This window comes from Heterodontus francisci, unplaced genomic scaffold (genome assembly GCF_036365525.1).
Source record: "Heterodontus francisci isolate sHetFra1 unplaced genomic scaffold, sHetFra1.hap1 HAP1_SCAFFOLD_57, whole genome shotgun sequence".
NCBI classification, from domain to species: domain Eukaryota; kingdom Metazoa; phylum Chordata; class Chondrichthyes; order Heterodontiformes; family Heterodontidae; genus Heterodontus; species Heterodontus francisci.
In genome coordinates, this window is record NW_027142024.1 from 2,857,429 (window position 1) to 2,929,517 (window position 72,089).

Below are 72,089 nucleotides of genomic sequence, written 5' to 3' on the forward strand. Positions count from 1 at the left end.
ACCTTTCCCCTTCGGGAGAATACACCTTGACTGTGTGCGAACTATCCCTTCTTTGAAGGAAGCCCATTGCTCAGCTATTGTTATTCCTGTTAAAGTTTGACTCCTATCTATCCCATCCACCTCCCCGCCCCCCACCCGCCCTTCCCGCCCCCTCCCCACCACCACCAGCACTATTTTTACGCGGTTGAAGTTGGTTTTATCCCAGTTTATTGCTCTTTCTCTGGATTGATATTTGTCCTCTCCCAAAGCCAACCTAAACCTTATGATACAATGGTCACTGTCCCCAAAATGCTCTCCTACTGATATTTGATTGACTTGGCCCAGCTCATTTTCGAGAACCAGGTCTAACAGTGCCTCTTTTCTCGTTCGACAAGAACATACTGCTGTGGAAAATGTTCCTGCCCTCACGCCCCCGCCCTTTACATTACTATTACTCCAGTTCAAATTTGGATAATGAATATCCCTCATTGTAACTACTGTATAATTCTTGCATCGTTCAGTAATGTCCTTGCAAATTTGTTCCTCCACGGCCTTCTCATGAGCTGCTGCTCAATAGACGACCGATAAATATAACAGCACATTTTTTGTTCCTCAACTCCAGCCAAATAGATTCTGTCCTTGGAATACCTATCACCGTCGCGCTCCCCCCACCCCCCCCCCCCCCACCCTCCCCATCTCCGGAACGTTCTCTCTCTCCAGAACTATAATGTGCTCTTCAATCAATACCGCCACCCCTACCCATTTTCTTCCTTTCCTAACGTTCCTGAACACCTTGTATCCAGGAATATTTAACGTCCAGTCCTGTATTCCTTTGAGCTAGGTCTCAGTTACAGTAGCAGCATCATAATTCCTTCTGGCAATCTGCACCTTTAGCTCATCAGTCTTATTAACGACACTCCGTGCATTCACATACAGGCACATTTACCCTGACTTAAACTTTATTACAATCTCCCTTAACCCGACCACACATAATACATTTCTAAACCTTACTATTGTGCTATCCATCTCTCTCAGTATGCTGTTCCATTTAAGATTCCTCTCTGCTGTTTACTCCTGGTTCCAACACCCCTACCAATTTAGTTTAAACCGTCTCCACCAGCACCGATAAATCACCCCGCAAAGTTGATCAGGTGCAATCCGTCCGGTCTGTACAGATCCCACGTTTTCCAGAACTGGTCCCAGTGTTCAGGAATCTAAACCTCCTCATTTTAGCAGCATCTTTTTCAGCCACACATACATCCGCACTATCCTCATATGTATATACTCACTCGCAAGGGGTACTGTAAGCAATCTGGAAATTGCTACTTTTGAGGTCCTTCACGAGCTTGTTTCCCAGCTCCCTGAAATATGTCTGCAGGACCACTTCCCTCTTTCTGCCTATCTCATTCATATCGTTGTAGACCACGACGGCTCACCCTCCACCTTCAGGATGCTCTGCCGATGCTCAGTGATATCCTTGACCATAACACCAGGGAGGTAACACACCATACAGGAGGCATGTCTGCGCCCTCGGAAATGCCTGTCTGTTCCAGTGAGTATCAAATCTCCAATCACTAACAACATCCCAGTCTTCCTTGTACCGTCAGTACAGCTGAGACAGCCCTGGTAGCATGGCCTTGTCTCTGGCTGCAGTCCCCAGTTGAACCATCAATTTTCTTTGCATTGAATACTATTTGGAGAATGATATGCACTCAGGGGTCTCCTCTGATACTTACCTGATTCTTCCTGACTGACTGTTGATCAGCCATTCCCTCTCGCCTGCATACTCTTAAGCTGCTGGGTAACCTCGTCTATACACATGCTATCCACCAATCACTCAACCTCACGCATACACAACGGTGACATCAATGGTCCCACCATCGGCAGCTTGTACATCCTCCTAGAGAGCAGGATGAGGGGGATGTGGGCGTTAAGAAGGGACATAAGGCAGGAAAATAGCACCATACTGAATGTTCTCGGTGATGCCGGATGCGGCGGGCTCTGTCACAGCCGATCCCATGATGTGGAGAACCTTCTACTTCCTCAGGCTCAAGGGATGAAGGTATGCCTGGCATCCGCCAGCTCACTGCTGCTCCCTGCGATTATGGACCACCTTGTCCTATAAGAGATAATGCAGAATGTCAGTGATTGTGTTGCACTGTGTTTAGGTGATGTGTCTGCCATAGCTGAATAGTTGGAATTATGTGGAGGCAGTGAAGAGTGGGTGTGAGGCTGACATCAGTGGAAGGTGTGTGAGGATGAGGTGGCGTATGTGAATGTTAGGTGTGAGCCCTGAGTGTTGATTAGATTAGAGATACAGCACTGAAACAGGCCCTTCGGCCCACCGGGTCTGTGCCGAACATCAACTGCTGATGGGTGAGTGACGGGGGTGTGGTAGATTGAGCATTGTGAGAGGTTGACGGTGAAGGGGGTAGGAGATACTATGTGGAGATGAATTCACTGACATGGACCACGCATGTGAGCTCATTAAACTTCTTCTGGCACTGCTGCCAGGTCCTCGGGGCCAGACTTCTTGCATTGACCTCCCTGGCCACCTGCTCTCATTCACTTCGGAGGGCGTTCCTTGAGGGTCTCCACCCCACTCCACGGAAACATGGTCTCTCTCCTCCTGTCACGCTCCATGACTAAGGCCTCCAGAGCCACAGAGCCCTCTTTCTGTCCTAGTGTTCCATTTACCTTGTCTCCAATTGTGGCAGTCACAGTCCGCAGCAGCAGCCTCCTGTGATTCAGTGCAGCTTGCCTTTAACAGGGACAGACTGCCTTTAAGAGCTGAATCCTAGCTGAAACACATGCCAGTTTCAAACGCAATTAGGCCCCTGTTAAGCCTGCAGACAGACATCAGTGCGGGTCACCCTGGGAGGAACGTCGAATTCATGGAAATGAGGAGGCGGCAGGAGATTTGTGTGTCACCTACCTCAACAGGAACGGCCACTGCATGACCCCTCTGACCAATAAGCGATGCGAACCTGATTTTCCCGCTCTTTCTATTCCGATTTCCGTCTTTCACGCCCTCTTTCTCTCAATCTCTCTCTTCATTCTCTGTCTCTTGATCGCAGAATCAGAGATTGATGCAGTAGAGAAGGTGGCTATTCGGCCCATTTTGTCAGTGCTGTCTCTTTGAAAGAACTACCTAATTAGTTCCTCTCCCCTCCTCTTTCTGCAGACTCCTATTTATTTATTTGTTTCCTTTACAAGTGTTTATTAAGTCCCCTTTTGAAAGATATTAGTGAATCTGCTTTCACCATGTTTTCTGACATTAAATTCCAGATCCCAACAGCTCGCTGTGTAGGAAAATTCTCCTCAATTGGTCTCTGCCTCTGTATCTTCTTAATACTAACCATTCTGACACTGGAATCAGTTTCACATCAATGACGCTTTCAAAACCCTTCATGATTTTGATTTCTATATTACATCCCTCATTACTGTTTACTGCTCTATAGAAAACAATCCTAGCTTTTCCAATCCTCCATGTAACTGAATTCCCAGATCACTGGTACGATATGATGAAAATTCTGCTGTTCCATGTGCCATGTACTGGGATGTGCTGTAGTGTTGTATGCACATTTAGCATAACTTCCTAGCTTTTGTTTTCTATGCCTCTATTTATAAAGCCCAGGATCTCATAAGCGTTGTTAACTGCTTTGTTAACCTGTCTTGTGACCTTCAACGATTTGCACCTGAACTCCCCAGGTCTCTCTGTGCTTGCACTCGCTTTACTGTTGCAACAGGTAGCTTGTGTTGTCGCTCCACATACATCCTTCTAAAATGTGTTATCTCACGCATCTGCTGTGACAATTGAAATTTCAGAAGATTAAAGGCATTGTATTCAGTTGCACTCCAAACTCCATTTCCTAGCTAACGACGTCATACTCTCCATGGCAACTGAGTGAGGCTAAACAAGACTGTTCACACCTTGGTGCCATATTTGACACCGAGACGAGCTTCTGACCACAGAGACGAACCTTCATTAAAACAGCCTATCTCCACCCAGAAAATCATAGAAAAATCATAGAAAATCATAGAACGATTACAATACAGAAAGAGGCCACTGTGTCTCTGCCAGCCAAAACAAACGAGACCCTCCCAGCTGAATCCAACCTTCCAGCATTTGGTCCGTAGCCTGCAGATTACAGAACCTGAGGTCCATCGTGACACCTTTAAAATGCGATGAGCGGTTCAGCCCAAACTATCCTTTCAGGCATTGAGTTCCAGACCCCTATCACACTCTAGGTGAAACTGTTTTCCTCATGTCACCTCTAATCTTTCTACTCATCACTTTAAATCCATGGCCCCTCATCACTGACCTCTCTCGTAAGGTGAATAGACCCTTCACCTCCAATCTATCCAGCCCCTCTATTTTTTTCTTTATATTTCAATCAGATCTCCCCTCAGCCATCCCTGTTCCAAGGAAAACAACACCAACCTGTCTAATCTTTCCTCGCAGCTGCATGTTTTCCAGTCCTGGTGACATCTGCATAAATCTCCTCTGTACCCACTCTTGTGCAATTACATCCTTTCTGTAATAATGTGACCAGAAATATGCACAATACTCAAGTTTTGGTCTAACTAATGGTTTATACCATTCCAGCTTAACCTCCCTGCTCTTATATTCTCCACCTCATGTAATGAAGGAAAGGGTTTCATGTGCCTTCTTAACCATCTTATCGACCTGTCATGCTAGCTTCAGGGACCTGTGGACATTCACTCCAATCTCCCTCATTTCCTCTACACTTCTCAGTATTTTCCCATTATTCGTGCATTCCTTTGCCTTGTTTGAACTCCCCAGCTGCATCACCTCACACTTCTCCAAGTTGAATTCCATTTGCCACTTTCCTGCCCATCTGAGCAGACCATCAATATCTTCCTGCAGCCTATCGCTGTCCTCCTCACTATCTATCACACGGTCAATCTGTGTGTTGTATGCAAACTTCTTGATCATGCCCTTTCATTTATGTCCAAATCGTTAATCTACACCACAAACAGCAGGGGACCCAGTACTGAGCCCTGAAGAAAGCCACTGGAAAGAACCCTCAAGTCGCAAAAACACGCATCAACAATTAAACTTTGTTTCCTGCCATTGAGCCAATTTTGTATCCACCTTGTTACTTTTCCCTGCATCCAATAGGATTTTATTTTTTTAACCAGTTTGCCATGTGGACCCTTGCCAACGGCCTTGCTAAAATCCATGTAGACCACATGAACTGCATGCCCCATTTATCTTCCGTGTTACCTCTTCAAAAAAACCCATGCAAATTACTCAGACAGGATCTTCCTTTAACAAATCCATGCTGACTATCCTTGATAATCTGTGCCTTTCTGAGTGGCAGTTTATCTTGTCTCTCAGAATGGATTCCAATAATTTTTCCACTACTGAGGTTAGACTGACAAGCCTGTAATTATTCGGTCAATCCCTCGGTCCCTTTTTAAACATAGGTACAACCTAAGCAGTTCTCCAATCCTCTGGCACCACTCCTGCATCTAGTGTGGACTGGAAAATAGTGGTCGGGTTCTCTGCTATTTCCTCTGCTGCTTCTTTTAGCAACCTTGGGTACATTTCATCCGTCCCTGGTGATTTATCAACTTTCAAGGATGCTAATCCCATTAATACTTCCTCTCTCCCTATGTTTATGGCATCCAATACTTCACACTCTTTCACCTGAACTGTAATATCTGCATGGTCTCCCTCTTTTGTGAAGACAGTCGCAAAGGATTCATGAAGAACCATACCAATATCATCCTCCACTACACAAAGGTTACTTTTTGCACTATAATGGGTCCGATTCTCCCCTTAAATATGTTCTCACTCTTAACGTACTGAAAACAAAATTGCATTCACCTTGATTTTTCTTCCCAATATTCTTACATGATCTCTGTTTGCTTTCCTAACTTCCTTTTAAATTTCACCCCATCACTTCCTATACTCTTGGTTTTCTGTTGCATTGAGTTCTCAGTATCGGACATAAGCTTTCCTCTTCTGCCTTACCTTACCCTGCAGGCTCCTTGACATCCACGGGCTGCAGATTTGGCCGTTTCACCCTGTTTTCTTTGTGGAAACATGTTTAGTCAGAACCGCTTGAATCTCCCCTTTGAATGCCTCGCACTGCCCTGAGACTGATTTACCTTCAAGTAGCTGTTTCCAGTCCACTTTCGCCAAACTGCTCCTCAGTTTAGCAAAATTGGACTTGCCCCAATTGTAAAGTCTAATGCCTGTTCTATTACTGTCCTTTTGCATTATTGTGTTAAATCTGACTGAATTATGATCAGTCCCACCAAAATGCTCTCCCACTGCCACTCCTTGCACCGAGGCATCTTCATTGCCGAAAGCCAGGTCCAAAACTGCACCCTCTTGTTGAACTTTCTGCATTCTGGCCAAAACAGTTCTGAATAAAGGCCAAAGAAGTTCTCCATAACATCGCCTGACTTCACCCCTGTCTCTCGCTGCTCCTCTGCTCAAAACGCTCATTCATTGTTTCATTACTTCCAGACTTGACCATTACAATGCCCTCCTGTTGATCTCACACACTCTACTGTCTGTAAATTTCAGGTCATCCAAAATTCTGCTACTGATCTGTTAACTCATAGTAACCCCCGTTCACCTTCCACTCCTCTGTTCGCTGTACTACATTGCCTGTCGTTTAAGAAGTGTCTTGATTTTAAAATTCTCATACTTGTTTTCCAATTCCTCCATTTCAGCACACCCTGGGCAAGAAGGTTATGGGCCCTCGTTAGTTGAGGTCGGACGGGGAGCCTACAGAATCGCGATGGGTGCTGGGGGCAGAGGGACAAAGAACAAAGAACAAAGAAAATTACAGCACAGGAACAGGCCCTTCGGCCCTCCAAGCCTGCGCCGATCCAGTTCCTCGATCTAAACATGTCGCCTATTTTCGAAGTGTCTGTATCTCTTTGCTTCCTGCCCATTCATGTATCTGTCTAGATACATCTTAAAAGACGCTATCGTGCCCACGTCTACCACCTCCGCTGGCAACGCATTCCAGGCACCCACCACCCTCTGTGTAAAGAACTTTCCACGCATATCCCCCGAAAACTTTTCCCCTCTCACTTTGAACTCGTGACCCCTAGTAATTGAATCCCCCACTCTGGGAAAAAGCTTCTTGCTATCCACCCTGTCCATACCGCTCATGATTTTGTACACCTCAATCAGGTCCCCCCTCAACCTCCGTCTTTCTAATGAAAATAATCCGAATCGACTCAACCTCTCTTCATAGCTAGCGCCCTCCATACCAGGCAACATCCTGGTGAACCTCCTCTGCACCCTCTCCAAAGCATCCACATCCTTTTGGTAATGTGGCGACCAGAACTGCACGCAGTATTCCAAATGTGGCCGAACCAAAGTCTTATACAACTGTAACATGACCTGCCAACCCTTGTACTCAATACTAAAATAAAAGCAAAATACTGTGGATGCTGGAAATCTGAAACAAAAACAGGAAATGCTGGATTCATTCAGCAGGTCTGGCAGCGTCTGTGGAAAGAGAAGCAGAGTTAACGTTTCGGGTCAGTGACCCTTCTTCGGAACTCCCAAAGAAGGGTCACTGACCCGAAACGTTAACTCTGCTTCTCTTTCCACAGATGCTGCCAGATCTGCTGAGTGAATCCAGCATTTCTTGTTTTTGCTTGTACTCAATACCCCGTCCGATGAAGGAAAGCATGCCGGATGCCTTCTTGACCACTCTATTGACCTGCGTTGCCACCTTCAGGGAACAATGGACCTGAACACCCTAATCTCTCTGGACATCAATTTTCCCAGGACTTTTCCATTTACTGTATAGTTCACTCTTGAATTGGATCTTCCAAAATGCATCACCTCGCATTTGCCCTGATTGAACTCCATCTGCCATTTCTCTGCCCAACTCTCCAGTCTATCTATATTATGCTGTATTCTCTGACAGTCCCCTTCACTAGCTGCTACTCCACCAATCTTAGTGTCGTCTGCAAACTTGCTAATCAGACCACCTATACTTTCCTCAAATCATTTATGTACAGCACAAACAACAGAGGTCCCAGCACGGATCCCTGTGGAATACCACTGGTCACACGTCTCCATTTTGAGAAACTCCCTTACACTGCTACTCTCTGTCTCCTGTTGCCCAGCCAGTTCTTTATCCATCTAGCTAGGACACCTTGGACCCCATGCGCCATCACTTTCTCCATCAGCCTACCATGGGGAACCTTATCAAACGCCTGACTGAAGTCCATGCATATGACATCTACATCCCTTCCCTCATCAATCAACTTTCTCACTTCCTCAAAGAATTCTATTAAGTTGGTAAGACATGACCTTCCCTGCACAAAGCCATGTTGCCGATCACTGATAAGCCCATTTTCTTCCAAATGGGAATAGATCCTATCCCTCAGTAACTTCTCCAGCAGCTTCCCTACCAGTGGCGTCAGGCTCACCGGTCTATAAATACTTGGAATATCCCTGCTACCCTTCTCAAACAAGGGTTTAGCAACTATCCAGACCTCCGGGACCTCACCTGTGTTTAAAGATGCTGCAAAGATGTTCAGGCCCCAGCTATTTCCTCTCTCGATTCCCACAGTAACCTGGGATAGATCCCATCCGGACCTGGGGACTTGTCCGCCTTAATGCCTTTTAAAATACCCAACACTTCCACCCTCCTTATGCCGACTTGACCTAGAGTAATCAAACATCTGTTCCCAACCTCTACATCCTCATGTCCCTCTCCTCGGTGAATACCGATGCAAAGTACTCGTTTAGAATCTCACCCATTTTCTCTGACTCCACGCATAACTTTCCTCCTTTGTTCTTGAGTGGGCCAATCCTTTCTCTCGTTACCCTCTTGCTCCTTATATATGAATAAAAGGCTTTGGGATTTTCCTTAACCCTGTTTGCTAAAGATATTTTGACCCCCTTTAATTCCTTGTTTCAGATTGGTCCTACATTCCCGATATTCTTTCAAAACTTGATTTATTTATTTTTATTTAGTGATACAGCACTAAAACAGGCCCTTCGGCTCACCAAGTCTGTGCTGACCAACAACCACCCATTTATACTAACCCGACAGTAATCCCATATTCCCTATACTAGGGGCAATTTACAACAGCCAATTTACCTATCACTTACAAGTCTTTAGATGTGGTAAGGAAACCGGAGCACCCGGCGAAAACCCAAGCAGACACAGGGAGAACTTGCAAACTCCACACAGGCAGTACCCAGAGTCGACCCTGGGTTCCTGGAGCTGTGAGGCTGCGGTGCTAACCACTGCACGACTGTGCCGCTTCGTCTTACTTCAGCTACCAAGACCTTATGTATGCTTCCTTTTTCCTCTTAGATAGTCTCTCAATTTCACCTGTCATCCATGGTTCCCTAATCTTGCCATTTCTATCCCTCATTTTCACAGGAACATGTCTCTCCTGCACGCTAATCAACCTCTCTTTAAAAGCCTCCCACATATCACATGTGGATTTACTTTCAAACAGCTGCTCCCAATCTAAATTCCCCAGCTCTTGCCGAATGTTGGTACTGTTGGCATTTCTCTAATTTAGCACTTTTCCTTTAGGACCACTCTTGTCAATGTCCATGAGTATTTTAAAGCTTACGGAATTGTGATCATTATTCCCAAAGTCGTCCCCTACTGAAACTTCAACCACCTGGCCGGGCTCATTCCCCAACACCAGGTCCAGTATGGCCCCTTCCCGAGTTGGACTATTTACATACCGCTCTAGAAAACCCTGCTGGATGCTCCTGACAAATTCTGCTCCATCTGGACCTCTAACACTAAGTGAATCCCTGTCAATGTTGGGAAAATTAAAATCTCCTATCACCACCACCCTGTTGCTCCTACATCTTTCCATAATCTGGTTACATATTTGTACCTCTATCTCATGCTCGCTGTTGGGAGGCCTGTAGTACAGCCCCAACATTGTTACCGCACGCATGCTATTTCTGAGTTCTGCCCATATTGCCTCACAGCTCGAGTCCTCCATCGTGCCCTCCTGCAGCACAGCTGTGATATCCTCTTTGACCAGTAATGCAACTCCTCCACCCCTTTTACCTCCCTCTCTATCCCGCCTGAAGCATCGATATCCTGGGATATTGAGTTGCCAATCATGCCCTTCCCTCAACCAAGTCTCAGTAAAATCAATGACAGCGTACTCCGAGGTCCTAATCCATGCCCCAAGTTCATCTGCCTTACCTACTACACTTCTAGCATTAAAACAAATGCACCTCAGACCACCACTCCCTTTGCGTTCATCATCTGCTCCCTGCCTCCTCTTCCCCTTAGTCACGCTGACTTCATTTTCTAGTTCCTTACAGGCTTTCGTTACTACCTCCTTACTGTCCACTGACCTCCTCATTTGGTTCCCATCCCCCTGCCACATTAGTTTAAACCCTCCCCAACAGCGTTAGCAAAAGCGCTTCCAAGGACATTGGTTCCAGTCCGGCCCAGGTGCAGACCGTCCAATTTGTCATAGTCCCACTCCCCCAGAACCGGTCCCAATGTCCCAAAAATCTGAACCCCTCCTTCCTGCACCATCTCTCAAACCACGAATTCATCCTGACTATTCTTTCATTTCTACTCTGACTATCACGTGGCACTGGTAGCAATCCTGAGATTAATTAATCTCAGGAAGTACTTAAATAATGTCCAGTACAATATCTAATTTGTGTTCTGCAGAATAATCAGAGAAAATATTCATTTTCTTCATGCTGTCCGATTATTATAATATATTACAATTTAATTTTCATCTAACAATCACAGTAGGTTTCCAGTTATTATTCAGCCCTATAGTAGCAGGAAATCTAACTAGTGTCTTGTCCAAAAATCACAATAAAATTCCAATTATTGTCCACTCCAATAAAAACTAAATATGTAACTATTGAATACTCAGCAAAAGTAGCATAAATAGTAAATATGAAGGCATTGCTTTGTGTCAGAAATATATGTATCGATTAATTGTCCTTCCAAATTCCACAATAAAAGTGCTATTTTTTCTGTATAATGATCACCTTTGCAGTCTAAACGAAAATAGAAAATAATGAAAATACACAACAGATCTGGCAGCAACTGTGGAAAGAGAAATACGCTTAATGTTTCAGGGCAACGACCCATCATCAAACTAGGAAAAGTTACAAATGCAATAGTTTTTAAGGGTTAAAATGCAGGAGATTGGGAAAAAGAACTGAATTGATGGTCTGTGATGGAGTGAAAGGTGGCAGACATTAAATGACAAAAGAGTTGGCAGGGCAGAGTCAAAGAGACTAATAACGGGATAAGCAAAGGGATAAAAGATGTGTCCACAGACGGCATGAATGGCAGAATAACAGTCAGCTGCCACGCGAAGTAAATATATGAAAACACAAGATTAAGATTGAAACATGCAAGGACAATTAAATAAAGTTGGGGTGGGGGGTGTTGCTCAGATGTTGGGGCCTGAAATTTCTGCTTTCAATGTTGAGTCCAGAAGGCTGTAAAATGCCTAATTAAAAGATGATGTGTTGTTCCTCGAGCCTGTGTTGAACTTCATTGGAATACTGCAGTCGGCCAAGGACAGACATAACTGAGTGAGACAAGGTGGAGTGTTAAAATGGAAGGCACTTTCAGATCGGGGACACACTTGCAGTCTGAATGACGTGGCAATATTAGCAGCAGCTGACGTGTGATACTGTGCTTAATGGTATCAGGTTAGTAATCTGCAGTTTTTGAAAGCCTCCATGGCCACACCCCTCCAATTACTGCCATTCCCCTGTCCTTCCCATACTCCTGTAAATCCTCTCGCCTCAGTTCTATTCCAAGTCCCTGGTTAAAATAGGTTTGTTTCCCTCTCTATCTTTAGATGGGTCTGTTTTTGTCGAGTACTTTAGATGGGTCTGTTTTTGTCCAGTGTGTGCAGGAGGGTTTTCTGACACAGTATGTGGACAGGCCAACCAGGGGCGATGCCACATTGGATTTGGTACTGGGTAATGAACCCGGCCAGGTGTTCGATTTAGATGTAGGTGAGCACTTTGGCGATAGTGATCACAATTCGGTTAGGTTTACCTTAGCGATGGGCAGGGACAGGTATATACCGCAGGGCAAGAATTATAGCTGGAGGAAAGGAAATTATGACGCGATTCGGCAAGATTTAGCAAGTGTAGGATGGGGAAGGAAACTGCAGGGGATGGGCACAAACGAAATGTGGAGCTTATTCAAGGAGCAGCTAATGCGTGTCCTTGATAAGTATGTACCTGTCAGGCAGGGAGGAAGTTGTCGAGCGAGGGAGCCGTGGTTTACTCAAGAAGTTGAAGCGCTTGTCAAGAGGAAGAGGGCGGCTTATGTTCGGATGAGACGTGAAGGCTCAGTTAGGGCGCTTGAGAGTTACAAGCTAGCCAGGAAGGATCTAAAGGGAGGGCTAAGAAGAGCAAGGAGATGACACGAGAAGTCATTGGCGGATAGGATCAAAGAAAACCCGAAGGCTTTCTATAGGTATATCAGGAATAAAAGAATGATAAGAGTTAGAACAGGGCCAATCAAGGATAGTAGTGGGAAGTTGTGTGTGGAATCAGAGGAGATAGGGGAAGCGTTAAATGAATATTTTCCGTCAGTATTTACAGTAGAGAAAGAAAATGTTGCCAAGGAGATTACTGAGATACAGCCTACTAGGCTAGATGGGATTGAGATTCACAAGGAGGAGGTGTTAGCAATTTTGGAAAGAGTGAAAATAGATAAGACCCCTGGGCCAGATGGGATTTATCCTCGGATTCTCTGGGAAGCCAGGGAGGAGATTGCAGAGCCGTTGTTGTTGATCTTTATGTCGTCTTTGTCGACAGGAGTAGTGCCGGAGGACTGGAGGATAGCAAATGTTGTCCCCTTGTTCAAGAAGGGGAGTAGAGACAGTCCTGGTAATTATAGAACTGTGAGCCTTACCTCGGTTGTGGGTAAAATTTTGGAAAGGGTTATAAGAGATTTATAAGGATTTATAATCATCTTGAAAAGAATAAGTTCATTTGCGATAGTCAGCACGGTTTTGTGAAAGGTAGGTCGTGCCTCACAAACCTTATTGAGTTTTTCGAGAAGGTGACCAAACAGGTGGATGAGGGTAAAGCCGTGGATGTGGTGTATATGGATTTCAGTAAGGCGTTTGATAAGGTTCCCCACAGTAGGCTATTGCAGAAAATACGGAAGTGTGGGGTTGAAGGTGATTTAGAGCTTTGGATCAGAAATTGGCTAGCTGAAAGAAGACAGAGGGTGGTGGTTGATAGCAAATGTTCATCCTGGAGTTTAGTTACTAGTGGTGTCCCGCAAGGTTCTGTTTTGGGGCCACTGCTGTTTGTCATTTTTATAAATGACCTGGATGAAGGTGTAGAAGGGTGGGTTAGTAAATTTGCGGATGACACGAAGGTCTGTGGAGTTGTGGATAGTGTCGAAGGGTGTTGTAGGGTACAGAGGGACATAGATCGGCTGCAGAGCTGGGCTGAGAGATGGCAAATGGAGTTTAATGCGGAGAAGTGTGAGGTGATTCACTTTGGAAGGAGTAACAGCAATGCAGAGGACTGGGCTAATGGGAAGATTCTTGGTAGTGTAGATGAGCAGAGAGATCTTGGTGTCCAGGTACATAAATCCCTGAAAGTTGCTACCCAGGTTAATAGGGCTGTTAAGAAGGCATATGGTGTGTTAGCTTTTATTAGTAGGGGGATCGAGTTTCGGAGCCACGAGGTCATGATGCAGCTGTACAAAACTCTGGTGAGGCCGCACCTTGAGTATTGCGTGCAGTTCTGGTCACCGCATTATAGGAAGGATGTGGAAGCTTTGGAAAGGGTGCAGAGGAGATTTTCTAGGATGTTGCCTGGTGTGGAGGGAAGGTCTTACGAGGAAAGGCTGAGGGACTTGGGGTTGTTTTCGTTAGAGAGAAGGAGGAGGAGAGGTGACTTAATAGAGACATACAAGATAATCAGAGGGTTAGATAGGGTGGATAGTGAGATTCTTTTTCCTCGGATGATGATGGCAAACACGAGGGGACATAGCTTTAAGTTGAGGGGTGAAAGATATAGGACAGATGTCAGAGGTAGTTTCTTTATGCAGAGAGTAGTAGGGGCGTGGAACGCCCTGCCTGCAACAGTAGTAGACTCGCCAACTTAAAGGGCATTTAAGTGGTCATTGGATAGACATATGGATGAAAATGGAACAGTGTAGGTCAGATGATCGGCGCAACATCGAGGGCCGAAGGGCCTGTACTGCGCTGTAATGTTCTAATTCTAATTCTAATCTCACCCTGGCCCCAATTATCAGCTCGGCAGCGCCACTACTGCCGACACTGTGGAAGCGTGGAACCATAAATTTGGGGGAGGTGGGCTTCTTGCCATTACTGGCGTGGCCTGCAAAGTTCCCCATGCTGGGCACGGCTGTAGCCCAGGTGACATTGCGTGCCTCTGCAGTGTGAGGAGGGGTCATAATGTGACGTCAATCAGCTGTTCTGACAACCTTCACGCCCGTCTTTGAAACTTGGGTTGTGCACGTCCACTGACAGCCTGTGTTAGTCACCCTCAACTGAACAGACATTCAGCAGCACGAGGAACAGCCTCTTGCGTTATTTGAAAGGACGATGCATCCAACTTGCAGCTGGCGCTTCTTTGACTTACGTCTGCTATTGTAAGGTTAGTGGAGGGGCTGTGGATGGTTTTCTGGAGGTTGTGTTGTGCGCTGCTGCAGACATTCAGGGAGGACAGAGAATTTGGTGACCCAACTCTGGACAGGGAATGGGGACTGTAAATATTGTGCCTCTTGGCCTGCCACATGACAAACAAATGGAACAGAGGCTGCAGAGAGGTGAAGCTCTGTAAAGAGCACCTTTTCTACTTACCCCTATCCCAGGAACAGTGTGTGAGGTGACTCTGATTCAATAAGGAGGTTTTCACAGAGCTGCGTCACCTCCTGCAACACGACCTGGAGCCTCACACCAGGGTGAGGACAGAGCTGCCAGTGGCCATTAACGTCACAGTTGCATTGAACATTAGAGCATCCAGATCTTTCCAGGCATGAGTCAGCGACACATCCACGTAGGGTCAAAGATTGATCGGGACATAGAGTCAATGACGGCAAAGAAAGTGGCCCCTCGGACGAGCGCAACTCTGTGGGCTCTCTGCAGAACAATCCATTCAGTCCTACTGCCCCGCTCAATCCCCATAGCCCTATAAGTTCATTTCCGTCAAGTGCCCATCCAGTTCCCTTTTGAAATTATTGATTGTCTCGGCTATCACAACTCTCATGACTAGTGAGCTGCAGGTCATTACCATTCGCTGTGTTTAAAAAGTTCTTCCTCACATTCCTATGCATTTCCTGCCCTAAACCTTCAACCTGTGTCACCTAGTCCATGTACCATCAGTTACTAGGAAGACTGTTGATTTGTTTAACCTGTCAAGCCTGTCATAATCCTGTACACCACTATCAAAACACTCCTCAAACTTTTTTATTCCAGAGAGAACAATCCCAGTTTTTTCCAACCTAACCTTGTAAATAAAATCCTCCATCCCCAGAACCATTCTGGTAAATTCTCTCTGCATCCTCCCAAGGTCCTTCCCATCTTTCCTGAAGTTTGATAACCAGACTTGCACACAATACTGTAGCTGGTGCATAACCAGAGCTTCATATCGGTTCAGCATAACGTTCCTGATTTTGTCCTCGATACCTCTGTTTATGAAGCCCAACGTCCCATATGCTTTGCTAAGCTCTCTCTCAATATGTCCTGCCGCCTTGAAACATTGAGACACATGTACTCCCCCAGGACCCTCTGTTACTGCACACCCTTTAGAACTGCTCCATTAAATATATATTGCCTCACCCTATCCCTTCTGCCAAAACGCTCATCATCTCGCACTAGTCTAATTCCATTCTATCTGTCACTTGTCTGCTCATTATGCTCGCCTATCTAAGTCCTTTTGCAGCTCGTTCGCATTCTCCTCACAGTTTGTCACTCCTCCAAATTTGATATCGTCGTTTTTTTTGCAATTCTGCAATAACGCTATGAGTCGAAGCAGAAAGAGGGAGAAAAAAGTTAGAAGGAAAGACAGAGAGAGGAAGTATATAGCAGAGAGAGCGAGCGAAAGGGAGAAGGTGTGAGCATCGGAGAGAGAGAGACGAAGAAAGGCAAAGAGAAAAGGAAAGAAAAAGAGACAAAGATACGGAGTGAGACAGGGATGCAGAGAGATTGGAAGTTAGTGAAAGACAGATACGGGCAGATAGAGGCAGAGAGGGGGATACAGACGGAAAAATTAAGAGGAAAACCATAGAAGGGGAGAGGGATAGTGAGAATGTGCAGCAGGACAGAAACGTGTCAATAGAAGAAGGCACAGAGAATGGAAGGAGGGGTGTTAGATACAATGAGAGAGAGAAAGAGGCAGAGTGAGAGTGAGGGATAGGGATGCAGAGATAGAGAGACAGAGAGAGAATCAGAGAGTGAGAGAGCGACAACTCAGCTCATCTGCTGCTGAATCCCTCATCCATGTCTTTCTTACCTCGAGACTTGACTACTCTAACGCACTCTTGGCTGATGTCCCACATTCTACTCACTGTATCCTTGTGTTCAACCAGAAGTCTGCTGCCAAACTCCATGCTGCACCAAATTCTGTTTACCCAACACCCCTGTGCTCACTGACCTTCATTGCCTTTTGTTCCAGTTACACCTCAATTTCAATATTCTCACTCGTGTGATCAAATCTCTCTGTGGACTCGCTCCTCTGATTATCGCTATCCCCTATTGATTTCCAATGTTGCTGAAACTTGTTCACCTTTTAGTATTTTTCCAATTCCCTTTTAAAATGATTTTCTTTCCCTCTATCCTAGAGAGTTGTGGAGGCAAGATCACTGAATGTCTTTAAAGAGCAGGTGGATAGAATTGTGAAATATCGGGGCGGGGTGAGGAGATGACACGAAAGAGGGGTTGAGGCCTGGGGCAGATCAGCCATGAGCTTATTGAATGGCGGGGAAGGCTTGAAGTGCCGAATTGCCTACTCCTGCTCCTATTTCTTATATTCTTATATTCTCTGTGGTTCTCCCAGGCCACACATTTCATCTCTTCAGCTCCACTGGTGCTGTGGAAGTTTGACTCCGTAAAATGGTGTGAATTGCACTGCTGGCCACATCCAACGCATTGTGCAGGACATTCAGGCTGGCCGGGGCGCTAGCGTGGGTGTAACGTGTGCGTGCCTGTCTCGTGAGGAGGAGTCTAAATATGGTATCAATCTGCCATTCTGGCAGCTTTGTTGCACGTATTTGAAATTTGGTCTTTACATGTCCACTGACCGGTTGTGATCGTCAATCGCAGCTGAACATACATTCAGCAGAACGAGGAACCCTCTAGTGTTATTTGAAAGGACCAGGCATCCAACTTGCAGGCGAGGGGCTTTTGTCTTACTTCTGAGATTGTAACGTGACTGGCGATGCTGTGGATGGCTTTCTGGAGGTTGTGTTTTGAGCTGCTGCAGACGTTCAGGGAGGACAAAGGATTTGGTGTCCCAACTCCAGACAAGATATGGGGACTGTAGTTACAATGGCTCTGGGTTTGTAACATGACCAACAAATGTAGCAGAGCCTGCAGAGACGGGATGTTCTGCAAAGAGGGAGGTGGAAGGGGCTCTGCTTTACCCATCCCGGTTTTGCAGGAGCAAAAATAGAATTGGTCCTAGTACTGAACCCTGTGGAATACCAATGCATACTCCCATCGAGTTTGAACAATACCATTTCACCACTTCTCTCTGTTTTCTGCTCCTTAGCTGGTGTTTTATCCACACTGTTATTGTCCCTTTATACCATAGTGGTCAGTTTTCGTAACTTGTCTATTGAAAGACATTTGATCAAACGCCTTTTAGAAGTCCACATATATAACCTCAATCATACCACCCTCAAAAACACTCTCGCATGTTTAATCAAAGAATTCCATCACGTGTACCTCACCACCACGTCTCTCCATTCCTCAATTTGTTGTTAAATTATCAGATTGATTAGATTTGATTGGAAATACAGCACTGAAACAGGCCCTTCGGCCCACCGAGTCTGTGCCGACCATCAACCTCCCATTTATACTAATCCTACACTAATCCCATATTCCTACCAAACATCCCCACCTGTCCCTATATTTCCCTACCACCTACCTATACTAGTGACAATTTATAAGGGCCAATTTACCTATCAACCTGCAAGTCTTTTGGCTTGTGGGAGGAAACCGGAGCACCCGGAGAAAACCCATACAGACACAGGAAGAACTTGCAAACTTACTTATCCAACATCCAGTACTGGATGAGCAGAAATTTCCTCCAATTAAATATTGGGAAGACTGAAGCCATTGTTTTCACTCCCCACTCCAGCTCTGTTCCGTTGCTACTGATTCCATCCCTCTCCCTGGTAGCAGTCTGAGATTCAGACATTCTGTTTGCAACTTTGGTGTCATATTCTGGATAAAATTAATAGGCACATGGACAATGTGGGTCAATTAAGGAAAACGAACATGGATTTGTTCAGGGAAAATGATGTTCAACTAACTTTCTCGAGTTTATTGAAGAGCTAAAAAGGAAGCTTGATGAAGACAAGGCTGTTGATGTGGTGTAAATGGAATTCCAAAAACCATTTGATGAAGTGCCACACAACTGCCTTGTGAGCAAAGTTTTGATCAAATAAAAAATCATCAAATTAAAAGGGACAGTAACAACATGAAACTAAATTGTTTCAGTGACAGGAAACAGAGAGTAGCGATTAATGGATGCGTTTTGGGCTGGAGAAAGGTTGGTAGTGGGATCAAATCAAAATACTGACGATTCTGGAAATCTGAAATCAAAACAGAAAGTGCTGGAAATACTCAGTTTTGGATGAGCAGAAATTTCCTCCAATTAAACATTTGGAAGATTGAAGTTATTGTTTTCACTCGCCACTCCAAACTCCATTCCCTTGCTCTCGATTCCATCCCTCTTCCTGAAAGTAAGCCCGTCTGTTTGCAAACTTGGTGTCTTCTTTGATCACGAAATGTTCTTCCAACCACATAGTCATGTCCTGACGACAACCACCTATTTCCACCTCAGTAGAAGAGCGCGACTTCACCTCGGTCTGAGATCATCTTCTGCTGGACATCAGTCTGCGATATCAGCATTCCTCTAATCCTGGCTTGTTTTGCATCATTAATTTTCGTCATTGCACCATTGGCAGCCAGGCCTTCAGCTGCCTCGGCTCAAAGCTCTGGAATACCCACCCTAATGCATTTTTTTCATTGTTTCATGGGATGTGGGCGTCGCTGGCAAGGCCAGAATTTGTTGCCTATCCATAATGGCCTTTGACAACTGAGTGGCTTGCTTGAGCATTTCAGAGGGCAGTTAAGAGTCAACCACATTACTGTGGGTCACATGTAGGCCAGACCAGGCAAGAACAGCATATTTCCTTGCCTGACGGACTTTAGTCAAAAATTGTTTACAAAAGTTTCATGGCACCATCACTGAGACTAGCTTTCAATTCCAAGCTGTATTCTTATTTGAATTGATTAATTATATTTAAATTCCTACCATCAGCTATGGTGAGACTTGAACACAAGGAATTAGCCTGGGCCTGTGGATTACTAGTTCAGTGACATTAATACTACGCCACTGGCACTGCCTCTCTGCCACTCTTTCCTCCAAAAAGACACTATTTCGAACCTTCCTCCTTGACCAAGCTATTGCTCATCTGACCGAATATCTCATATTGGGTTCTTCTGCGACTTTCGGAACTCTTTGCCTCAGAAGGTGGTGGAGGCGGGGTCATTGAATATTTTTAAGGCCGATGCAGAAAGATTCTTGTTAGGCAAGTGAATCAAGGGTTATCGGGGTAGATGGGAGTCTGGAATTCTAAACACAAACAGATCAGCCAACATCTGTTTGAATGGCAGAGCAAGCTCGAGGGGCCAAAACGCCTACTTCACTTGTTAATTCGTATGTTCGGATAATGCTCCTGTGAAGCAACATGAAATGTCTTATTACATTAAAGGCAGTGTACAACTATAAGTTGTTGTTCTCGAAGTTTGCCAGGCATGAATTGTCATTAATATATCTTTGCTCCGTGCCCTTTATTTTTTCATGTTTTTCAAGCCACTAGTAGTTTCGTCCTGGGTTCTGAACTGTAGAAATTGCACCACCGGCAGCGTTTGACTGAGTGGCCAGTAATTACGGGGTTTACTCCAGCTCTCTATTTTTTTAAAAACTGTGTCGAACATTTAAACCCACCAGTCCCCTCTCTCCACTCCCATATCCGTGGATGATTGAATGATTCTGGACACTGCCTCCACTAAGTCCACCATTCCTTGCCTCAGCAACCCTCATATCATCCAGATCGGGTAAATGTTCTATTTTATTGTTGGACAAAAAGTTTTCGATTGAAAGGAGTTAACTGAATCTGTTTGTTCAGTGACTCTAATTAATGCCAGTCTGCATCAAGCCTAATTATTCACTGGAGGGTTTCCCTCTTCTATTAATAAGGGACTCAGTTCAGTGTTTCATTACGTCGTGCCAGTGGGAGCAGCACTCCTGGCACTAACAGGGATCATTGGCTCCAGAGAGAGGGAGACTAACGTTCAGAAACTGATAACAATAGATTGGAATGTTAGAACAATGGGCAGGAGTTTATTTTCCAATATTTACATTCTTTCGACATATTATGATTCGTTATCATTAGCTGCTTGGATCTATTACATACTTCTGTTTGTTCAATACATTTACTATCCCATGCTGGCTATTATTGGTGTCGCTGGCAAGTGTCTCTGTCTGTTTTTTAATTCTATAAACCATGTTTAACTGCATTACTGTTCTTATCATTTACTCTGCCTTCCTTGCTGCTGTTGTTATTCCTGGTGAATCTCTATCTCCAGCTATCAGCTCTCTAAACCATGCCTGACTGTCATACAGTTCTTGTGATTTACTCTCTCATTGTTGCTGCTCCTGGTAACTCTTTATTTCCAGCTACGGGATCTGTAAACCCTGTTTCACTGCAATAATGTTGCGGTAATTTACAACTGCGAAGACTGAAGCCAGTCGTATCAGTCTCTGTGAGAAACTCTGCCCCTATCATTGATCGACTTACCCCTCCCTGACCAATGTCCGAGGCTGAGCCAGTCTGTTTGCGTTCTATTTAACCCTGAGTTGAGTTCCAAATCCATATTTTCTCCATCGCCAATCCTGCGTATTTCCTTCCATGTAATATTGCCTATCTCCGGCTCTGCCTCAGCCCATCTGCTGCATCAACCCTTACATGTGCCTTTGTTAAATCCACACTTGACTATTTCCTTCTATCCTGGTCACTCTCGCAGTTTTAATCCTCAACATACCACAGACCATACAGACCTCTGCTGCCTGCATCCTAACTCACATCAATTCCTGATCACCCATTACCCCTGTGCTCAAATCGGCTCCCGCTCTGGAAGCACCTTAATTTTAAAATTGCCAATCTGGTGTTTGAAAGCCTTCCAATTAGTCCCATTTCCCGCTCCATTTTCCATATTCCTACAAATCTTTTGCCTTCAAGTCTTTTTCCAGATCCTTTTGAATGTGAATTTATTTTCCTCTCTTTCCGACCCTGACTGTGATTTTCAGCTCGACAGCACTACTGGAAGCTTGGATCAATGATGAGCCTTCGGCCATTTCCACTGTGGCCCTTTTAAAAGCGTTTTTTTCCCCATTTCCCTCTTTCCTGGCTGTGATATTTGGCTCTACAGCGCCGCTGGTGTGGACACTACGGAAGCTGTGCATGTCCACTGACCGCCTGTGTTAGTCACTGTCAGCTGACCATACATTCAGCAGCACGCGGAACTCTCTCCAGTGATGCTTAAGAGGACCGGTCATTCAATGTACAGGTGATGGGCCTTTGACTTACGTCTGCTATTATAAAGTTAGTGGAAATGCTGTGGATGGTTTTCTGTAGGTTGTGCTGTGAGCTGCTGCAGACATTCAGGGAGGCCAGAGGATTTGTTGACCCAAATCTGGACGAGATATAGAGACTGTATTTGGACTGTCTCTGGGTCTGTAAACTCACCAACACAAGAAGCATAGGCTGAAGAGAGGAATGTCTGCAATTAGGAAGGGGGGGGGGGGGGGGGTGCGGGCTCTGTCCTACCCACCCCGAGTTTTCCAAGAGAACTTTTTCTATCTACACCTAACCCAGGAGCAGTGCGTGACGTGACTCCAATTCAACAAGGAGGTGGTCACAGAGCTGAGGACGGAGGTGCCAGAGGCCGTAAAGGTCACAGTTACATTGATTTTCTATGCATCCGGATCTTTGCAGGCAAGATCAAGTGGCATATCCAGCATAGATTCTTAGACAGCGATATCATCATAGAGTCATTTACGACATAAATGGAGGCCACTCGGCCCATAGAGTATATGTTGGCTTTCTGTCGAGCCTCAGTCAGTACTACTCCCCCGCTAAATCTCCATAGCCTTGCAAGTTCACTTCCTTCAAGGCCCCGTCCAGATTCCTTTTAACATAATTGATTTGTCTCTGCTTCCACCAGCCTCATTGACACCAAGATCCAGGTCATTACTATCCGCTGTGTAAAACAGTTCTTCTTCATATTCCCCCCCCCCCCATCACTTGCAAAAAACTTCAATCAGTTAATGCGAACAGCTCTTCCTTGTCGAACGTTGCTAATCCTATCAATCTCGTGAGGGGTCTGGACAGTGGAGATCGGAAGAAGCTGTTCCCACTCGTGAACGGATTAAGAACTAGTGAACACAGATTTAATGTATTTGATAAAAGCAGCAATGGTAACATGAGAAAAACGTTTTCACTCAGCGAGCGAATGAGATCTGGAATGCACTGCCAGAGAGCACGCTGGAGGTAGGTCCTCTTGAGGTTTCGAAAGGTAATTGCACAGTTACCTGGAAAGGAAAAATGTACAGTGTTATGGTGAAAAGACAGGGAAATGGTACTAAGTAAATTGCTCATTCAGAAAGCCAGTGAATATACAATGGGCTGCATGGCCTCCTTCTGTGCTGCATCAACTCGTGATTCTCTATGATTCTGCCATAATCTTGCACACTTCTAATAAATCTCCTCTCAATCTCCGTTGCTCCGGGAGAAGAACGCTGGTTTTTCCAACCTAGCCTTTTAACTAAGCTGTCCCAACCACCCCCACCCCCCCACCCCGCCCCCACCACCACACTCTGCATCCCTGGAACTATTCAGATAAATCTCCTCTGCACCCTCTCAAGGATTCTTACATCCTTCCGAAAGTGAGGTGACCATAAATGGATGCAATACTCCACTTGGGGTCTCGCCAGAGTTGCATAAAGATTCAGCATAACATCCCTGCTTCTGCACATTATGCCTGCATTTGAGAAGCCGAAGATCCCGGATGCTGAATAATAATTCTCTCACTGCGAAGGTGAGTTTCAGTTTAAAATAACTTACCTTTTGTCTCGGCGGACAAGGGGACTGCTGGGTAAGTCAACTTATATATTCGGGCAGTGGCGAAACCCGAAACACTACATCTGCAGTGTCTCCTACCCATCCTCCTCCTAAAAAAAAAAGGACTGTTGCGTAGAGGGTTTGGTAAGGTAAGGTTTTCCTTTTTTTAAATCTCTGTTGTCAATTTAGTGCAGAGGGGATGGAAGCTAGGCAGCTGCATGCTCCTCTTGCAGGATGTGGGAGGTGAGGGTCACCACTGGTGTCCCTGCTGACGTCACCTGTGAGAAGTGCACCCAACTCCAGCTCCTCACAGACCGTGTTAGGGAACTGAAGCTGGAGTTGGATGAACTTAGGATCATTAAGGATGCTGAGCGGGTGATAGAGAGCAGTTATAGGGAAGTAGTGACACCTAAGTTACAGGATAAAGGTAGCTGGATGACCGTCAGGGGAGGGAAAGGGAAAAGGCGCACAGTGCAGTGATCCCCTGTGGCCGCCCCAATCAATAATAAGTATACAGTTTTGGATACGGTTGCGGGGGACGACCTACCAGGGGAAATCCACAGTGGCCAGGCCTCTGGCGCTGAGACTGGCCCAGTGGCTCAGAAGGGAATGGGGGAGAATAGGAGAGCGATAGTGATAGGAGATTCAGTGGTTAGCAGAACAGACAGGAGATTCTGTGTGAGCAAACGCGACTCCCTGATGGTATGTTGCCTCGCGGGTGCCAGGGTCAGGGATGTCTCGGATAGAGTCTACAGGATTCTTAAGGGGGAGGGGGAGCATCCAGAGGTCGTGGTACATATCGGTACCAATGACACAGCGAGGAAAAGGGATGAGGACCTGAAAAGCGAATATAGGGAGTTAGGTTGGAAGCTGAAAGGCAGGACGAGCAGAGTAGTATTCTCAGGATTGCTACCGGTGCCGCGTGCCAGTGAGGCGAGAAACAGGGAGCGAGTGCAGCTGAACACGTGGCGACAGAACAGGAACAGGAGGGAGGGATTCAGATACGTAGATCATTAGGATACCTTCTGGGTAAGGTGGGACCTGTACAAGAAGGACGGGTTGCATCTGAACTGGAGGGGCACCAATATCCTGGGCGGGAGGTTTGCAAGAGCTCTTTGGGAGGGTTGAAACTCGTTTGGCAGGGGGATGGGAACCGGAGCTGCAGATCAATGGATGGGCTAGCTGTTGAACAGGCGGATACCGAGTGCAGAGAGTCTGTGAGGAAGGTGAGACAGTTGACAGGGCAAAGTTGCAGCCAGTATGATGGGTTGAAGTGTGTCTATTTGAACGCAAGAAGTGCCAGGAATAAGGGTGATGAACTTGGAGCATGGATCAGTACTTGGAGCTATGATGTTGTGGCCATTACGGAGACGTGGATATCACAGGGTCAGGAATGGATGTTGGATGTTCCGGGGTTTAGATGTTTCAAAAGGAATAGGAAGTGAGGTAAAAAAGGTGGTGGAGTGGCATTGCTAATCAGGGATAGTATCACAGTTGCAGAAAGGGAGGTCGTCGAAGAGGGTTTGTCTACTGAGTCATTATGGGTGGAAGTCAGGAACAGGAAAGGAACAGTCACTTTGTTGGTAGTTTTTTATAGACCCCCCAATAGCAACAGAGACAGGGAGGAACAGATTGGGAGGCAGATTTTGGAAAGGTACAGAAGTAACAGGGTTGTTGTCATGGGTGACTTCAACTTCCCTAATATTGATTGGAACCTGCTTAGAGCAAATAGTTTGGATGGAGCAGTTTCTATCAGGTGTGTCCAAGAAGGTTTCCTGACTCAATATGTTGATCGGCCGACTAGAGGGGAGGCTATGTTGGACTTGGTGCTTGGCAACGAACCAGGCCAGGTGGCAGATCTCTCGGTGGGAGAGCATTTCGGTGATAGTGATCACAACTCCCTGACCTTTATTATAGTCATGGAGAGGGACAGGAGCAGACGGGATGGAAAAATATTTAATTGGGGGAGGGGGAAGTACAATGTTATTAGGCAGGAACTGGGGAGCATAAATTGGGAACAGATGTTCTCAGGGAAATGCACGACAGAAATGTTGCTGCGACTGCTGGATAGGTTTGTCCCGATGAGGCAGGGAAGATGGTAGGGTGAAGGAACCTTGGATGACAAGAGATGTGGAACAGCTTGTCAAGAGGAAGAAGGAAGCTTACTTAAGGTTGAGGAAGGAAGGATCAGACAGGGCTCTCGTGGGTTACCAGGTAGCCAGGACGGAACTGAAGAATGGACTTCGGAGAACTAGAAGGGGACATGAAAAAGTCTTGGCGGGTAGGATTGAGGAAAATCCCAAGGCGTTCTACACTTATGTGAGGAACAAGAGGATGGCCAGAGTGAGGGTAGGGCCGATCAGGGATAGTGGAGGGAAGTTGTGCCTGGAGTCGGAGGAGATAAGGGAGGTCCTAAATGAATACTTTGCTTCAGTATTCACTAGTGAGAGGGACCTTGTCGTTAGTGAGGACAGCGTGGAACAGGCTGATATGGTCGAACAGGTTGTGGTTAAGAGGGAGGATGTGCTGGAAACTATGAATGATATGAGGACAGATAAGTCCCCAGGGCCAGACGGGATATACACAAGGAAATTACGGGAAGCGAGGGAAGAGATTGCTGCGCCTTTGGCGATGTTCTTTGCATCTTCACTGTCCACTGGAGTAGTACCGGATAATTGGAGGGTGGCAAATGTTGCTCCCTGATTCAAGAAAGGGAATAGAGATAACCCTGGGAATTATAGACCAGTCAGTCTTACGTCGGTAGTGGTCAAATTATTGGAGAGGATTCTGAGAGACAGGATTTATGATTATTTGGAAAAGCATGGTTTGATTAGAGACAGTCAGCATGACTTTTTAAGGGGCAGGTCATGCCTCACAAGCCGTATCGAATTCTTTGAAGATGTGACAAAACACATTGATGAAGGAAGAGCAGTGGATGTGGTGCATATGGATTTTAGCAAGGCGTTTGATCAGGTTCCCCATGGTAGGTTCATTCAGAACGTAAGGAGGCATGGGATTCAGACAAAGCTAGCTGTCTGGATACAAAATTGGCTGGCCCATAGAAGTCAGAAAGTGGTCGTAGATGGAAATAATTCAGCATGGATCTCGGTGACCAGTGGTGTTCCACAAGGATCTGTTCTGGGACCTCTGCTCTTTGTGATTTTTATAAATGACTTTGATGAGGAAGGGGAAGGCTGGGTTAGCAACTTAGAAGATAACACGAAGGTTGCTGGAGTTGTGGATAGTGTGGAAGGCTATTGTAGGTTGCAACGTGACATTGACAGGATGCAGAGCTAGGCTGAGCGGTGGCAGATGGAGTTCAACCTGGAAAAGTGTGAACTGATTCATTTTGGAAGGTCAAATTTGAATGTGGAATACAGGCATAAAGACAGGATTCTTGGGAGTGTGGAGGAACAGAAGGAATCTTGGGGTCCATGCCCATACATGGCTCAAAGTTGCCACTCAAGTTGATAGGGTTGTTAAGAAGGCGTATGGTGTGTTGGATTTCATTAACAGGGAGATTGCGTTTAAGAGCTGCGAGGTTATGCTGCAGGTCAATAAGGCCGTGGTTCAACCACACTTGGAATATTGTGTTCAGTTCTGGTCGCCTCATTATAGGAAGGATGTGGAAGCTTTAGAGAGGGTGCAGAGGAGATTTTCCAGGATGCTGCCTGGACTGGAGGGCATGTCCTACGAAGAAAGATTGAAGAAGCTAGTGCTTTTCTCATTGGAGCGAAGAAGGATGAGAGGTGACTTGATAGGGGGGTACAAGATGATGAGAGGCATAGATAGAGTGGACAGCCAGAGACGTTTTCCCAGTGTGGAAAGTGCTATCACCAGGGGGCATAATTTTAAGGTGATTGGAGGAAGGTTTCGGGGAGATTTCAGAGGTAGGTTCTTTACACAGAGAGTGGTGGGAGCGTGGAATGCGCTGCCAGCGGTGGTCGTAGAAGCCGATACATTAGGGACATTTAAGTGACTCTTGGATAGGTACATGGATGATAGCAGAATGAAGGGTAGGTAGTTAGTTTGATCTTCGAGTAGGTTAAAGGTTCGGCACAACATTGTGGGCTGAAGGGTCTGTTCTGTACTGTTCTATGTTCCATGTTCTATGTTCAGTATGTCTTGCCACCTTCAAAGATGTATGTACATGTACCCACAGGCCTTTCTGTCCCTGCACACTCTTTAGAACAGTGCCATTAAGTCTCTATAGCCTCACCCTATCCTTTCTGCCAAAATGCATCACCTCACACTCCTCTGTTTTAAATTCCATGAACCATTTCTCTGCCAATTCTCCCAGCTTATCTATGTCCTTTTGCAGGCGGTTTGTATCATTCTCTCTGTTTGTCATTCCTTCAAGTATAGGAAAAAAGGCACATTTTGAGATTCTGCTCTGAATTCCACTATCCAATATATTTATATATATCAACAAAGAAAAAGCAGTGGTCTCAGTACTGATCTTGGGGAACGCCATTGTCCACCATTCTCCAGTATTAAAAATAACCATTTAACACAATTCTCTTTTTCTGCCCTTAGTCCATTTTGATACACTAGGACATTGGCCTTCCCAATCTGAGGCTCACATTTGGTGCCATGTCAAACACTTTTGTTTCGAAATCAATATAAACAGCATCCAGCGCATTCCTTTCATAAAGCTTCACTGTTACATCATCAGAAAATTCAATGACATTAGTAAAGCATGATTTGCCTTTTGAAAAATCCGTTTTGACAATTCTTAATTAACTCAAACCTCTCCAAGTGTATGTTGATCTTTTTCCCCGTAATGATTGTTCCTAAAACCGTATTTACCACTGACGTTAAGCTCACCTGTGTGTCGCCCTGATAATTCCGAGAGGTGAAGGTGGCCATCTATGTCATAATCTTCTCCCTCAGCAGGGAGAAGCGGGATGAGAGGTTCCGTGGCTTTGTCAGGATAGCGGGATCCCAGATGGTGCAGGTGGCTCTGCGGGTTCCCCGTGTCAACGGGGAGAGTTGCAGGAGCTGAAAACAACTCTCACTCCATTAATGTGCAGTTGGTGTGTAACCATGCCTACTACATCATGTTGGTGAATGCCCACTACCCTTGGGGCAGCTACGATACCTTCATTCTGAAGCAGTTTGGAGAGTGCAGCGATAGTCATGACCAGAGCACAATGTGTGGCCTAGCTGTGTAGTGAGTAGGGAGAAAGGGCAAGAGATCAAGAGTGATTGGGAATTCTATAGTTAGGAGAACAGATAGGTGTTTATGTGGTCGCAGATGTAATTCCAGGATGGCATGCTGTGTCCCTGGTGCAAGGGTCATGGATATCACCGGGGGGCTCCAGGGAATTCTGGAGGGCGAGGATGCACAGCCAGTGGTCGTGCTCCACATTGGTACCAATGATAGAGGAAGAAAGAGGGATGAGACCCTGCAGGCTGAGTTCAGGGAGTTCAGAACGAGATTCGCAAGCAGGATTACAAAGGTAGTAATCGTTGGATTACTCCCAAGGTCATGTGATAGTGAGTGTCGAAAAGGGAAAATACAGCAGAAGAATGCGTGGTTGGATAGATGGTGCAGGAGGAATGGCTTCAGATTTCTGGGACAGCAGGACCGGTTCTGGGGAAGATGGGGCTTGTACAAGCCGGGCGTTCTGTACCTGAACAGGACTGGGACAAATATCCTTGCCAGAAGGTTTGCTTGTGCTGTTGGCGATGGTTTAAACTAGCTTGGCATGGGGCTGGGAAGCTGAGCACATTCGTAGACAGTACAATTTCAGGGCAGGGAACAGGAGACAGGATATTTGCAAGTGACTCTGAAAGACCGAAGAAGCAAAGGTTAAAAAGTGCGCAGCACAGGAATTTGGCAGTGTCAATGGCTATTTATTTAAATGCAAGGAATAAAGTAAATATAACCGGTGAGCTGAGGACACATATGGACAAGTGGCAAATTGATATCGTTGCTACAACGGAAACTTGGCTAAAGGAGAGCAGGAATGGGAGCTCAACATCCCCGGATATAGAGATTTCAGGCAGGATAGAGAGGGAGATTAGAAAGGAGGGGTGTAGCATTATTAGTTACGGAATCAATAACAGCTGTGAGGAGGTATGATATGCTAAATGAATCATCAAATGAGGCCATATGGGTGGAGCTCAAAAATAAAAAGGGGCAGCCACACTACTACAAGTGTCCAATGTAGACCCATAAACAGTGAGAAGGAGGTAGAAGAAGAAATATGTCGGCACATTACGAAGTGCAAAATCTATTTGGGAATTAATAGTTGTGGATTTTAACAACTCCAATATTAACTGGGATACAAACAGTACGAAGGGCACAGAGGAAACAAAATTCTTGAATTATGTTCAAGAGGACTTTTTTTAGCAAGCACGGAACTAACCCAACGAGAGGGAATGCAATTCTAGATTTAATATTCAGTAATGATGCTGGGCAAGGGGAGGAAGTAACAGTGGGTGGCCATTTAAGAGATATTGAGAACAATACAGTTAGTTTTAGCATCATCATGGGAAATGACAAAGATAAAACAGAAGTAAAAATTCTAAATTGGGGGAAGGCAAATTTTAAGAAACTGAAAGGTGACCTGGCGAAAGTAGACTGGATACAGTTATTTGAAGGAGCATTTAGTTGCAAACCAGTGGGAGGCATTTAAAAACGAAATTCAACAGGCACAGTGTAGGCACGTCCCTAAAGCGTGGCACTGCCAAATTTCGAACTCCCTGGTTATCTAGAAGCTTACAGGGTAAGTTAAAGTTGAAAAAGAAGGCATATGATGATCACAAACAACTTGATTCTTTTAAAATATTTGAGGAGTATGGAAAGTGCAGGGGTGAAGTCACAAAGGAAATTGGAAAAGCAAAGTGAGGGCATAAAAATTATTCGCAGGTAATATCAAGGAAATCCCAAAGATGTTTCATCAGTATATTACGAGCAAGAGGATAACTTAGGTAATGGTCGGGCCTATCAGAGATGGACAAGTGAGCTTATGTGCAGATGCAGAAGATGTGGGCAGGATCTTAATGAGTTTTTGACTCTTTTTTGGCAAAGAAGAGGGATGATGCAGACGTTGTAGGGGTGGAGGGGTGTGAAATATTACAGAGGAAGTACAAACAGCAAAGAACAGTACCGCACAGGAACAGGCCATTCGCCCCTCCAAACCTGCGCCGATCTTGATGCCTGCCTAAACTAACACCTTCTACACTTCCGGGGCCCATATCCCTCTATTCCCTTCCTATTCATGTATTTAAAGTACTAGAGGCTCTGACATCCTTGAAAGTGGATAAAACGCCAGTACCGGATGGATTGCATCCACGATTGTTAAAGGGCACCAGGGAGGAAATGATGTGCACGCTGATGATCATCTTCAAATCCTCACTCGATATCGGAGAGGTACCTATTGATTGGAAGTCTGAGAAAATTGTACCATTATTTAAAAAGGGTGTGATGGATAGGCCAAATAATTATAATCCGTTCAGTCTGACCTTGGTGGTGGGTTAATTGTTAGAATGTATTCTGAGGGACAGGATAAACTGCCAGTTAGAAAGGCACGGATTAATCAGGGATAGTCGGCATGGATTTGTAAAGGGAAGGTCATGTCTTACGACCTTAATTGAGTTTTTTGAGGCAGTCACAAGAAGGCGTGAAGAGAGAAGTACAGTGGATGTAGTCTACATGGACGTTAGTAAGGCATTTGTGAAGTTCCCACATGGCAAACTGGTCAGTAAGACGAAGGCCCATGGGATACAGGGCAATGTGGCAGGTTGGATCCAGAATTAGCTCAGGGATAGGAAACAAAGGGTAGTGGTCGACGGATGGATTTGTGAATGGAAACCTGTTTCCACTGGCGTTCCACAGGGCTCAGTGTTGGGTCCCTTGCTGTTTGTGGTATATATTAGCGATTTGGAATTAAATGTGAGAGGCGTGATTGGGAAATTTGCTGATCACACACAAATTGGTCAGGTAGTTGAAAGTGAAGGTGACAGCTGTAGACTCCATACTGGTGTCAAAGGTTTGGTTGAGTGGGAAGAAGAGTGGTAAATGGAATTTAATTCAGATAAGTGTGAGGTAATGCATTTGGGGAAGGCAAATAAAGCACGGGAATGCACAATAAATGGGAGGATAGTGAGAGCGGTAGAAGAAGTGAGAGACCTTGGAATGTCTGACAACAGGTCCCTGAAGGTGACAGGACAGATAGTTAAAATAGTGAAGAAGGCAGACGTAATACTTTCCTTTATTGGCCGAGGTATAGAATTCAAAAGCTGGGATGTAATGTTGGAACTGTATAAAACGCTGGTTAGACCACAGATGGAGAATTGCGGACAGTTCTGGTCACCACATTATAGAAAGGATATAATTGCACTGGAGACAGAACAGAGGAGATTTAAAAATATGTTGCCAGGGCTCGAAAGTTGTAGCTATGAAGAACGATTGGACAGGTTAGGGTTATTTTCCTTAGGGCAGAGGAGGCTGAGAGGTGACGTAGTTGAGGTGCACAAAATTATGAGGAACCTAAATAGAGTAGACAGGAAGTACCTGTTTCCCCTAGCAGAGATATCAATTACCAGGGGGCAGATGAAAGGAGTTTTATAGAATGATTAGAAGGGACATGAGGAAAACCTTTTTCACACAGAGCGTGGTGGGTGTCTTGAATTTTCTGCGAGGAACTGTGCAGAAGGTAGAAAGCCTCAATTATTTTAAAATGTACCTGGTCATGTACCTGAAGTTCTGTAACCTGCACGGCTCTGGACCAAGTGCTGGAAGTTAGGATTAGATTGGGTGGCTAGTTTCTATTTTTTTTTCTTCCAGGCCAACATAGACACGAAGGTCTGACTGGCCACATTCTGGGCCGTAATGCTTCTATGGTTCTATGGTTCCATGGTTCTTTCTATGGGAGCCGGAGGAACCAGTTGTCGCAGTCCAAGTAGGTACCAACGGCATAGGTAAAACTAGAAAAGAGGTTCTGCTTAGACTGCCTGAGGAGTTAGCGCCAAATTGAAGAGTAGAAACTGAAGGGTAATAACCTCTGGAGTATTAACTGAGCAAAGTCCATTTGGCAGAGGGCACATAAGATTCCTGAAATGAATACGTGGCTCAAAGACTGGTGCGGGTGAGGTGGGTTTTGGTTCCTGGGGCACTGGCACCAGTACTGGGGGAAGTGGGTCCTGTACTACTGCGACGGTCTGCACGGAAATCGTGCTGGAACCAGTCTTGTAGCAAACTGTATAACTGGCTAAATAGAGAGGGTTTTCAACTAAAAAAGGGGTTTGAGGGATCATGCCTTAGTAGATGTAGCAAATCAAGGGGTAGAGCCAAGACAAGAGAGCAGAACAGTAACATGGGAATTGAAGGTCGGAGAATGGTAAAAACGGACAGAACGAAAGAAACCTAAGAACATACCAACAGTCAAGACTAGATGCTACACAGATAACAAAAAAGACCAAAATAAAGGCTCTGTATCTGAATGCACACAGCAATCACAACATCGTAGACAAACTGATAGTGAGCAATGAAGTAAATACATATTATCTGATGGGTAATTCAGAGAAATGGCTGCAGGATGACGAGGAATGGGTCCTCGATATTGAGGGGCATATAACATTCAAGGAGAATAGGAAGCTAGGTCAATGTGAAGGGGTAGCACTGATAACCTAAGATGGCATCGCTGCAATAGTTAGAGATGACATTGGTTGAGGATATAAGAATGCAGAATCGATTTGGGTAGAGATGAGGAATAGTAGGGGAAAGAACTCAATTGTGCGAGTGGTCTACAGCCCCCCTAACAGTAACTACAGTTTCGGACGAAGTATTGACGAAGAAATAGAGGGTGCTTGTGACAAAGGGACAAGAACAGTCCTGGGTGATTTTAATCTACACATAAACTGGAAAAAATCAGATTGGCAATGGTAGCCTAGATGAAGAGTTCATAGAATGCTTTAGAGATAGTTCCTAAAGCAGCACGTTTTGGAACCAACCAAAGAGCAAGTTTATTCGACTTGGTATTGTGTAAAGCGACACAATTCATTAATGAGTTCAGAGTAAAGACACCTCTAGGTAACAGCCACCATGACATGATTGAATTTTACATCCAGTTTTAAAGAGATAGGAGTGAGTCGAATGCTGGTATTTTACAGTTAACTAAGAGAAATTATGTGATATGATAGTTGAGCTAGCTGATGTGAACTGGGTTACTAGACTAGGAGATAGATCAATAGAGAAGCAGTGGCAGACATTTAAGGGGATATTTCAGAAAATGCAGAATAAGTATATTCCTACTATAAAGGAAAAATGTAAGGCGAGGACCCACCTTCCATGTTTAACTAAAGAAGTTCAGGAAAGCATCAAACTTAAGGAAAGGTATACAATTGTGCAAAGATGTCTGTCAGGTCAGCTGATTGGTCAGAATAACGAGAACGGCAGAGAATGACTAAAAGGTTAATCAGGAGAAAGAAGGTACAGTTTGAGAGGGAACTAGCTAGAAATGTAAAAACGGATAGCAAGATTATCTGCAGGTATTTAAAAAGGAACAGAGTAAGTAAAGTGAGTGTTGGTTCTCCAGAGAGTGAGAATGTGGACTTAATATTAGATAATGCGGATGAAATGAACAAACATTTTGCTTCTGTCTTCACTATAGAGGGTACGAAAAACATTCCAGTAATCGCTGTAAGCCTGGAGACGGAAGGAAGTGAGGAACTTAGTGAAATTACAATCACCAGAGAAGCGGAACTGACCAAACTAACGGACCTGCTGGATCACTAGTCCCCGGATCCTGATGGGCTTCATCCTAGGTCTTAAAAGAGGTAGCCAGTGGGGTCGTAGATACGTTGGAGTTATTTTGTTTTTCAAAATTCGTTGTTTCTGGAAAGGTTCCATCTGACTCAAAAGTAGCAAATATAACCTCTCTATTCAAGAAGTGGGGGAGAGAGAAAACAGATAGCTATGGACCAGTTGGCTCGACGTCTGTCTTGGGTATGTGTTAGAATCGATTATTAAGGAGGCTACATCTGTGCACTTAGAAATTACAAGGTAATTGGAAAAGTCAGCATGGATTTGTGAAAGGAAAATCATGTTTAACCAATTTATTGGATTTCCTTGAAGGAGTAACATGCGCTGTGGATAAAGGGCAACCCGTTGACGTATTGTACCAGAATTTCCAGAAGGCACTTGAAAAAGTGTCACATAAAGTGTTATTGCGCAAAGTAGGAGCTCATGGTGAAGGGGGTAACATGTTAACATTATAGAAGATTGGCTGGCTGGCAGAAAACAGAGAGTATGCATAAGTGAATCACAGCACTGAAACAGTCCCTTCGGCCCACCGAGTCTGTGCTGACCATCAACCACCCATTTCTACTAATCCTACATTCGCTGCCAGATCCCCACCTTTCCTCCGACCTACCTACCTACACTAGGTGCAATTAACAATGGACAATTCATCTATCAACCTACAAGTCTTTGGCTGTGGGAGAAAACCAGAGCACCTATCAGAAATCCACGCAGGAACAGGGAGAGCATGCAAACTCCGCTCAGAAAGTACCCAGAACCGAACGCGGGTTGCTGGAGTTATGAGTCTGTAGTGCTAACCACTGTGCCACTGTCCCACCTTTCCTGATTGGCAGCATGCGATGGCTAGAGTCCGACAGGGGTCTGTGCTGGGGCCTCAATTTTTTACAATTTATATCAATGACATAGATGAGGGGAAAGAAAGCCTGTTAGCTAAATTTGAAGATGGCACAAAGATAGGTAGAAAAGTATGAGCTGAAGAGGACATAAGGAGGTCGCAGAACCATATAAATAGGGGGAGTGAGTGGGAAAAAATCTGGCAGATGGAGTGTAATGTGGGTAAATGTGAATTTGATCATTTTAACAGGAAGAATCAAAAAGCAGAGTATTTCTTAAACGGGGAACCACTGAATAGTAAAATAAAAGCAAAATACTGCGGATGCTGGAAATCTGAAAAAAAAACAAGAAATGCTGGATTCACTCAGCAGGTCTGGCAGCATCTGTGGAAAGAGAAGCAGAGTTAACGTTTCGGGTCAGTGACCCTTCTTCGGAACCACTGAATAGTGCTGAGGTGCAGAGGGATCTAGGCGTTGTACTGTAGGAGTCACAAAAGATTATTATGCAGATACAGCAAGTAATAAAGAAGGCTAATGGGATGGTATCATTTATTACGAGAGGAATTGAAAATAAAAGAAAGGATATTATGCTTCAGTTATACAGGGCATTGGCGAGACCACATCTCGAATACTGTGTGCGGCTTTGGTCCCCTTATTTAAGGAAGGATGTGCTGTATTGGAGGCGATTCAGAGGAGGATTACTAGATTGATACCTATAATAAGTGGTTTGTCTTCTGAGGAAAGGTTGGATAGATTGGGTTTGTTTTCACTGGGGTTAGAAAAGTGGGGGACATTTGATAAAAGTTTATAAGTTCCTGCAAGGTCATGACAAGGAGGATGTGGCGGCGTTGTTTCATCTTGTGGGTGAGTACAAAACTGGGGGGCACAGTTTGTCAATTCGGGGTCGCCCTTTCAGGACGGAGACGAGGATCTTTTATTTCTCTAAGAGGGCTGTGCGACTTTTGAATTCTCTGCCTCATAAATTGATGGATTCGGAGCCATTGAATATTTTTAAGGTAGGTGGAGATACATTCTTGTTAGGCAATGGAATCAAAGATTATAGGGGTAGATACGAGTGTGGAATTCGAGTCAGATGCAGATCAGCATGATCCTACTGAATGGAGGAGCAGGCTCGGTGGGTTCAATGGCCGACTTCGGCTCTTAATTTTTTATCTGTGTATGGTCATGTGGGATCTGCAGACATTCACTCCGAAGTCCATCACTTCTTCTACAGCTCTTAGTATTCTCCCATTAAATTTGTATTCCTTGGCCTTGCTTGACTTCCCCAAATGCATCACCTCACACTTCTCCGAGTTGAATTCCATTTGACACTTTTCCACCCACCTGACCAGTCCATTGATACATTCCTGCAGTCTTCACCTATGCTCTTCGCTATCAACCACATGACCATCTTTTGATGCATCTGCAAACTTCTTGATCATGCCCCCTACACTTATATCCAAATCGTTAATTTCTACCACAAAAAGCAGAGGATCCAATTCTGAGCATTGCGGACCGCTGCTGGAAACAGCCTGCCAGTCTCAAAAAAACTCCTGCCTACACTTAAACTTTGTTCCCTGCCACTGAGCGAATCTTGTAACCACCTTTCTGCATTTCCCTGGACCGCATGGGGTTTTATTTTGTTATTTAGTCTGCCATTTGGGTGCTTGTCAAAACCCTTGCTAAAATCTTCGCAGACAACAACAACTACACTACCCTCATCTTTCTTCCTTTTTACTTCTTCAATAAATGTAATCAAGTTGCTCAGACAAAATATTCCCTTACTGAATCCATACTGGCTGTCCTTGATCAATTCGTGCTCTCTAAGTTACAGTTTATCCGGTCTCTCAGAATAGATTCCAATAATTTGCCCCCTACTGACGTTAGCCTGACTGGCCGATAATTATTTGGTCTATCTTTCGCTTCCTTTTTAAACAAACATGCAATGTTTGCTGTTCTCCAATCCTCTGGCACCACACCTGTATCCAGTGAGTACTGGAAAATGATGGACACACTCGCTGCTATTTCCGCCCTGGCTTTCTTTTACAACCTAGGGTACATTACATCCAGCCTTGGTGATTTATACATTTTCAAGAGTATCAATCCCATTAATACTTCCTTTCTTCCTATCTTTATCACAGTCATACTTCACACCCTTTTCCTTAACTACAATGTCTGAATCATCCCCCTCTTCTGTGAAGACAGATGTAACTGAAAAGTCACCTCCTTTTTGACGGAGAGGGAACCAACAGAAAGCAGGCTTCCCTGCTGTTTTTTTTTCCTTCTTTTTTTGCAGCTTGGCTTCTTGTAGATTTTTTTTGCTGGATTTTTCGAAGAGTGGAGTCTTTTTTTTATTTTTTTGTTCTTTCTGAAATGGTCTCAGAGAGAGAGCTGTGAAGGGTCAGACAGGTTGTGGCATCTTCTAGGCAGGTGTGACTTCCGAAATGGATGTTCTCTGAATTGCTTCAGTTCCAAATTCTGCAGGCTCTTGGACAATCTGTACCACATGATCTCCCTCCCCCATTTTAGCAAGTGGAACATAAAAGTACAACGTAAAACATGCTAAAGAAAATGCTGGTTGACGTTAATGCTCAAGTTCATCAAAGAAAAGTTACAGACAGTTCGCATCTATTCACAACATTCAGCCCCGACAGATAGGCTCCCTTTTTGGACTTTAATGCGCCCTACTCCTGCCTTAGTTTTCCTCTTATTCTTAATGTTTAGAGGAAACATCTTTGTGTTCACCTTGATTTTTCTTGTCAATATTCTTTCATGTTATCACTTTGCTTTTCTAATTTCCTTTTTGATTTTCCCCCTCCACTCTATGTACTCCTCCCAGCTTTCTGAAGTATTGAGCTCTCGGTGAAGGACATAAGCTTTTCCTTTCTGTCTTATCTTACCCGGTAAGTTCCTTGACATCCATGGAGCTCCAGATATGGCCATCCACCGTTTTTTCTTTCTGGCAACATGTTTACTTGGAACCCCACGAATCTCCCCTTTGAATGTCCCCACTGCTCTGACACTGATTTACCTTCAACGACCTGTTTCCAGTCCACTTTCGCTACCGTCTGCTACCTGCAGGCCTTGGGAACCCTGCTCTAATTACCTGGGGTCAATGGCACCTGCAACAGGCCTTTCCCAAACCTGGTGTGGTGCTAGCATTATCCCACACTCCCTGATTGGCTGCACATACCCCACACTTATCTGGCATCCAAGACTCTAGCCATGACCCCAGTCCCAGCTCCGTGCCTTACTGGCAGCGCCCCCACACACTGACTGGCACCAGCATCCTCGCCACAATGACCTGAGGTTCAGGGATTCAGCGATGGTCTTGATCCCAGTTATCATGTGTTCCAGCAATGACCCCACCCAGCCCCCCGACCCCCACCCCGCCATTCGCTGATTGGATGAAGCAACCCCGTCACACATACCTTGGGACCGGGGTCTAGCGATGCTCCTCGCCCCAGGCCTGGTGCATTACTGGCAGTGGCCCGACTCCTTGACTGGGCCCGGCGTCCTCGCCATAATTATCTGGGGTCTAAGGCTGCAGCCATGGTCCTGCACCCAGGCCTGGTGTAGTACTGGCAGTTTCACTGTTCCCGGTGGTATTGCCAATACTACTGTGCTGCTAGCCGTCTGATTGTTCAGCAGCTTCGCCAAGCGAGATCCCCATTCTTAAAGGGGTGCAGACAACGGCGCCAGGCAGTTAATCGCCCGAGCGCCATTGAATTACGCCTGCTATTGTCTCTAAATTGCCAAGATGTGATTTCACTCATCAGGAACCCCTCTGGCTCCACTAAATTCAGCTCCTTGACTCCAGATGAAATCCCTGTCATTGACACAATAATTAGTTACATACTGAATGTGGTAACAAATTATGGTTTTACTCCCAAACTTTGTATCGTTTCCTGATAATTTCCCCTGATTACTGTTAACTTAGTGACGATTGAGATTATTTGTTTCATTGACTTTTCAGTGTATTCATTTCCAACTATTGCTTTGAAATAATTGAATTCCGTGCTGCCTGTCACTGGTGAGGGAATCTCTCAGCCTCAGTGCTGCAGATGCTGCAAATCTGAAGTACAAACAAAATATTCTGGAAATATTCAGCTGGTCTGGTAGCATCTGTGGACAGAGCAACAGAGTTAGTGTTTCAGGTTGGTAATCCTTCATCAGAACTGGCAGAGATTAGAGATGGAACTGTTTGTAAACCAGAGAGGGAAAGGAGGAATGGAAAGGATTCTGAACAACATTGAGTTTCACAATTTCAGTATCATCCTTTTGTCAATGAATCTCTCATGCCTTCCACTGTGTTCCAGTCCATTCCATTTGTTGTTTCATGTGCGATCGTTTCAGTACATCAGTGGATACAGGAACACAATTGTAAATATCAATAAGTAATCAATCAAACTGGTAATGTTGCTCCCAGCCTGATATATAATTTCCCTCTTTATTTCCCTTCCTCACAGTTAACTTGCTGACGATTGGGATCCTGTCTCGGGGAAAGTGCGGTCTCTCCAAATGTGTCACTCGCTACCTGGTGGCCATGGCAGCGGCAGATCTACTGGTCATTATCCTCGACCTGATTTTGAGGCACATTCCCATTGTTTACAAGGAACAGTTTCAGTTTCTGTATGACATCCCCATGTGTAATGTCCACGTCGTCCTGCTTTATGCAGCCACAGACTGTTCTGTCTGGTTCACCGTCACTTTCACCTTTGATCGATTTGTGGCCATTTGTTGCCAGAAGCTGAAAAGTAAATATTGCAGAGAGAAAACAGCGGCAGTGGTCCTAGGAACAGTGACTGTGCTGAGCTGTCTAAAGAACATCTTCTGGTATTTTATGTTAACAGGTGGGTATTGGCTGCAGAACATCCCTTGGTTCTGTGCAGTTACACCGGATATTGCATTCTCTGTGGCCTGGGGAACAATCGAGTTCCTCCATTACATTTTGACCCCGGGGGTCCCATTTGTGGTGATTCTGCTTCTCAATGCTTTAACTGTCAGACACATTTTAGTGAGCAGCAGATCACGCAGGAGACTCCGGGTTCACAGAAGTGGGGACAGCCGCAGAGACCCAGAAATAGAGAGCCGCAGGAAATCCATCATTTTGCTGTTAGTTATCTCGGGAAATTTCATCCTGTTATGGACAGTGCTGCTGGTGTATTCGATATGGCAGCGGATGGATTGCTTGGGGTATTTGTCCGTAATTCTACATCTATTTCAGAGGGAATTGGCCATCATGCTGCAGCTCCTGAGTTGCTGCACAAACACTGCGATCTATGCCGTGACCCAGACACAGTTCCGAGAGCAGTTGAAGAATGTGCTGTGCTACCCCTTTACTCGAATTTCCAGCAGCTGGAGGGCGCAGCCTGACGCTGAGATTACCGAGCGAGGGATGGCCTTTCGCTAAGGTGACTGAGTGGGGACAGGGCCAATCGTCATGGTGACAGACTCGGGGATGGTGCCTGTGGTTATGGTGACAGAGGGGGATGGGCCTATCAATATGGTAGCGGAACAGGGCCAGGGTCTGTTGCTATGTTGACAAGGTGGCGACAGAGACTCTCGCCATTGTGACCGAGTGGGAGCGGCTGCAGTCACCATAGTGGCAAAGAGGCGAGCGCAGCCTGTCCCTCGGTTGATAGGGGAGTGAGGCGGGAGCCTGTTTCCGAGGTGATGAGGGTATTGGGCCATTTGTTATCAGGGCGACTGGGGAATGAATCGGGGCCTATTTCCAAGCTGACTCGAGTGGAGATGGCGCATACTACTGGGGGATTAGGCGGCGGAGCCAGTTTCCCAGGGTAACGGGGTGTTGGGGCGCAGCTTGTGCCACAGTTACGGGGAAGTGTAAAGGGCGCCTCTTCCCAATGGTAACGGGGGAGTGGGGGCACAGGCGCTTCTTCATGTTGATGTTGGGGGAGCGCAGGCGTGGCCTGCTCGCAGGATGATGGGAGGTTGGTGGCGGGGCATGTTCGCCATGGTGACATGACATCGGCAGCCAGAATTCTTTGTAACCATTTATAATCTTTATAATCCCTTTATAATACTCAGACACATTTATAATCCTTGTTAACTGTTTATAATCCTTTATGAAAGACTCTAATACCTTACAAATCTTTATAATTCTTTATGATCGTGTATAACACTTTATCATTCTTTGTAACAAATTATAACCATTGATGACACTGATAAATCTTTATTATCCTTTTTGAGCTATACTTATTGAATACCCGTTACGTCTCATATATTCGCTGACATAGACATGTAACACTTAAAATGACAATAATTAATTGCTCTCATTGGAAAGTGGTAACACTGCATAACTTTTAAAATGGCCGCAGTACATATCACTTAAAAGAGCTGCAGTCCATGTCACTTCAAATGGCCATATTGCATTTTATTTAAAATGCAGCACTGCATATCACTTAAAATGGTCGCACTGCATACTTTAAATTGGCGGAATGGCATGTCAATTAAAATGATGGCAGTGTATATAATTTAAAATGGCCACTGTCCGTAATCACTTAAAATGGTGGAAGTGTCTGTCACTTAAAAGGGTTGCACTACATATCCCTTAAATGGTGGCACTGCATATCCCTTGCACTGGTCGCACTACATCGCACTTAAAATGGCCGCAAAACCTACAGCTTAAATGGCCGCAGTGCACATCACTTAAAATGGTCAGCCTGCATATCACTTAAAATGGTCAGAATGCCTGTCACGTATAACATCGATAGTGCATACCACTTAAAACTGTGGCAGAGCTACAACTCTGGCATCGACCCGGCAATATGGAAAATTACCCAGGTATTTCATGTACACAAAAAACCGAATAATTCAACCCTGACCAATTAGCGCCCCAGCAGTCTACTCCCAATCATCAAAGAACAAAGAACAAAGAGCAATGCAGCACGGGAACTGGCCATTCGGCCCTCCAAGCCAGCGCCGATCTTGATGCCTGTCTAAACTAAAACCTTCTGCACTCTGGGGACCGTATCCCTCTATTCCCATCATATTCATGTATTTGTCAAGATGCCACTTAAACGTCGCTATTATACCTGCTTCCACCACCTCCCCGGCAGCAAGTTCCACCCTCTGTGTTGCCTCTCACTTGCCTCTCACATCATCTCTAAACTTTGCCCATCGCACCTTAAACCTACGTTCCCTTGTAACTGACTCTTCCACCCTGGGAAAAAGCTTCTGTCTATCCACTCTGTCCATACCGCTCATAACTTTGTAAACCTCTATCATGTCGCCCCTCTACCTCCGTCGTTCCAGTGAAAACAATCCGAGTTTATCCAACCTCTCCTCATAGCTGATGCGCTCCAGACCAGGCAACATCCTGGAAAACCTCTTCTGGACTCTCTCCAAAGCTTCTACGTCCTTCGAGCAGTGTGGCGACCAGAATTGCACGCAATATTCCAAGTGTGGCCTAATTAAGGTTCCGTACATCGGCAGCATGACTTGTCAATTTTTATACTCTATGCCCCGACCGATGAAGGCAAGCATGCCGTATGCCTTCTTGACTACCTTATCCACATGTTTTGCCACATTACCTCACATTTGTCCGGATTAAACTCCATCTGCCATTAGATAATTGCAGCGCAGATTGAAGCAGGAATCTCAAGCCTTCAAAATGTCTTCAAATTTGTCTGATGTCTCTGTAATACTTGTCTTGCTTTAGTATCATCAGTTATAGCACCAATTAAATAAAATAGTGTATTCACTTCTCTGCTTCAGACCGGATACAATTCTATATCGAAGAAACATTTTTCTACATAATACTCAATTTCGAGTCTGATTGGGTCCCTCATGATTTTTTAAAGTCTCTGGTATTCCGAATGTCTTATCGATGTTATTTTACTTTATATAATTTTTCAAGTGCGTTCCACTTTAATATACTCAGCTTTGTTTTAGGCTAGCTTGCTTTAAATGAGTACAGCCCGTACCTTTGCGTGTCGCTTGCTGTTTTAATTGGCATAGAGTCATAGAGTTATGCAGCACATGGACAGGCGCTTCTGCCTCTCGTGTCTGTGCCGGCCATCAAGCACCTAACTATTCTAATCCCATTTTCCATCACTTGGTCCGCAGCCTTGCGTTTCAAGTGCTCATCTAAATACTTCTTAAATGTTGTGAGGGTTCCTGCCTCAACCACTTCTTCAGGCATTGCGTTCCAGATTCCAACCACCCTCTAAGTGAATTTATTTTTTTCCTCAAATCCCCTCTGAACCTCTTGCCCATTATGGTAAATCTATGCCCCCTTGTTATTGACCCCTCCACCAAAGAACAAATGTTTCTTCCTATCTAACCCATCAATGCCCATCATAATTTTATATACCTCAATCAGGTCCCCCCTCAGCCTTTGCTGCTCCATGGAAAACAACCCAAGCCTTTTCAGTCTCTCTTCATAGCTAAAATGCTCCAACCCAGGCAACATTCTGGTCAATCTCCTCTGCACCCTCTCGAGTGCAATTCCTATGTTGTGGTGCCCAGCACTGTACACAGTACTGCAGTTGTGGCCGAACTAGCGTTTCATACAGCTCCATCATAACCTCCCAGCTCTTATCTTCTATGCGCTGGCTAATAAAGGCAAGTATCCCATATGCCTTCCTAACCACCTTATCTACCTGTGCTGCTGCCTTCACTGATTTGTGGACAAGTACACGAAGGACCCTCTGACCCTGACAACTTCCTAGGGTCCTACCATCCATTGTATATTCCCTTGCCTTGTTAGTCCTCCCAAAATGCATCGGCTCACACTGCTCAGGATTAAATGCCATTTGCCACTGCTCCGCCCATCTTATCATCCCCATCTATACCGCCCTGCAATCTAAGGCTTTCCTCCTCACTATTTACGACAGCACCAATTTTCGTGTCATCTATGAACTTACTGATCATACCTCATATATTCACATCTAATGTCTCCGTTATAAAGACGTCTGCAAACGCGACATGAAATCGTGTGACATTGATCACAAGTCGTGGGAGTCAGTTGCCAGCATTCGCCAGAGCTGGCGGGCAGCCATAAAGACAGGGCTAAATTGTGGCGAGTCGAAGAGACTTAGTAGTTGGCAGGAAAAAAGACAGAGGCGCAAGGGGAGAGCCAACTGTGCAACAGCCCCAACAAACAAATTTCTCTGCAGCACCTGTGGAAGAGCCTGTCACTCCAGAATTGGCCTTTATAGCCACTCCAGGCGCTGCTTCACAAACCACTGACCACCTCCAGGCGCGTATCCATTGTCTCTCGAGATAAGGAGGCCCAAAAGAAAGAAAGAAAAAGAAATAAATCATTGATGCACACTGAAAACAGCAAGGATCCCAGCACCGATCCCTGCGGTATATCACTGGTCACAGGCTTCCACTCACAAAAGCAACCCTCGACTATTACCCTCTGCTTCCTGCCACTAAGCCAATTTTGGATCCAAATTGCTAAATTGTCCTGGATCCCATGGGCTCTTAACATTTTAACCAATCTTCCATGCGGGACCCTTTCAAAAGCCTTACTGAAGTCCATATAGACTACGTCAACTGATTTATCCTCATCTACACATCTCGACACTGCCTCGAAAAAATCAATCAATTCATTTGGACAGTTCCGAAGAAGGGTCACTGACCCGAAACGTTAACTCTGCTTCTCTTTTCACAGATGGTGCCAGACCTGCTGAGTGGTTCCAGCATTTTTTGTTTTTATTTCAGATTTCCAGCATCTGCAGTATTTTGCTTTTAGTTAGACACGATCTGCCCCTGACAAAGCCATGCTGACTATCCCTGATTAACCCCTGCCTCTCCAAGTGGAGATTAATCTTGTCCCTCAGATTTATTTTTACAATAATTTTCCTGCCACTGATGTTAGACTCCCTGGCCTGTAATTGCATGGTTTATTCCTGCTACCCTTCTTGAATAAAGGTAACACATTCACTGTCCTCCAGTCGTCTGATATCTCTACTGTGGCCAGAGAGGATTCTTAAATTTGTGTCAGAGCCCCTGCTATCTCCTCCCTTGCCTGGGATACATGTCATCTGGGCATGGGGATTTATCCACTTTTAAGCCCGCTAAAACAACTAATGCCTCCTCCCTTTCAATGCTAATATGTTCATGTACTTCGCACTCTCCCTCCATGATCTCTACACCTACCTCGTCCTTCTCCAAAGTGAACACAGATGAAAAATAATGATTTAACACCTCACCTATGTCCTCCGGTTCCACACACAGATTGGCACTTTGGTCCCTAATGGGCCCTACTCTTTCCCTGGTTATCCTCTTGGCCCTAATATGCTTATGAAACACGTTATGATTTTCCTTTATCTTGTCCACCAATGTGTTTTCATGTTCCCTCTTCGCTCTCCTAATTACAGTTGATAAGTACCCCCTTCACTTTCTGTACCCCTCTCGTGACTCCGCTGTTTGCAGCTTTCTGAATCGGCCATATGCCTCCTTTTTATCCTCATCCAATCCTCTATTTCGGTGCCATCCAGGGTTCCCTGGACCAGTTGGTCCTGTCCTTCACCTTAATGGGTACAGGTTGGCTCTGAACTCTCGCTTATTCCTCTTTGAATGACTCCCACTGATCTGATATAGACTTTCCTACAAGTAGCTTCTGCCAGTCCACTTTGGCCAGATCCTGTTTTATCATCTTGAAATCGGCCTTCCCCCAATTCAGTACCTTTATTTTCGGTCCATCTTTATCCGTTTATATAACTACCTTAAATCTTACAGACTTATGGTCACTATCCCCGAAATGCACCCCCACTGATGCTTCAACCACATGCCTGGCTTCATTCCCTAGGATTAGGTCCAGCACTGCCCCTGCTTTTGTAGGACTATCTACGTATGCCTCAAAAAGCTCTCCTGAAAACATTTTAAGAATTCCACCCTATTTACGCCTTTTGCAGGAAGACTATCCCAATTGATTTTGGGGAAGCTGAAATCCCTTACTTTTATTACCCTATTATTTTTACACCTGTCTGAGATATGCCGACATATCTGTTCCTCTATCTCTCCATGCCTGTTTGGCGGCCTGCAGTACACTCCTATCAAAGTGATTGCCCCCTTCTTGTTTTTAGGTTCTACCCATATGGCCTCATTTTAGGAACCTTCTAAGATGTCATCCCTCCTTTTTGCAGTAATTGACTCCTTGTAGATTCTATACCCTGGAATATTGAGCTGCCAGTCCAGCCCCTCCCTCAGCCATGTCTGTTTGATAGCAATAATATTATAATGCCATGAGCTAATCGATGCCTTCAATTCATCTGCCTTACTAGTCAGACTCCTTGCATTAAACTAGATGCAATCCAGCATTGCAATGTTTCACTTGTGCCTGACCAGGTCTATATTTGCTCTGCCTTCCAGACTGACTCACTTTCTCTTCTATATTTGACTGTGCATCACCCCCTACTGTAACTCCACTCTGTATCCCATCCCCCTGTCAAATTAGTTTCACTCCCCCCCCCCCCCATCACCCACCCCCCAACAGCGCTGGCTAACCTCCCAGCACGGAGGTTGGCCACCTTCAATTTCAGGTGCAAACAGTCCAATTTGTATAGGTCCCACCTTTGCCAGAAACAGACCCAGTGATCCAGGAAACTAAAACCTTCCCTCCTGCACCACCTTCTCAGCCATGCATTCATCTGCTCTATCCTCCTATTCCTATACTCTCTAGCATGTGACACTGTGAGGAATCCAGAGATTGCAACCTTTGAGGTCATGCTTTTTAATCTGCCACCGAGCTCCCGAAATATTTTTCACAGGACCTCATCGCACTTTCTATCTATGCCGTTGGTACCAATGTGTACCAATACCTCTGAGTGTTCACCCTCTCCCTTTCGAGTGTCCTGCCACCGCTCCGAACATCTTTGACCCGAGCACCAGCGAGGCAACATGCAATCCTGGAGTCCCATTTGCGGCCACGAAAACGCCTGTCTGTTCGCCTTACGATTGAATCCCCTATCAGTATGGCTCTGCCATTTTTTTCATCCCCTCCTGCGCAGCATAGCCATCAGTGGTGCCACGAACTTGGCTGTTGCTGCTTTCACCTGGGAGGCCACCCCCCACCCACCTCCCTGCCCCCAACAGTATCCAAAGCGGTATATCTGTTTGAGTGAGGGATGGCCACATGGGACCCCTGCACTACCTGCCTGCGCATACTACTCCTTCTGGTGGTCACCCATCCCTTTTTTGCCACTGGAGCCATTACCTTCGGTGTGAACATGCTATCAACAACGTCTCAGCATAGCTGCTGCTCCACATTGAGTCCATCCGCAGCTCCAGCTGCGCAATGCGGTCAGCTTGTAGCTGCAGCTGCACACACTTCCTGCACACTTGGTCGCCAGGGACAGTGGAATGTCCCTGATCTCCTGCCTGGCACAGGAGGAGCATGCCACCGGGCTGAGCTCCCTGCCGTGACTTGGCCTTAGATTTAGTTCCTTGGTTGCTCCCTTTAATTTTGATTACTAATTTGGATAGAGACCTTATTCTACTCCGGACACTACCTACTACAACCTAAATTCCCTACCTTTACTTTTAATTCGTCTATTGAAAGTAGTAAAAAATGGTAGAAATAGTCACCTCTTCCTGCACACCAATAAGCGACCTCCCCTTGATATTCACTTTCTGAACAGTCTTGAAACCCTCTCCCTGGCCCTGTGAGAGTTTATGAGAGTATGCCTCTTTTAAGCTGCTGGAACTCCCGCTTGCCGATGCCTGGCTCCTCGTAGGCGCACTCAGTCTCGCTCTGTCCCTGGTCTCTCCCAGCCTCTTTTAAGCTTTAGGTGATATTCAGTGTGACAATTTTAAATGATATGCAGTGAGAGCATTTTAATTGACAGGCACGAGCGCCATTTGACGTGACATGCACCGTGGCCCTTTTAAGTGATATGCACTGTGATAATTTTACGTGAAATGCACGGAATAAATTTTAAGTGACATGCACTTTGTCCGTTTTATGTCATATGCTGTGTGACCATTGGAAGTGACATGCACTGCAAAAAATTTAGCTGACATGCACTGTGGCCATATTAAGTAAGATGAAGTGCGACCATTTTAAGTGACATGCAGTGCAAACATTTTAAGTGATATGCAATGCAGCCATTTCATGTGCTATGCTCTGCAGATATTTTGTTTGATATGCACTGCAGCCATTTAAAGTGACGTGCATTGCGACTATTTTAAGTGATATGCTCTGTGACGATTTTCAGTAAAATATGCAGTGCAACCACTTTAGGTGATATGCAGTGCGCTCTTTTTATCTGATATGAAATGTGACCATTTTAAGTGTCATGCATTTATCTGATAGTTTTCTGAAGCATTATAAAGGGTTATGAAGACGAAAAGTGTGTTGTAAAGAGTTTTAAAGCATTATAATGTTTTAAAAAGCATGACCATGAAGGGAAAAAAGCGAAGTAAAGTATTATGTCTGGTGACAAAGGATTACTGAGGGTTAAAATGATTATAAGGCATGATAAAGGATTATAAATGTTATACAGTGTCATAATAGATGAGAAAGAATTGTGAAGCATTATAAATGATTATAAACGAATTTAAATGATTAGAAGGGTTGTAAAGAATTATAAAGAGATGATAAAGATTGTAAATATTTATGAAGAATTCTGTCTCAGCCTTACGCACCCATCGCTATGGAGAACAGGCCATACACACACTCCACGTCGGCAAAGGGAACAGTTCCCAATACAGTCAGAGTCAACACGGGAACAGGCTTCGTCCTCACACCCGTGTCACCCTGGGAGAAAGCTCCACCACTACTCCTCGCACCATGTAGATTAGGCCGAGCACCCACACTGCTGTCATCACGGGAAGCACCCTCCACCACTCCCCCCCCCCACGTACCCCCCCCCCCTCCACCATTGGGAAACAATCCCGCCCCCAGCATTCCATCACCACGGGGAACAGGCCCCGCCCCATTCTACCACCATAAAGGCCCGGCCCCGCTCAGTCACCATAGCGACAAACCCGCCACCAAACTGCTGGAAATAATGTGATGCAGCGGGTCTCATCGTTAAGTGAATTTAACAATTGGAGTAAAGGGATATTTCATCACAGTTTTCAACTGCTCTCTAAACTGAGTCGGGTCACGGCATGAATCGCAGTGTCTGTGCAGCAACTCAGGAGCTGCAGCTTGAAGCGCACTTCCTTCAGATAGGCATCTAAATAAACGGACCGTTATCCGAAATCATGTATTCGGCCCCAAATCGAATATACCATTAACTCTGCCCATAACAGTATGAAATTTACCGAGATCACTAACAGTAAGATGATGGATTTCATTCGAATCTCCATTTCTGGGTCTTTGCGACTCTCCCCACTGCTGTGAGCCCGGAGTCTCCCATGTCCTCTGCTGCTCACTAAAATGTGTCTGACTGTGACAGCATTGAGCAGCAGAATTACCACAAATGGAACAATTGGGGCTAGAATGTGATGGAGAAACTGGACTGTTGCCCAAACAACAGAGTACTAAACGTTGCCTGTGACAGAACAAAACCAGGGCTCGTTCCACAGCCAATACTGGCCAGTTAACATCAAATACCAGGTGATGTTCTTTAAACAGCTCAGCACAGTGACTGTTCCCAGAACCACAGCAGCCGTTTTCTCGCTGCAATATTTACTTTTCAGTTTCTGAAATAAACAGGGAAATTATACATCAGGCTAGGAGCACAGTTGCCAGTTTGATTGAGGACTTACAGAGATTTACAAATCTGTTCCAGTGATGTGTGGAAATGATTGGATCTGAAAGCACAAACAGACACCTTTGTGAAGGCAGGAGAGAATAAACAACAAAAAGGATGATATTGAAATGGTTGAACTCGATGGTGATCATAATCCTCCACTTTCTGCCTCTCCCTGCCTGGTTTAAAAAGCGTTAAATTTCGAAGCAGCCCCATTTCTGAAGAGGGGTCACCGAATTGAAACAACAACTCTCTGTCTCTCTCCACCGATGCTGCCAGACCTGTTTTCTGTTTTGTTTTCTGTTTGTTTTGTTCAGATTTGCAGCATCTGCAACACTTTTCTCTTGTATAGAAAGTTAAATGTTGGACTGACTGAGAGATGACCTCACCTGTGACAGGAAGTACGGAATTCAATTACTTCAAAGCAAAATTTGGAAAAGCATCCACTGAAAAATTAATAGAAAAAGTAATCTCAATCAGTCGCAAAGTTAGCTGTCAGCACGGGGAACTATCAGGAAATGATGAATCAGGTTGGGAGTAAAAATTACAGTTTAAAGCAGTTTGGGCTGACATTTGTACATTTGTTAACACATTCAGTACGTAACTAATAATGGTACTAATGACAGGGATTTCTGCTGGAGCCAGGGAGTTGAATTGAGTAGACACAGCAGGGAGCTGGATGGCGGGCCGTAAATATTAAGGGAACACTGTCTTAGCAATTTGAAGCACACACCTGGCACAACTCAGTGACGCTCGAGAAATTCACTGCCTCGTATCGGGGTCCACGTCCCTTAAAAGATAAGGATCCGGCCTCCGAAAACTGCTGAACAATCAGGCAGGGCAGCAGTTCAGTATTGGCAACACCACCGGGAGCAGTGGAACTACAAGTACTAGACCAGGTCTGGTTGCGGGACCATCGCTTGAGCCAGCAAAACCAGGTAAGTGTGGCAAGGACACAAGGGCCAGGAAGCTAGTGAGGGCCATTGACGGTCATACACCGGACCTGTGACCTGGAACGTCGCTGCAGTCCTGATCCCAGGTAAGTATGGCAAGGACAGGAGGACCAGTCAGCTAGTGGGTGTCAAGTGGGGCGGCACAGTGGCGCAGTGGTTAGCACCGCAGCCTCACAGCTCCAACGACCCGGGTTCAATTCTGGGTACTGCCTGTGTGGAGTTTGCAAGTTCTCCCTGTGTCTTCGTGGGTTTCCTCTGGGTGCTCCGGTTTCCTCACACATGCCAAAGACTTGCTGGTTGATTGGTTAATTGGCCATTATTAATTGCCCCTAGTATAGGTAGGTGGTAGGGAAATATAGGGACAGATGGGGATGTGGTAGGAATATAGAATTAGTGTCGGAATAGTATAAATGGGTGGTTGATGATCAGCACATACTCGGTGGGCCGAAGGGCCTGTTTCAGTGCTGTATCTCTAAACTGAAACTAAATTAAGACCAGTAATAAATCAGGCCTGGGACCAGGACCATTACTGGGGACCGTGGAGCCCTGCTAAGAGTTTTGATGTCAGCGTGGCCTGTCAAGGAGCTGGGCCCGTGAAGGAACTGTTCCCAATCTGGGATTTGGGCTATCGCTGCAATTCATGCTGGATGCTTGGCTGGACACCCACACCCGAGGTGATTGTGGTGAGGTATTTGCAGGCAGTGAATGACCGGTTCCAAATGCGTTTGAGGCACCAGGCTTGGAAGAAGGCCCATTGCAGGAGCCCCGGATCTCCGGTAAGTGTGTCGAGGACACTGGTGATGTCACGGAGTATGGGGCGTTGTTGGAGCAACGTATGTCCTTGGTCAAGGATCATCATTGGAGACCCAGATCTCAGATCAGTGTGGTGGGGTCGCCAGTGTCTGTCAATCAATTGGGCAACTGCATATACCACACCAGGCCTGGCACCAGGACCATCACTGGAGATTGATGAGAGTTAAGTGTAGCGGGTTGTGGCTGGGCTCAGTCAGAGACTGGATGCTACTGCTGGAATTATACCAGGCCTGAGAGCAGTACCTTAACTGGAGGTCGGACTCCAGATAAGCTTGCCAGCATAGCTGGGATCATTCATGGACCGTGGCCACTGCCGGTATTCCAGCTGACCAGGACCATTGCTAGACACCCATAAGCAATGTAAGTGTGGCAGAGTCGCCTGGGCCAGTAAGGAATTGGGGCCACGGTCAGAACTACAGCAGGCCTGGGAACAGACCCATCATTAGAGAATTGTACCCCTTGGTTGTTTTCCGATTCGGCTGCGCCAGTCAGTGAGTAGGGGCCATTGCCAGGCTTGCACCAGGCCTGGCAGCAGGAGGATCGCTAGTGCCCCGTACCCCAGGTAAAGGTGCCTTCATATACCTCCAACAATGCAGCTAGGTCAGGCACATCACCCAAACACAGTGCAACACAATCACGGGCAGATTCCACGTTCTCTGTTGCAGGACAAGGAGGCTCTTACTCACTGGGCACTGCAGTGAACTGGCGAGAGCCAGATCTAACTTCATCCCCTGAGCCTGAGGGAGGAGATTATTCTCAAAATCATGGAAGCGGCTGTGACAGAGCCCGTAGCATCCAGCATCACCGAGAGCATACTGGATGACGCTATGTTCCTGCCTTATGTCCCTTCTTAACTCTCACCTTCACATCATACTGCTGTCTGGGATGATGTACAATCTGTAAATGGTGGCCCCTGCTTTCCATCCCACCCACAATCCCTCAGCCTAACCCTCCCCTTCTGATTTTGAAACTTCCCAGTTGTAACCCAAAATTGCCAGCTTCCCAGTCCCAGTCGCTCCAGTTGACAGAGGGAAAACAGCAGCACAGCATTGATGGTGAAGCCCCAACACTTGGTCTGATACTCACAGTCACCAGATAAAATACTTACACTGCGTATAGCTTACAGGATGGTATTGATTCAGAATCTGCACGTGGTGAGTCACCGGGCAGATGTGACCTGCAGCTAGGCACGGGGAAAGGATAGCTCATGTTACAGCTCACCGGAGGACGAGTTCACGAACGAGCTATATTACACAGGAGTCAGATGTGAGCATTGCTGGAGCAGCATGCAGGAGAATGCTGTTGGGCATGTACACTGAGATACGTTGTCCATTGACAGGTCTGTCAGACAATCTGTTGTCTTTGTCAAGGAACATAGAGGAGCACGATTCCAAAATGGTAGAGGATATTGCACAGAGCTTGAAACCCCTTCTTTCCCTGAGGAAGCGGTCACTAACTCCATGACAGCACGAGTGGACCCAGCCGTGATACAGTGCCTGGTGGCCATTGTCTCAGCTTCCACTGCAGCACAGACAGCGGACAAGCAACGCCTCACTGCTGCAGGGGAAGCTCCAACGGAGGCCACGTGATTCATACTTTCTGCCATGCAGGATCAGCCTGCTGTCATCATGGCTGTGGATCGCGAAGGGTTTTGCAGGCTCTCATCGCAGTCCAGCAATCTGTGATCCAGTCGAATACTACGATTGCTGAGGGGTCATCCCATAGGAGTGACAGTGCCTCAGTGGAGCAGGAACCTGTTGTCCTCCCTCAGGATGGCAGTATTTGTTACCCCTAAACTGCCACTCCACCCATGTCCTTGCTGTTAGACATCAGCCAGTCCAAGCTGCTGCTGCCTATGTCGAGTTGGTGCTGTCCGAATCCGAGCCCTCAAGACCCAGAGCTGCTCGAGGACATCCTGCAAAGCCATCTGCAGTCTGCCGCAGTGAAAGTCAGCAGCCTTCCACCAGTCATGCTGCAGCCACTGAGGAAACACTGTGTTGGAGCAATGGGCAAGTCGAGGGAATCCACAATACAGGCACGAAGGGAATACACAAGGGTGAATAGTTCAAATTTGTTTGAATAATTGGATGTATTGTCAGATGTAATAATAATGAAAAGCTTTTTGTAGATGTCTTTTGTATTGCAGGATGGTAACTAAGGGGACGCTGTGATGGGCCATCTCAGATGGGTGTAATGGTGGAGAATGGGGGATCCATGCTGGTAAAGGGAAGCTGTCCTGTATCGGCATAAATTTTAGCAAACACTCTCCAACAGCCTGTCCATCGAAGACATCTAGGAAATATCCTCCCTGCCTCCTCCTCCTCCCCTTGAGGTGGCCTCTGGATACCTCGTGGCAATGTCTGTGTCCTCAGGATGTTGACGATATAGCGGGTACAGCAGAACACCATAGACTTGGACACCTGCATCAGTGTGTAATGGAGGGCTGTCGCTGAGCAGTTCATAGATCGGAAACATTACTTCATCACGTTGATTGTCTGTTCCACGATATTCCTTGCGACTCCATTGCTCACTTTGGTTGGCGGTGGCGGTCGCTTCTTGGGGGAGAATCATCAGCCATGTAAAGAGGGAGTAGCCATTGTCTCTGAGGAGTCACATTTCGGTTCTCCATAGACTCCTGAAGACGTTGGACAGTGACTGCTTCAGAATGAAGGTATTGTGGCTGCTGCCAGGATAGTGTACATTCACCAAGATGATGTACTGAGCATGCTCGCACACGCACTGCACAATAATGGAGTGGGAGTCCTTTCAGTTCCGGCACCTCTCCCCGTTAACATGAGGGCCCCGCAGAACCACTTTACACCATCAGGAATCGGGCTATATGACAAAGCCACAGGGACTCTCATCCTGCTTCTCCCCACTGAGGGAGAAAATAATGACATAGATGGCCACACTCACCTCCTGGAATTATCAATGGACAATACACAGGCCTCGCAACTACTGGCCAGTTAGTTTAACAGCAGTGGTAAGTAACGTTTTAGAAACAATAATCAGAGGAAAAATCAACACACACTTGGAGAGGTTTGAGTCAATTAAGGATTGTCAGCATGGATTTAAAAATGAAGGCCATGCTTCACAAATCTAACTGAAATTTTTGATGATGTAACAAAGAAGGTTGATGAAGGGAATGTGATGGATCTTGTCGATATTGGTGTGAAGAATGTGTTTAATAAAGTACCACATAAATGGTCAATTACCAAAATTGAGTCTCGTGGAATGGGAGGTTCAGTGTCCAATAGGATTTTTAAAAAATGAATTATGTACAGAAAACAGTGTGTCATAGTAAATGGCTATTTTTTCAGACAGGACGATGTTAGGCAGTATGTGTTCCCCAAGGATCAGTGCGACAGCCACTGTTTTATTTTGTTGTGTATAAATGACTTGGATTTTGGAATACAGAGTAGAATTTCAAAACCTGTTTCTGATACCAAACTTCGAGCTGTGGCAAAAGTGAGGATGTTATAGCCCACCTGCAACAGGACACAGATCGGTGAGCAGAATGGGGAGACATCTGTCAGATGGAAGTGTGAGACAAGTGTGAGGTGATGCATTTTGACAGAAAGGATAGCAAAGCAATATAATCTTAATAGTACAATTGCAAACAGTTTGCAGGAATAGAGAGACATTTTTTCATCCAGTGGGTGTTCCTGATCTGGAATTCACTGCCCACAAGTGTGCCGGAAGCAGAGACACCCAATGATTTCAAAAGAAAGATGATGGGCACTTGAAGGAAATGAATTTGCTACGGGCTGTGAGCGGGGGAGTGGGACTGACTACACTGCTCCATGGAAAGCCAGCATGCAATTGATGGGATGAATAGCCTTCTTCCGTGCCATAAATAACTCTATTAATCTCTCACTCTCTGCGACTCTGTGTTGGATATGTCTTCTGCTCCTGCCTGGGAAGATCCAGATCCTTAGAAGTTCAATGAAACTGTGACCTTAAAACCCATTGACAGCTCCGTGCTTACAATGGTGTGAGGTTCCAGGTCGTGTTGCAGTCGGTGACACAGATCTGTGACCACCTCTGTATTGAAACAGAGTCGCCTCATACACTGCTCCTGGGTTAGATGTAGATAGGAAATGTGCTATTGTAAAACCCGGGGTGCGTAGGGCAGAGCCAGCTCCTCCTCCCTTTTTTACAGAACTTCACCTCCCTGCAGTCTCTGCTCCATTTGTTGGTTATGTTACAGACTCAGAGACACTGAACTACAGCCTGCAGTCCTCGTCCAGAGTTGGGTCGTCAAATCCTCTGTCCACCCTGAATGTCTGAAGCAGCTCAGATCACAACCTCCAGAAAATCATCCACAGCACCTCCACTAACTTTACAATAGCAAAAGGCCACTCACCTGTCAATTGGATGCCTGGCCCTTCGAAATAACACTAGATGGGGATCCTCATGCTGCTGAATGCATGTTCAGCCGAGAGTAACTAACACAGCCGGTCAGTGGACATGCACAAGTCAAGTTTCAAAGACGCACATCAAAGCTACTAGAAACAGTTTGACGTGATATTGCACAACTCCGCATGCTACCAGTGCACACAATGTTCAGACGCGCTGGAGGTGGGTGGTAGCTCAGCTCGCACCCTTTTACGGATCCAGGCTTCCATAGTGTCAGCAACAGTGGTGCTGTGGAACGGTTAAGAACGGCCAGGGAGAGATACAGAGGGAAGAAAATTCACTTTAAATGGGAAAATGCAAATAAACTTTTGGCAAAATATTTGCTGGAATATGGGAAATGGACAAATGCACTGGGGGGGGGGGGGTGAGGCCATTGAGAAATTCAAACACAAGAATGAGAATATTAAAATTAAAATACTGCCAAACAGAGAGTGAATGTCGATCAGTTAGCACAGGGGTGATGGGATTTAGTCTGAATGAGGATACAGACAGCAGAGCTCTGGACGTGCTGTGATTTATAGAGGTTTGTAACTGGAAGGGATCGCAGGATAGAATTGGAATAGACAAGTGTGGATTTACAAAGGCACGAATGAGGGTTCATGCAGCAGATGGGCTGAGGTAGAGGTGGAGACGGATGATATTACCGAGGTGGTAGTAGGCAGGGTTGGTGATGGAGAGAATATGGAGTTGAACTCAGCTCAGGGTTAAATAGATCACTGAGGGTGTAAACAATCTGGTTCAGCCGCAGACATTGGTCAGAGTGGGGGATGTATTTCACAGCTAAGCGATGGACTTTGTGATGGAGACCAATGACACTGGCTTCAGTCTTCCTAAAATTTACACTACAGAACAGTATTTCAGTGAAACAGTATTTACAGATCTCCTAGCTCTAAAGAAAGACTTACCATGGACGCCAACAACAAAAAACACGAGAAAATAAATTACAAGAACAATAATACAATTGGCACTAGTTTAGAGAGACAGCATTGCCCGTCGAAGAGCGAAGACCATAGTACGGAAAGTCCTCATCAGGGAACCCCTATTTGCTGACAATGCTGCATTAACATCTCACACTGAAGAGTGTCTGCAGAGTCTCCTCGACAGGTTTGCGGCTGCCTGCGACGAATTTGGCCGAAGCATCAGCCTCAAGGAAACGAACATCATGGGACAGGCCGACAGACATGCTCCATCCATCAATATAGGCGACCACGCTCTGGAAGTGGTTCAAGAGTTCACCTACATAGGCTCAACTATCACCAGCAACCTGTCTCTCGATGCAGAAATCAACAAGCGCATGGGAAAGGCTTCCACTGCTATGTCCAGACTGGCCAAGAGAGTTTCGGAAAATGGCGCACTGACACAGAACACAAAAGGCCAAGTGTATCAAGCCTCTGTCCTCAGTACTTTGCTCGACGGCAGCGAGGCCTGGACAACGTATGTCAGCCAAGAGCGACGTCTCAATTCATTCCATCTTCGTTGCCTCCGGAGAATCCTTGGCATCAGGTGGAAGGATGGTATCACCAACACAGAAGTCCTCGAGGCGGCCAACATCCCCAGCCTATACACCAGACTGAGCCAGCGCCGCTTGAGATGGCTTGGCCATGTGAGCTGCATGGAAGATGGCAGGATCCCCAAGGATACATTGTACAGCGAGCTCGCCACTGGTATCAGGCCCACCTGCCGTCCATGTCTCCACTTTAAAGACGTCTGCAAACGCGACATGAAGTCTTGTGACATTGATCACAAGTCGTGGGAGTCAGTTGCCAGTGATCGCTTGAGCTGGAAGGCAGCCATAAAGGCGGAGCTAAAGTGTGGCGAGTCGAAGAGACTTAGCTGTTGGCAGGAAAAAAGACAGAAGCGCAAGGGGAGAGCCAACTGTTTAACAGCCGCGACAACTAATTTTATCTGCAGCACCTTTTGGAGAGTCTGTCACTCTAGAATTGGCGTTTATAGCCACTCCAGGTGCTGCTGCACAAACCACTGACCACCTCCAGGCGCTCACCCATTGTCTCCCGAGACAAGCAGGCCAAAGAAGAAGAAGAAGAAGAAGAAGATGAAGACGCTAATAGCTGGATATTAGCTGCACAGCTAATAGATATTCACCTGGAATAAGACAGAAAAAAGGAGGGCAGAGTAAATTGCAGGAGCAGTAATGTAGTTAATTATGGATTATAGAATTAATAGCGTTTCGAGAGACTTACCAGGGGCAACAATGGCAAGGATGGGCTAGTAAGTGTATTGAATAAGCTCAAGTACTTATAGGACACTCAATTCTAATGGTATCCAATCATAATACGTATAAATATGATGAAGGTCCGAGGAGAAGATGCTGATCCATTTTGGCAACATTCCACTCTATCTTTCTCATTTTCTGATCTATCCTCTCTCTCTCTCTCTGGAGCTGCAGATCTCTGTTAGTGCTGGGCATGATGCTCCCGCTGACACTATGGGTAACACATTTAAAGGAGTCCTGTATTAATGGAAGAGGGGACGCTCCAGTAATGCAGGTAGGGTCCATGGAGACTGACATTAATTACTAAGTCACGAAACAAACAAGTTCATTTAACCCCTTTCAATCCAGCCATTTTTGTGCCACAATGAGCAGACTGGATGGGATGTATGAGGGATGCTGAGGGAGGGAAAGGTGGAAAGAGCAGATGCAGTAGCCAGATTCTTCCAATCCTCCTTGGATATGGGAATCGTGGTAGAGGACTGGAGGGTTGCAAATGTTACACCCTGTTTAAAAAAGGAGAGATGGGGTAAACCCTGTGTATACTGATCAGCCAATTTCTGATCGGGTAATTGCTGGAGTTCGCATCCCTGGACAAAATTATTCGTTACTTACAAAACAAAGATAGACAATAAATGGCAAGCAGTAAGGATATGGTAAGACAAGCCATGTCTGGCAAATGTCAACAACAACAACTTATATTTATATTGTACCTTTAATGTAATAAAACATCGCAAGATGTTTCACAGGATCATTATTAAACAAAGTCTGACACGAGACAGAACAGGAGATATAAGGTCAGATGACCAACAGCTCGGTCAAAAAGGAAGTTGTTCAGTATGTCTTAAGGAAGGACCGTGAGGCGGAGAGGCAGAGACAGTGGTCACGTCACTGAACTAGTAATCCAGAGGCTCAGGGTAATGCCCTGGGGACATGGGTTCAAATTGCACTATAGCTGCTGATGGAATTTAAAACTCAATTAATTAACAAATTCAATCGTTAATGTAAAAATCTGGAATTGAAAGCTGGACTTAGTAATGTTGCCATAAAACTTTCATCGATTTGTGTAACAATCTCACTGGTTCACTATTGTCCTTTCGGGAAAGAGAGCTGCCATCCTTACCTGATCTGGTCTATATGTAACCCAATGTGGTTCACTATTAACTGCCCTCTGAAATAGGCTAGCAAGCTACTCAGTTGTCAAAGAGAATTATGGATGGACAACAAATGCTGGGTTTGCCAACGACGCCCACATCCCACAAATATAAAAGAAAATGAACTTTAGAAATGGTATTCCAGAGTTTTTCATAAGGGTCGTTATCCAGTCAAGGATATAACACTGGACACAGGTGTTTGTGTCAACATTCCTGGGAATGAGAATGTGAAGCCTCATGTCCACATTCTTAAACAACAGTTGTTTATAAATTGTCATCTTTTTTGATGGGTTACTCTATGGTTCGACCATGTGAATTACAATAAATAATGAGACAGCACTCAAAGTTGAAATCAAACACCAATGACGCTACTTGATTCAGTAGGAATACGACCAGCTAACAATTAGACAAAATACCCCTTCGCAATGCACCTATTAGCAATACACCCATTAGTCACAAACATGTTACAAAGAGTCATGCATACATGATCATGTAGTGAGCATTTACCTCCCTGTCAATCGTTCAGTAGCTGCTCAAGCTCCTCGACCTCATCACTGAGTCACTATTTGCAATGATTTTTACACCTTTAATACCAAGGCGAGCGAGATGTTTAACTGACAAGATCACACTGTCCTATGAAAATTCACATAAAGCTACAATTGTCCAATGAGATGTCTAATTCTTTGTTCAGACTACCATACGAGAGACTGCCTTAATGGTGAGCATGGGTTTAGAGTTCCTTCAGCAATTTCATCACGTTTCTACATATTACACATGCCACAGGATTGTTATCGGCACAAACAATATCAGCTTTCCCTCCTGGTCACATTTTAAACCACAGAACAATTAAACAATGAAAATCCCTTACATTCCTGACGTCTAACAAACTGCTGCTCAGAAAATTCTAGTTTATTTGCACTACAAAACAAGACAGACTCTGATATCATCAATCAATGACAGTTTGTGTCACTCTCTCAGTTTATCAAGACACTTTGGAAAACTTAGGCCAGGTGAATGAACATTTTAACACCTGTTCATCATTTAAATCTCTTATCTTCGTGTTTGCAGATAACATGACTGCAGATCTTTGTGTTTGTGAAGCTTCTGTGAAGCACTAACATGGGATCAAAGTGAAATGGAACTAATTTGATATAATGTGATATCTATGACTGTGCTGCTAAACATTCCACAGACTAAAAGTGTTTGCTTACAGTAGTAACTCTGAGACAGTTTGTCGCTGTAACAGGTTACTTTAACTGGGAAACGCCGCTTTGGCCTTCACAATTCATCCTGGTCAGGTGCAGGCATTTTTCTGAACACCCGTCGACAGCAAACGGCAACTCAAGGCAAATTTAGGATGGAGATCAAATGCTGGTCTTGTCAATGATACTCTTATCCCATGAAAAGAATAAAGAAAAGCAGAGGTTCCTCTACATCATTTAAACTGTCAGTTCTACTGGTGTAATATCCCCACAAGTCTCAAGCACATATCTTGATTAACGTAATATTACCATCTCTCCAACTGCCTCATGGAGTCAAAGAGTCGAACAGCATGGAGACAGGCCGTTCGGCCCACCGCGTCCATGCCGACCATAATGCCTATCTACACCAATCCCACCTGCCTGCATTAATTCCATTTCCCTCTATGCCTTTCTCATTCAAGTAACTGTCTAGATGCCTCGTAAATGTTGCTACTGCTCCTGCCTCCACCACCTCCTCTGGCAGCTCATTCCAGATACCCACTATTCTTTGTGTGAAAAATTTACCCCTTTGATTCCCTTTAAACCTCCTCCCTCTCACCTTAATTCTATGCCCCCTAGTTTCAGTCACCCCTACCATGGGAAACAGACTCTGGCGATCGACTCTATCTATGCCTCTTATAATTTTATATGCCTCTATCATGTCCCATCTCAGCCTTCTTAGCTCCAAGGAAAGCAGACCCAGTCTATCCAATCTCTCTTTTTACCTCAAGCCCTCTAAACCAGGCAACATCCTTGTGAAATTTTTCTGCACCCTCTCCAGCTTAATCACATATTTCCTGTAGTTCAGCGACCAGAACTGCACACTGTACTCCAAATGCAGCCTAACCAACATTATGCACAACTGTAACATGACGTCCCAACTCTTGTACTCAATGCCTCGGCTGATGAAGGCAACCATGCCACACGCCTTCTTCACCACCCTGTTTACCTGTGTTGCCACTTTCAAGGCACTTTATACTTGCACCCCAAGGTCTCTCTGCTCATCAACACTCCCCAAGGCCCTGCCATTCACCCTATATGTCCTTCCCTGGTGTAACTTCTCAGAATGCATCACTTCGCACTTGTCTGCATTAAAATTGCATTTGACAATCCCTTGCCCATTTTCCCAGTTGATCTATATCCAGTTGTAACCTTTGACAACCTTCTTCACTTGCCACTAATGTTGGTGTCATCTGCAAACTTACTAATCATGCCCTCTACCTTCTCATTCAAGTCATTAATATATGTGACATACAACAGAGAGCCCAGCACTGATCACTGCAGCACACCACTGGTCACCAGCCTCCAATCTGAAAAACAACCGATCGCTACCACACTCGACCAACTGTCACCAAGCCAATTTTATATCCAATTGGCTAGCTCACCCTGGCTCCCATGTGTTTGCACCTTCTGGAGCAGCCTACCATGCAGGACCTTGTCAAATGCCTTGCTAAAGTCAATGTTGACAACGTCCACCTCCCTGCCCTCGTCAATCCTTGCACTCCTGAAAAAACTCAATCAAATTCGTGAGACATGACTTCCCACGCACATAGCCATGCTGACTATCCCTAATCAGACCTTGCCTTTCCAAATGCATATGAATACTGTCTCTCAGAATCCCTTCCAATACCTTTCCCACCACTGATGTAAGGCTCATCGGCCTGTGGTTCCCAGGCTTATCCCTGCTGCCTTTCTTAAATAAAGGCACAACATTAGCTATCCTCCAGTCTTCCGGTACATAACCCGTGGCTAACAATGATACAAAAATCTCTCCCAGGGCCCCGCAATCTCCTCCCTCGCTTCCCATAGCATTTGAGGATACACTTAGTCAGGCCCTGGGCATTTATCTACCTTAATGCGCTCCAAAACCTCCAACATCTCCTCCTCTGTAATGTTGATATGCTCCAGGATGTCGCTGTTCCCTCCCTTGAACTCACTAACTCCCATGACCTTCTCCACAGTAAATACAGACCAGAAGTATTCATTTAAAACCTCACCCATTTCCCGTGGCTCCACACAAAGATTACCGCACTGATCCTTAACGGGATCTACTCTCTCCCTAGATACCCTTTTACTCTTAATATACTTAAAGAATCTTTTAGGATTCTCTTTTATGTTACTTGCCAGGGAAATCTAGTGGCCCCTTTTCGCCCTCCTATTATTCCTTCTTAAGTGTAATCCTACATCCCTGATACTCCTCGAAGGACTCACGTGATCCCAGCTGCCTATACCTGACATATGCCTCCTTCTTTGTCCTGACCAGACACTCAACATCCCTCGTCAACCAAGTTTCCCTAAACTTGCAGCCTTGCTCTTACATCTAACAGGAACATGCCGGCCCTGAACGCTTCCGATCTCACTTTTAAATGCCTCCCACTTGCCAGACGTCCGTTTACTGTAAACAGCCTCTCCCAATCAAATTTTGAGAGTCCCTGCCTGATGTCAAAGAAATTAGTCTTCCCCCAATTTAGGACTTCAACTTGAGGGCCAGTCCAATCCTTTCCCATAAGTATCTTGAAGCTCTTCATCAACCACCTGCTCAGCCTCAGTTCCGAAGAGGAGGTCGAGTGTAGCCCCTTCTCGAGTAGAGCTATCCACATCCTGCTTCAGAAAACTATCCTGGACACACTTAACAAATTCTTCCACATCTGATCCCTGAACATGAAGGGACGTCCCAGTCAATATTAGGGAAGTTATAATCACCTACTATTACAACCCTATAATTACTACACCTATCTGCGATTTCCCTACATATATGTTCCTCCACGTCCCTCTGAATATTGGCGGACCTATAGTATAATCCCATCAAAGTGATCACCCCTTTCTTATTTCTGAGTTATACCCACATGGCCTAGCATGGCTCCCACCCCCCTGCCAGACCTGTTTAAATCCTTCCGAGTAGTACTAGCAAATATTCCAGCAAGTAAATTGGTCCCCTTCCAATTTAGATGCAACCCGTCCCTTTTGTACAGGTCACCTCTGCACCAGAAGAGATCTCAATGCTCCAAATATCTAAAGCCCTGCTGCCTGCACCAGCTCTTCAGCCTCGCATTCATTTACCATATCCTCCTATTCGTGCCCTCACTAGCACGTGGCACAGGGAGTAATCCTGAGATTATAACCCTGGAGTTCCTGCTTTTTAACCTTCTGCCTAACACTCTATATTCACTTTGCAGGACCTCATCTCTCTTTCTGCCTATGTCGTTAGTACCAATATGAATCACGACCTCTGGCTGCTCACCTTCCTCTTTCAGAATGCCCTGTGCCCACTCAGAGCCATCCTTGACCCTGGCACCAGGGAGATAACACACCATCCTGGATTCTCGTTCGCGGCCACAGAAACGCTTATCTGTGTCCCTGCTGAAAGTGTTCCCTGTCACTACTGCTTGACTACACTTTGACATTCCCTGCTGTAAAACAGAGCCAGTGGTGGTGCTACTGACCTGGCTGCTGCTGCTGCTTTCCCCTGAGAGGCCATCCCCCAAACAGTATCCAAAAGATCATACTTGTTATTGAGGGGAATAGCCACAGGGGCACTACCTGCCTGCCCCTCCTGGCGATTATCCGTCCATCTGGCTGAACCTGCGGTTTGACCACCTCTTTGAAACTCCTATCTATAACATTTTATGACTCCTTTATGCTCCTCAGTAAGTTCAAATGCCGCTCCAACCGATCCATGCGATCCGAAAGGGCTGCAGCCAGACATACTTCCTGCAAATCTAGTCGTAAGGGGCATTTCGATTCTACCTGATCTCCCACATTTCACAGGCGGAGAATGCTACCACACTGACTGCCATTTACACCCCTCGCGTTACTTCTGGCTTAAAAGAAAGAAAGAAAGAAAGACAGAAATTGGGAATGTAAAAAAAAACCTCAGCCTTACGTGGTCACCCTCCTCACCGAAGCTCGACGTACACCAAAGCCTTCACTTTGACCTGACCAGCAGCACTGCGACCTCACAGGCGCTCCCAAAGATGGTCATTCTCAGATCTTTAATCGTGCTTTTGGATTTTCCCCTGCTTCCAAAATATCCTCCACAAAAAATATCTGTGTGGCCTCAAGTGATCCTTTTACAGGACTCTGCTTTGGCCGCTTTCAGCTTGAGATCAATGGGAGAGGCTTGCACAGTGCGTCTCCTTGATATCACAAAAAATTGATCAAATCACCATGATCCTCCTAAATTCCATGGAATGCATCCCTAGTTTGTGTAATATCACCTCATCATTTTGCCCTTGGAGTCCAGTTATCTTTATGGTAAATCTGAGCTGCATTCAAATGGACATGGACCCCCCAAGACTCTTTGGACCTCCAGTGTTTCTAGCTTTTCACCATTTATAAAATACTCTGTACTCGTCTTTTTTGCTGACATTGAAATCTATCTACCACAGGTTTGCCCATTCAATTAAGATATTAATATCTCTTTGTAATTTAATGCTTCCAGCTACACTGCTTACAACGCTGCCTATTTTTGTGTCATTGGAAACATAGGTATGTGGCATTCTACCCCATCATCATAAATTGTTAATAAATACAGCGAAACTGAGACACTCACGGGTTTTGCAGCAGTAGACAGGAGTTATTCATTCCATCCTGAAGGTTTTTTAATTCCAGATTTATGTTTTTTTTTGAAAAACAAAACATAATTCAAATTCACAGCAGCCCAGTGTGGGATTTGAACTCCTGCTTTTTCAATCATCATCTCAGACCTTGAGATAAAAACACACTTAGAGAGATTCATTTTCCTACTGCTGTTGTCTGTTTGTCTCAGGTTTTGTATAGTGTTCCCTTCTCCTCGTCTTCCATGTCTCTGAAGTCTTTGAAGTTTGTCAGACATTGGCAAACTACTTCATGTGATGTTCTGTAAATACCTTCAATTCTGTGTATCTGCAAGGGACACAAATCACATTCTCACCTGTTGCATCAACCAAAACCTGCCGATCCATTCAAACACCCCTATTTCCTGTATCTGCAAAGATAGCTCACACTTCCACAGTCCAGGAATGTCTGAATGGAAACAGCTTTTGTCACATTTCCCAACACGTTTGATAACACTTATCAGGATGAAGCTAAATTCAACTGACACGATTCCAAGCCCCAAATTGAATCTTCAAGATATAAAAAGTGACACAAATGAAATCCCAGATTTCTCTGACCCTGCACCCATTTAAAAATTGTATGATTAGTTTATATCGCTTCTCCTCAGCCTTCCTTCCAAAATGCATCATTTTACATTTCTCAGCATTGAAGTTAACCTGACATGTGTCTGACCATTTCACCAGACTTCCTCTATCCTCCCCATTATTTCCTTCCCTGTTTATTGCTGCAGATGCTGGAAATCTGACAATAAACTGCACCCTCTAAATCCCAGTCTCCCCCTCTCTGTCACCTTCTGAATGTGTTCAAGTATATCACCCCACCCCCGAACTCCTCACCTGCATCGCCCTTCTCCATAGTAAACACAAATGTAAAGTAATCATTTAAAACCTCATCTATGTCCTCCGGCTCCACACACACATTGCCACTCTGGTCCCTAATTGGCCCTACTCTTCCCTGGTTATCCTCTTGCCCTTAATATACTGATAAAACGCCTTGGGATTTTCCTTTATCTTGCCCACCAGTGTTTTTATGCCTCCTCTTCGCTCTCCTAATTAGTTTTTTAAGTACCCCCCTACTCTCTCTATATGTCTCGAGGACCTCCGCTGTTTGCAGGGCTTTCAATCTGCCAGAAGCCTTCTTTTTCTTCTTTATCCAATCCTCTATATCCCTAGGCACCCAGAGTTCCCTGGACTTGTTGGTCCTACCTTTCACTTTTGCGGGAACATGTGGCCTCTGAACTGTCAGTATTTCCTTTCTGAATGAGTCCCACTGGTCTGCTGTAAACTTTCCTACAAGTAGCTGTTCCAAGTTCACTTTGGACAGATCTTGTTTTATCATATTGGAATCGGCCTTTCCCCAATTCAGTACTTTTGTCTTCGGTTCCTCTTTCTCCTTTTCCATAACAACCTTAAATCTTACAGAGTTATGATCACGATCTCAGAAATGCTCCCCCACTGACACTTCTACCACGTGCCAGGCTTCATTCCCCGGGATTAGGTCCAGTACCGCCCATTCTCTTGGAGGCATTTCTACGTGTTGGTTCAAAAAAGCTCACCTATGTGCAGTTAGAGAATTCTGCCCCCTTTAATCTTTTTTTCACTATGACTATCCCAGTTGATACTGATGAAGTTGAAATCCAGTACTATTATTACCCTATTATTTTTAAAACTCTCTGAGATTTGCCTGCACATCTGCTCCTCTATCTCTCCCTGACTGATTGGAGGTCTGTAGTGCACTCCCAGCAAAGTGATTGCCCGATGTTTGTTTTTAGGTTCCACCCATTTGGCCTCAATTGAGGAACCTTCTAACATATCATCCCTCTTTACTGTAGTAATTGACTCCTTGAGCAACAGTGCAATACCACCCTCCTCTTTTACACTCTCCCCTGTCACGCCTGAAGATTCTATACCCTGGAATATTGAGCTGCCGGTTCTGCCCCTCCCTCAACCATGTTGCTGTGATAGCAATAATATCATATTCCCATGTGTAAAAGAACGCCCTCAATTCATCTCCCTGGCTAACAAGACGCCATGCATCAGAACAGATGCAATCCAGCCTTGTATTACTCGCTTGTGTCTTAACAGGTCTATATCTGTTCTGCCTTCCAGATTGTCTCAGTTTACCTTGTATATTTGACTGTGCATCACCCCCTGATGTGCCTCCACTCTGTATCCCATTCCCTTGCCAAATTATGTTAACCACCAACCCCTCCCCCTCCCCCCACCACACCCACACCGCTCCCGACCCCCCTCTCCCCAGTTTCGGGTTTTCCTGGAGAACATCGACAGAGATTCTTCATTCACGGGTGCCCATCTGCAGCAATGATAGGCCTATATGGGTATGGTCAGCAGTCAGGGTTCGAATCTTGTAAGGTGGTATGGAAAGAGAGAGAGAGAAAGAGAGAGAAAGGTAGAGTAAGAGAGAAAGAGAGAGAGAGAGAGAGAGAGATCCCTCATGGGCCTTCTCTGGCTGGTGTCTGGTTGCTTGTCTGGTTTCCAGATTTAGATAATAAGCGGCTTAGACAAACACATCGTGGGGGTTCAAATGACCTTCACCCACTCCATCAACGTTATGCCTCAGTGTGTATTCCCTCTTGCAACGTAATTCCAAAGTGATTGACTTAAATGTCTTGTTAATGGGGACTGGACAAGTAGTTCACTCGATATTCCCAAGTCATTGTTTCTGTAGGGACTGGCAGACAATTTGTCTCCACCTGCTGCATTAGAATGCCGTGGAGTTGTGATGCTAATTGTTGTGGCCATTTTGCCTGCTCGCAGTCATCTTTCATCTGTTCCATTGAAAAAATCTTGTTCTTGGCTGGTGGAATAAAAACAAAAATCATAATTTGGCAGAGTACATGTTCGTGACAGCACACGCTGACACACAAACATGCACTCATATACACACACTCATTCACACACAAACGTACACTCACTCACACAAAAACATACACTCACATACACACACTCACTCACACACAAACATACACTCACGGACACACACTCTTTCACATCCACACATTCACAATCTAAACACACTCTCGCTGATACACTCACTCACATACACATTCACACTCAGTGCATACACTTTCAGACAGACACTCATGCTCAAACTCGTGCTCTTTCTCTGGCTCTCACACACATGCATACACACACTCGCACATTCACAAACACACACTAACAAACCAGTATTCAATTTCCCCGTTGTCCAGTGGAACCATTACCCATATGTGGAGGAGAATTGAATGGTAGAAGCGGGTAGATGAAGATTTTGGTGTTCTTGTGATAATCCTGGATGGCAGGCACATCAACCATGATTCTGCAAATACATCCAAAAAGGAATGAAAATCATTCATGACATAGAATAACCTGAGCCAACCTGCTCTGTTTAGTGTGATGAATACTTGTACATGTAGAAACATCAAGAGGCCTTTCAGCTTGTTGAACCTGTTCTGCTATTCAGTGATATCAGAACTATCTGGTATCCAAACACAATCCACCATACCACTTAGTTCCCTTGGCGATCAAAATCTATCCAGCTCAGATTTAAAAGGATTAATTGAACACCAGCATTCACTGCATTTTTCTGGAAGAGAGTTCCCCAAATCTACCATCCTGTGTGTGAAGAACAGTTTCTTCAATTCACTCTTGAGTGGCCTGGATAGGATTGACAGGTGTCTCACAATGGTCTGGAATACACCGTCAGCAGGAAAAAGGTTTCCCCCCATCAACCCTTCCCAATTCTCTTCACAATCCGCATAATCCTCTATAATATAGAGGCCGATACAATCCTTATCTCTATAACATCCTCCAGGGTCGAGATACCTCCCTATCTTTGTTGCCGCCTCCAGACCCTTCAACCCTTCTTATCACTGTAACCACCACCATTCCCTACTACCCTCAGTTTATTTGCAACGTCCTCCAATCCCTACACCCCTCACGATCATTGTAACCTCCTCTACCACGTAAAACGTCATTTTCTCTGTATCCTCCCACAGCAATACAACCCTCCCTATCTCTGTAAGATCCTCCAGGCCCTTCACCCGGCCCTATATCTGTTACATTCTGCAGTCCCTACAAAGCTCCCTATGCCTCTAACTGGCACCAGCCGCAAGAACAATTCTTTGCTCTGCAAACTCTTCCAGCCTCGACAACCCTCCCAATCACCACAATCTCCTCCAACCCTATCACCCTTCATATTTCTGTAATGTCTGCCAGCAACTACTTCCCTCCTTATCTATGCAACTTCCGTCCGAGTCCACAACGTGGCTTATCACAATAAACTCTGCCAGCCCGGACAACACTCCCCATCTCTGTAGCATCTTCCAGCTCGTGGAATTCTCCCTATTTCAGAAACACCCCCCCCCACCCCCCAGCCCGTGCAACCCTCCCTGTCCCTGGAAACTCCTCCATGTGGTCCGACGGCACAGAAATTACATGTATTGAGATCCTTCAGTCCTTCAGGACCTAGGGAGGAAGGTAAAGAGCAAGACCTCGAAGGTAGTAATCACTGAATTACTTCCAGTGCTATGCGCTATCGAGAGTAGAAATAGGAAGCTAGGGAGGATCAATGCATGCCTTGAAGCATGGCACAGGAGGCAGGGCTTCACATTCTTCGTGCATTGCCCCAGGTCTGGGCCAGGAGGCACCTATTTAAAAGAGAAAGGTTGTGAATCAACAGGACTAGGATCAAAGTCATCAAGGGGAGATTCACCAGTATGCTTGGGGTGTGCCTAAACTAAATTGGCAAGGGGATGGGCACCAGCATATAAAAGAAGAAAATCCGAATAAGGTGCGCACTGTGAGAGTGTTAAACAGTACCAGACAAGGGAACAGTTCCATATGGTGGTGACCGAGAGGGACTACAAGGATTGCAAAGACTGAATTACAATAAATGTGTGCAATCACACTGTGTGGTGAATCATGTAGGTGACCTACACGCACAAATAGCAGTTTGGGAATAATATGTAATGGGAATAACCGAAAGGTGGTTTAAACATAGTGAGGCCTGGGTGCTTAATGTGGAATGATATAAAGATAGAGAAGGAAAAAGTTGAGCTGAGGTAACAATACTGATTAGGGAGGAAATTGCAGTGTTGGAAGGGGAGGGTGTCCTTGAAGGGGAAAGGTCAGAATCGATTTGCTTAGAGTTGAAGTGCAGAACGGGTAAGGAGGGCGACGAGTTTCTGAAATGTGTACACGGAAAATTCCTTCATCACTCTGTTCTCAGCCCAACTGGAAATGAGGCAGTGCTGGATCTGGTGCTGGGAAATGAGGTTGGACAAATCGACCACGAGTATGTCGAGAAAGAGAATGTTTGACTGGTAATCCAGAAAAGCAAGGAACCAAACAGGGTCGTATGTCTAAGTTGGAAGCGGGCTAATTTCAACTTGATGAGAAGGCTTCTTGCCAGGATAGTGTTAAATGGATCCAAGCCAAACAGTGAAGAATGAAACTAGACACAGATCCTTTTCTTTATACTCAGTGTATTGACAGAATGCAGCATTGCCCTTCCCTGCCTTCTGTTCACCAAACCACCGACTCCCCCTCCCGCCCCCACCGTGTCTACCAAACTATATTTGTAATGACTTCAAATCCTTCATTGAACAAAACCTTTCAACTGTTTAACTTTATCACCATAATTAAACATTGACAGATTCCTCTTTCTTTAAAGGAAGCTTAAACAATTACAGCAAAAGAGAGGAAAATGATTTTCCGGATTCAGTAAAACTCATTGTACAAGTTATCCCTCTTCTGAAACAAGCATTTCTTCTAGTAAAGCAGTCTGATAATTCGTGACTTGCGTCAACACTTTGAATCTTCGAGATTTCATTTCTCTCCCACATTCCTTTTCTTTTTTTTATTTTCTCAGCTTCCCAAACCAAGGGGCAACACTTTCCATCTTTTGCCAAAACTAATATGATGAACCTGGCTGTACTCGAATATCCAGCACGAGAAGGATTTCGGAAAATTGCTATTTTTTTCTGTCTTTCAGATCACCTAATGCTGGAAACTTTAGTATGCATTTATATGAGTTTAATTTCTTCGATGTTTTATGTGCTCTCAATACTTCCTCAGTTGTAACGCGTTTCATCATCGAACGAAGTTCTGATAAGTTCATTTTTTCTCTCGTTTGCTGTAACTGTTTAAGTTTTATTTAAAGAAAGAGGAAACTGATACTGGTACCAAACATTTTCTCAGTGCATAACCATCTTAACTGTCCAATAAGGCTTCTTACCTGATCTGCTTCGGCTTTAGATGCAAGATGATCATTATGTGCTGACCTGGCCCTGTGTATGGGTATCCGTTTCATATTTTGTATATATAAGTTTGTTCCCGACTTATTCTGATCAACATCCAACCCTTTCTTCTTCAAGGCACCCGAAGGCTTACTTCCAATCTTAACCTCCCCTTTCAATTTATCTATAACCAATTGCTCAAATTCCTCAGAACCTCCCCATAGAAAATCATCGACATGCAGCATAAAGATGCTTGCGAGTTTGTCTTTATGATACCAGTAGAACATTGTTGAATCTGCTTTCTGTTCAATACAGTCTACTTTCAGCAAGACAGATATATCCGAGAAATTCCATACTTTTGATACATCAGTCTATCCATCAACACTTTTGTTTAATTTCCACAGCTTCCCTTCGACCTTATTCGCTTCTTTAGATGGCTTCAAAACACTTTGTTTTCACCCTGCAAAAAAACTGATTTTGTATCTATCGATCTACATTCCCTAGGGTATGTGGCTAAAAGAGCTAAAAAAAATTGTCATGAACACTTTTTCTGCCATAGGGGAGTGCATTCTAATATTTGAGCACAAAGAATCTCTTCAAACCCCCATCTCGCTTTAGCAATATATGTCGCATCTGGGAGTAGTTTTTCCGCACATATCTATCAGGATGATAAAGCTGGCTCTCTCATATCTTGTACTTCAGAATAGAAGCCACATTCTTCCAAATCTCCAACTCTTTTTTTGTGTGTCTCTCATCAATTTCCTTCTAATTTATTTCTGCCCGCATAA

General features: G+C 45.2%; 1 protein-coding gene across 1 annotated transcript; it reads left to right on the forward strand.

The window, feature by feature from the left end:
• The first annotated feature begins 20,584 nt into the window (after positions 1–20,584).
• On the forward strand, positions 20,585–40,392 carry LOC137366315 (probable G-protein coupled receptor 139). The gene is made up of 2 exons (XM_068028212.1): positions 20,585–20,723; positions 39,449–40,392. Exons 1-2 carry the CDS (start codon positions 20,585–20,587, stop codon positions 40,390–40,392), a joined length of 1,083 nt encoding a protein of 360 aa, XP_067884313.1.
• The last annotated feature ends 31,697 nt before the right edge of the window (positions 40,393–72,089 follow it).

What these genes read in the sequence shown, in the direction of transcription:
- LOC137366315 (XM_068028212.1), top strand. Translation starts at nt 20,585, where the DNA reads ATGGGCAGGAGTTTATTTTCCAATATTTACATTCTTTCGACATATTAT. An exon ending in GGCTATTATTGGTGTCGCTG is followed by an intron (nt 20,724 to 39,448) that starts GCAAGTGTCTCT and finishes CCTTCCTCACAG; the next exon opens with TTAACTTGCTGACGATTGGG.